The following is a 72,089-nucleotide window of genomic DNA, read 5'->3' as shown; positions in this document are numbered from 1 at the left end:
CATTTTAAACTAAAGCTGCCCCCACCCCCGCTTTCCATTCTCTTTCTCTCTCTCCCCTCACGCTGTCTTCACTGAAGCTAGAAATTGAGATGCACATGTGATAGAAGGAAAATTGTATAAAGCATACGGATTTTCATATGGTATTTACAAGAGTTAATTTCTGTGGGTGTAGGTGAGTGCGTGTGTGTGTGTGTGATGGCAGAAGTGTGCTCCTTCTAACAAATTCAAGCTCTTTATGGGAGGAATTTAGCAACGATCTATAATGGCTTTCAAATCAGAATAACTTTGTTGAGGACATGTATAGGAAAATGTCAACATATCAGCTGACAGGCCTCCTCTCATCCTGCTCTCCCTTACACTCTTCTGCTACTGGTGAAAAGTACAATCATCCTCTTTTGATAAGAGACAAAAAACCCTCTGACACTCAGAACTAGGACTGTATTCTGAGGGGGGAAGTTAAGCTTTTTCAAGTGTGCTGGATGATTGTACTTTACGAAATATGATTGCAAAGCAGAAGGAGCCTGCCAGCTTCTCTGTGAACTTTTGCCTGCCTGAGCAAACTAGCATTTTTGGAGAGAAGAAAACTGTTATCAAGCTCTTTCCTCTGAGATCAGTGACTGTCAAAAGTCATTAAGTATAAGAGAGAATCCACCAGTCTCTGTGTGTGATAGAGGGAAAGTTGAGATGAAAAACAAAATTGCTTTTCTGCCTCAGAAAGAGAATTGCCTGGTTTTCTCTTCATGCCATGGTTATACCATGAACTGGTTGTGGTCGGTTACTGTATTTTGGAAGCCAAAAAAAGCAAATCTACTGAAAATTACAGGGGAAGAAAATTTTGAGTATTACAGACTAATGGTTTTGTCCAATTGCTTTGCAGGCAGGTTTGTGAGTGACAGCTGTGCATTAACAGCATGCTGTCCTCCTCCCTCTCAGGAAGAGGTGGTGGCTACAACATTGCAGCTATAAAATGACTTCAGCTTAATGATGGACTGCAGGGGAAAAATACATCCTTAGATCTACATTTTAAAGTGACAGTGCACTCTGGGATTCCAGATTACTGTTATTAATGAAAGAATGTTTAATACCTTTCTAGTAGGGGTTTCTGAATCATGCGTCATTTAAAAGAGATTTCACTTCTTTATTAAAAAAAAAAAGTTTCTGGGAACAAATAATTGAAGTTTACAATGTACCACCAAGGAATCTATTCAGAGGTCTTTTATTCTCTTTCTACAAACTCTCTGTGATCAAAAATCAGAAAATGTATGTGCTAAAAATGAGTAATGGACCATAATTGGGCTTTCTAATGATTTCTGTATTAACAATGACTCCCAAACCACCTCCGATCAAAACCTGAAGTTAACAGTTTACCTTAGAGATTTATAAACAAAACAAAGCAAGAAGAAGTTGAGGAAATTGGCCTAAGACAACAAATTACAAAAACATGAACAGTAGGAGTCTGGCATTTACTGTGATACAATTTTGAAAGGTACAGAAATGACTGTAACAAGGAGGTTACTACCGTCGGAAAATACATTCCACAATGTGGCTATGAATATACACAAATATATATAATATGCAAGTATATATTTGCATTAATATATTTTATGTAAAGAACATCACTTAAATCTTTGAACTTAAATGGTGGAGCTTTTATCTAAATTGTTTTCACACTCAGTCTTTGTGCTGATGCAGACTTAAGAGTCAAAATTATTCTTATGGCAGGCTACTGATGCAGAAATCTATCCAAGATGATGGATTATTGCTTGAATGATTTTCGTTACATATTTTGAGGCTAGACAGGTACTTTGTTGATAAAACTAGTTCATATCAGCTCCCATGGCATTTTACAAAGGAGGCAGAGCTTTGCTGAGATTCTGAAAACCCAGTGGGCTCCCTGTGCGTTGTCAGAGGGTGTTTCCTGTGGCTCTTCTCTCCTACTTTTGTTATAAAGACAGTGAGATGGGGCATTGGGTAAGATCAAAAGATGGCAAGGTTCGCCCCTACCCTCAGATGTACAGAAACTGCCTCAGCTGACACTCTGATGTATTGTACATGGTGGGATGGTTCTTCAATTTTCTCCATCAGTAGCAACAAGCCAGACCAATTGCAGCTCCCTAACTTGTCTACTTTTTGTCATCTAGACTTCGGTCATGACTCCCTGGCGCATGCTTTTGATACCTAAAATTTCCTGGTCATCTCTCATCCAAGTCCCCAAAAGGGGACATGATGAAACTTTACGCGTTCAGTTAACAGCGCTTGAGCTAAGAAGTTGAAAGCATTTTGCCAGCAGGAATAAGCACGGATGAACAGGATTTTCCATGGAAGTCTTAAACGTGGTTTTATCTATGTGTGTTACTGCCCATATTGCCATGACAATTTGTAGTCCTGTGTTTCCAGGCCTAGCGTATGTTGTGGGTGAAGAGGAACAAAACACCCGTAATTTTAAAAAGGTCAGCTTGGGTGGTGGTGTATGATGTATTTCAGTTATTTACTTCTATCGCACTTCTCAGTCTGCCAGGTTTAAACTAATGTTGACGCTGAGCGAACCAAAGATAAATTAACAAAGTGAAATAACAACACACAATAAGCATAGATAGCCAACAAAGTCCATTTACTAACACAAGTTTGGGCAGTATGGGAGGCCAAATGTGTACTGAGATGCTCAAAATTAGTAGATAGTATCACTGTAGAAATAAGTAACCTTCCTGAAAGACTTCAGTGAGAGTAAAATAAATAAAATGTTACTTTTTATAACTACGTAGGGATACTGTCAGGAAAGTGAGTAAATCAATTTATTTCTAGTTGTCCCCCAAGAATAGCGTTGATTAAAAGTGTTTTTAATTTTTTTTTGTTGAATTTTCTATTCTGAACACTAGGATGAGAGGTGGCACATCCCCAGATACACATAAGGGAAAAATAATGGATCTTATAAATGGAAGCTGGAATTCAACAGTTTGCATCCAGAAAACAGTATTGCTACTAAGAGCTCTTAACATTTAGCTGATATTCTGTAACCAAATTGGTGGCCCTGTTCCTAAAAGAAAGAGGTTTACTTTCAGAAGGAAAAAAAACCCGTAGATGTTGCTAACTAGGTAGAAATCAAATATAGGGTAAAGTAACTTCTAAGAATTTGAATTGTCTGCATCAGCTTGGAGTTGAGCTACATTAATTCAAATACATTGTTTCTGTGAGAGAAACTCTGTATTCAGATGTGCTAAATAACATAAGTATCATTTTGATTATATATATATGCACACATATATATTCAGACACAGATGTACATACAGGTATTTGTTTCTTCCTTTATGCCTAACCTTTTTTGTAATTTATAAATTCTGACAGGATGCGTACATACACAGTCATATGCGCACACAGAGTCACACACACACTCAGAATTTATATGCTGGAGAAGATTCTGCATGAGAGAAAGGATGCGTGTTGGGAAACTTATGCCTGTCTGGTTTACAGCACAGGAACTGAGAAGAAATTATTTTAGGGATTTTTTAAGGCAGCTATAAAGAAAGAGATGCCATGCTCTTGACCTACATGATTAACACACTTGTGCCAAGGGAGCATGCAATTTCAGCTGAGGTCTTACATTCGATTGTGTTAACACTGAATTGTTTCCTCAGGGGAAAACAACAAAAAAAAAATTCTCAAGAAGGCAGTGATGGATATGTTGGATGGCCTTGGTTCTTCCTGGGGTGAAGTGCGCTACTTTTCACTCTATAAATGGATATGAAGAGGCAAAAAAATGAAATCATATAAAAAAAAAACTGTCAAAGAAATGCCTATAACTATTCAGAGATCAAATTCTCTCTTGTAGTCAAAGGAAAGTAAAATGGTAATTGCGGTAAAACTGATCATCCTAGAGAAAGGCAGCCCTGAATTAGCAGGTAATCTCAGAGGAGAGTAGTGTGTACATAATTTTTAAAGAGAAGAAAATATAATAATAAAAAATGGTGACTGTGATGCCCTATGACTGTGACGCCCTATGACTGTGACAAGAAACAGGACAAACCTAGTGGATTGAATCTGGTTGAAATTCTGCAACAGATCCTCATTCACTTTTCTCCTTTTCTAATCCTTAATGGAGGAAGGGCTGACTTGCTTAAACATTTCCGAGCCTACACTAGAGTTCATAAAAACCTTTCAAACAGAAAAGATGCATGAAATGCACCTGTGTTTAGAGTCTCCCTGCTTCTTCCCATTCTTCACAGTATCACCTCTTTCTCTTTTATGGTGCCTTTCTGAATAAGCTGGAGATTAATTTTGTAATAAGACTTGGCTTGCAAACCAATTCCTTATCTTCACTTGTTCTAAAAATAAACAGAGAAAAAAAAAGGTAGGTTTAAAAGTCTGCGATTTTGCTCTGCTGAAACTGAAAATGTTTCACAGAAAAAGCTTGACAGAAACACCTGGTCTTCTTGTCAGTGTAGGTTTCTTTTTTATGCTTTTCAGTGTAGCTCATTCCAAAGGAGATAAAATAGTGATGTCTTTTTAAGCTGGTACTGAGGTAATTGGAAGAGAATGTAATCACTATCAGGAGGGAAGAAATATAGAGGGAGCAGAAGGGAACTAGCTCTGTAACAGGAGGCAGGATGTACCTTCTTGATATTAGGATCATCCTGAAAAGGAGCCAGGCGGCTGGAGTGCAAAGCATAAGCAGGTTATTAATGAAAGATTTCTCTTAACAGTGTTTTCATGCATCACCTTGAGCACTATATTTATTTATAATATGGGGTTAATGCATTTGATTATAGAAGAACACAGATATTTCAGTAAATGGACATCACTGTGCAAAGGAAAATGGAATCTGAAGCAACAGTGACAAGAGGGACAGCAGAACTGATGAGTACTGTACAGTCTGAGTGTATAAAGAGACCGAGGTTATGTCCACACTGCAGACCGTTGTACAGTATATAGAGATCACTTATTTAAAGCTCCACCATGATGAGGCCTGCAGTGATTATGCGCTGAGAGGCTTTTTGAAGTATTAATTCTATCTGCACTCTCATAGATAATATTCATAGCACTTGACTGCAGTATAGAAACTTTTCTTTCATTATTTTACAACAAAAATATGCACATAGGCTTCGTTGTGAATATTTTCATTTCATTTATCTTCCTGTATCTTTAAATATATGATTAATTTTTATTTCTGTCTCATATTGTAATGCTACTGTTGCCCTTCTGTTCCCACAGTTATACATCCTAGCTGGCAGCTTTAGGGGATGTGCAACAAGATATCAGGATATCAGGAGTGGTATTCCTGATGGACATTCCCAAAACATTGTAGTGCAGAGTGAAAGGACTTAAACTCTTCTCCCTGACTGGAGTATGCGAACTAGAGAACTTTCTTGCTCTAACTCCATCAAAAGGCATAAGTTTTGAGTGAAAGTTTGTCTTCTCAACTTCAGTAGATTTTCTTTTCAGAAAAAAAGAAAGTGAAAGAGGAGTGACTAAATAGGTCATTTTACATTTGGTCCTATTAACGTAGGTGGGCTGTGGTTCTAATCGTGGTTTAAGGGGTTCTAAAGTCCCAGATTTGTCTGCGTGGAGAAATACTGTGAGAAAGGCTGAACACAGCAATTTGTAATTCACTTTTGATATCATTTGGTGACTTACATCTGATCATCGGTGGGATCCTTATTGATCCTTTAGCAAATAAGTCCTTCACATGTGTCATGAGCTCACTGATTGCTGGGTTTTGTTTTGATGTGCACATCTCTGGGCAGCACCAGTCGTCTCTAGCCCAGGCTGTTTACCCTGAAACCGTGATGCCTCCCTCATTTTTATTAGTACAGTTGGTTGTTGGACCATGTGGTGAACCACCACAATGAAGAACTGTTCTTTAACATACTGTAATCTTAGATGACTCCACATTGTCATATATCCACTTAAAGTACAAAATAATTCCTCAAAGCCTACCAGGTGTCATCTGGATTTTACAGACCTAAATTGGGAGGGCAACTGTAATAATGAATACAAGTAACAAAAGTTAATGCAAAGATACTAGAAAATAAGTAAATCTGGATTGTCCACCTAAAAGCATTTGCATATTTGTGATTGTTGTTAAACAATTGTTGAAGCACAAGAACAATCTTAATGGTCCCTACAATCTTGAACTACAATTTGCAGAGATCCCTTGTTTCCATAAAGGGAACAGAGGGTAATTATCACTGAAGAGCAGTGGGAAAAGTTAATTAAGCCAAAATCCAAAGGAGCAGAAGTGTGTGTTTACACAATTTGGTCCTTACAGGATTGTTTTCCAAAGGCAGAATGAGTTTGTTTGTATTAATAACAATGGCACGTTTCTGATGCCAGACATTCAGCTTTGATGGTCTAGTTGATTCAAAATTCATGGAGCTAGAATTATGCATATGTGAAGCTGCTGTTGTCTCTTTGTCCATTTTTAGCATTCACATCTTGATGTTCTGAATGTATGATAGCATTACATTTTTAAATAAATATCTTTTAATGAGAATGTATTAGATAAACATTTATGTTAGCCAAAATGTAAAAAGTGAACGCACTGAATTATGATCATAACCAACCTGTAGAAATACTTCAAGTTCAGCTTTTAGATACCATCTTCTAATACATTATTTTCTTAGAATAAATATTAACTTATTAAGAGTTATTTAATCAAAAAATCTTGGAAAGTATGTTGCTGTGCTATGGTTTGGCTTTTTTGAAGGCAGGAAAAATGGTTCTTAAAAAAGGAATAAAGAAACTACCCTGGGATTATATACCCTCTTGCCTCCATTTGTACGGTGTCTCAGTTGGTGTAGTCAAACTTAATAAATGGATATCTGCTGTCTTTCTTACCCCTCTCCCTTTTTAAAAATATATTGCACCGGTTTGTTCTAGAAAATAAGCTCGAATTCAAAGGCAATGTATGAATCACAGATGATATATAATTTCCACATATCTCAGCCTTTGGAAGTACAGTATTGAGTTTGTCACAAAAGCAACATATATACAAAATAATAAAGTGGTATGACTGTTGCTCCTGTTGATGGCATGCGAAATAAAGGGTAGAAGAGCAGTCTTTTCCTTTTCATAAAGTTTTAGTTTAGTAATTAAATTCTTGCAGTTTAATCCTAGTCATGTATTTAACTAAATTAGCAAGTAAGATCATTAATTAGTTAGCTAACAGGCATTAACATATATAATGGCAGATATGAATAAAGAAATAATAACTGAAGTCTTTGGATTTTCCTGAACTGAAGTGAACAGAAGGCTACCAAAAAGAAACCCAGTCATCTGAAGTCAGGCTAGGACACAGGAGCCATTTGACTAACGCAATTGCTGTTTGATAACTGTATGAATGTAGTTATCCAGACCTTACATATGCACTGTTAAATAAACCTCTGCCTAAACAGATGGGCTGTTGTCTGATTTCTCTTGAAAAGCATCAAAAACTCTAATTAAGGGCAGTGGTATTAACAGAAGGAAGGTATGTTCTTTTAATTGGCAAGGTGCACATTTCCAAACAGAAAAGGAGCAATATTACCTAGGATAATTAGATAGAAGGCACTGTGAGTTTGGTAACTTCACCTGACTGAAGAGCCAGTGGAAGATTTTGGTTTGGAAGTGGATCCTGAGGTGTTTTAATATTTAGTGTAATGATTGAGATTTTCCTTCCTTTATAAATGCTACAGTAAAAACAAATAGGACAAACTTTTACTAAAGATTGTGTCTCTTTTGTATCTTGTTAAATAAAGGTAACTGAGAATGAAAACTGGAAGACCTACAGTAATATTTAATAGCATAATTCTTCTAATTGTTTTGGCTTTGAAATAAGACGGCACTTTTGCAGAGTGCTGGTGCCAGAGCGTTCCTCATTTTTATTGACTAAAGCAGTACAGTTTGGATGGATCTATTTATACCTTCAAATATCATGGCATATCACTTGGTCAAAGTGCATATCACTATGATATCATTTAGTTGTTGTAGATGAATGAAGCAGAGTTAAAGAAAATGAGAGTTTTAGGGACTATGGTCTTTGATGTGATCTGTTAAAGTATCCCTGGCTTTAAATAAAATAAATTTATATTTATAAATATCAGTGATTCAGCCAAAAGGTACTTCCAGAATGAGGTGTTCTTGTACATAGTATCACCAAAGAGTACGTAAGACAGGCACCATCATAGCCAACTTTTTCCTCCAGCTGCTCCTTTTGCATTGAGATTCTTTTCTCTCTGTTACGTTTCACACTTAATTGAAAAAATACCTCTCAGCCAGTCGCATATGGCAATACACATGTACATTAACTTGCAGAATAGAGAAAAAAAGCAAACAAAAACAGTAGTGAAGGGTTTGTGGTTTTTTTTGGAAATAGCTTGCAATACAGTGAAATGAAATACATACATAGAACTGATGATGGCCTTATATTCTCATACGGCTAAGTGCCATATGGAAGAGAGAGCTGTAGTAAGCCCACTAAGGGCCTGAACTAAAAAGCCTGTAGTTTTATTTTTGTATGCTGATGATGTTCACAGTCATATTTCCTTCCTTATATTTTTGGATGGTATCTGACACCAGCTCTTTGAAGCTTGACATATCTCTTGCTATTTGTATAAAGAACTTTTGATTTTGAATATGGACAAATGCGAATTTTTATTTATTGGTTTGCCCAGTTCTACGGTTTGTGATCTCTGTTGCTGCTTTTTTTTTTTTTCTTTTTAAGAGATTATATCTTCCCTCTTAAGCACTGTTTCTACTTATTGCCTTTATTGGTTGCTTTGCATATTGATAAACCGATTACATATATACGTGTTCTGCTGAAATTAAGAGAATTTGCACATCTCTAATGATAGAAATGGAATTATGTAGCTCAACTACCATAACAGGTAGACATCTTCCCTTTAAACTTTTGGTGGAAAATAAATTATGTTTTAGACTGTACTTGTTGCTAAAATGTTCTATCACACTCCAGTTAACTTCAAGATGAATTAGTATAAAATATTGTTAGTTCTCCTCTGTGTTCCTGTTAAGTTGTAGCACATACAAGATTGTTTGACCTGTGGAAGTTTTCATTTGTTTCCATATCTAATTAAGTTTTTCAGGACACTGTAGATCCTCAGCTAGAGACAGTGTTTAAAATGCAGTCATGTATGCTTGTTAGTTGAAGGCTTAGTTGGAGATACGGAGCAAAGGAACTGAACATGAAATATATACACATAGTATATATAAGTATTGCTGTCAATGTAAGTGAGTGTCTTTGGCCTTGAGGCCAAGATTAATTAGGAAAAGCAGACAAATGGTAAAAGCTCAAGAAATGTTGCTAGTAAGGGGAATTTTCTCTTGTGAAAAATTTTGTGATAATGAAAATATTTAATTTTCATTGAGACTGTGCTTCAGAAGTTTTCCACATTTTCTGTCTGAAAACCAGTATCTTGTTAGCGGTTTTCATTTTTTTCTACAAGAACTTGAACCTTGAATTTTATAGAATCCCCAAACAGTTGAGACTGGAAGGGACCTCTAGTTCAAAAACCCCGGTCAGAGGAGGGTCAACCAGAGTAGGTTCCTCAGGACCATGTCCAGTTGTGTTTTGAAAACTGGATACTTTGCCTCCTGAGCAAGCTTTTCCTGTGTTTTTTTCAAATCAATGTGTTTACTTCAAAGAAAGGGCCATCTTTCACTGGAAACAATTTCAGACATATCAATCTGTGTTAAAAATAAGTATTGTTATGTCAGATTGTGATGGAATGCTCCCACCCACCCCCAACCTGACCTTTATCTCCCATAACCCCGTCCAAGTGATACCCACCTGTGGTGGTCATAATGGGTGTATCTAGTCATGATGTCTGCATCTGGCTCAAAAGTAGTTTTGGAGAGACAAGTAACAACACAACAGCCAAGGGCTAAGTTGAGCAATGCGCCCACCTCACCACAATACTGGTACTGTGGTTGATATGCAAATATGACTATAAGTCATTCATCTTACCCTCATAAAGGATGAATGGCCCAAGAGCCCTTTGAGGTCTCCTGCACAGCAGCGGGCTGCACATCAGGATCTCCCCTTGAGTAGGGACACCTCTCAAGGTTACTTCTCAAGAAGATTCAGAGATTTCTTGCTGCAACACATCCTTGGTAAGTGACTAACAGCATGCTAAACTTTGAAGCTTCACTAAGATTATATCCCGGAGCGATTGTGCACATATAATCATTTAGACATAAATTGTTGACCAAGTCTGGGACTAGGACTGGATACAGCCGCACCTAGACTCCTCTCTGAGGAGGAGTTTAGAAAGCAAGAGGGTCCTCTCTGAACTCTGACTTAACGGGAGGGTCTCCCTGACAGTTTTGTCTGATCCTGTCCTCAAAGCAGTAAATAACGAAGTGTATCTTGCCATCGAATCTTGTTAAAACACCATCACTTTAACTATCATACTTTGTTAAATCGCTGTTTTATATCAATAAATATATTACTGTTTTCTGTTACAAGTGAAGTGCTTCACCACTTCCATGACACAGATTTATAAATGTGTGAAAAGATGTTTGGGGTCTTGACCCCAAGAAGAAAAATCTACAGTAAAAACAAAAGAGAATTGAGATATTTTTGGTTTTAATATAATATACAAACTGAAAAAAATTTCTGCCTTTCTCCCTAACATCCCATTATAAAAGAGTCCATGTGGCAATTCCCTTTGGTATGAGATTTTACTTGTAATATTAGGAAGCATGTTCTCTTTTACACAACATAATTCCACTATCTCTCAAGAATGACTCTGCACAGAAGAACTAACATTTCACTGTATTTTGACACATAGTGTGAGATATTTGGAAAGCTTAAGACATTTCTTGCTTCTAATTCTTATTAGCCTATATATAGCCATTCAGTGTTCAATAAAAATAAAGGATTACAAGGCCCAAGACAATCAAGGTATCTGAAGCCAGCAGTCTAAATTTTCAGCTTTCCATTCCTGACATTTTCAGGTGTTGGTCTGTTGAGATTTGCACCTTATTTCCAGAGGACACTAGTAATTCCTCTTGTGCTCGCCAAGCATCACGTAATGAAGTTGTTACATCCTACCAGACATATATGGGCCCTTATAGAGGAGGGACAAGTCTTGCTGTGCACTCTCTACAGTCCAAAATTCTAATTGATATTCTGTAGCAACACAAATAACCTCTTCAGCTGCTAGGGAATTCAATAACAAAGGCTACTAAAAGTTAATTACTGCTATAATGCAGGGCTTTCACCCATCTTTCCTTCCACTTAAAACAAAAGGAAAAACTGATTCAGGAAATCAAGTAGTTGTTTAATAAAAAGGATAAAATTATGCCACTTTACTGCGATGTGACTGAATGGGGAAGAACTCAAGAAGACTTCAATTTCACATTCTGTTACTTATATGAAAGTAAAACATACTCATCTTGTAAAAGTCGGAGAACATAAACGGATGGGGCAAAGACATGGCAAAGCAACAATATTTAATATTTTGCTGTATGACAGATATCTACCTATCAATTATACAAACACAGAGCACTTTCATCTGCCTTGCCCTTTCTCCTCCCTTTTTTCTAGTTCAACATTTCTAAGTTCAGGCAATTCACTTTTTATCTTTCTAGAGAAAGAATCAAAGTCATTACTGAAGTATCCTCACTCATAGGAACTTTTTGGAGGTAGATTAACTGATAGATGGCCCTAATTTCTCACACACAGTGGTGCATAGGTGCAACATCCCTATAATGCACTGTAATCCTACTAGTTCTGTGGTACCTTTACATGAATGGTTTCCAAGTCCTGCCAACAAATTAGTCTCACACTGCTCCTTCGAAACAGCAACATGAGAGAGGAAAATTTCAGTAAATACATTTACCAAGCACAATGTATTGTAAACTAAGCTCATATGACTTGCCCAGGGGTACACAGAAAATCAGTGGCAAAGATGGAAAAAAACGTTTAAATCTCCTTAACTCTCAGTCTTGTACTATTGGCACAAGACCATCATTCTCCACTGTAATTAGCATTAATACAATTCATGCTATAATTTGACTGATTATAGCACCAGTCAATTAGTCTTAAGAGATGCTGCATTGTCCGCCTTCAGAATAGTTTTGTTCAGCAAGATAGGGCCCTGATTCCCCTGGGAGTCTATGTGCCAAAGTAGTGAAGCAAACTAGTGAGAAGGCAGTCATTAGTTAAAGTACTTGACCTTCTGATATGAATTCTTTTGCCTTGCTTTTATACTGTCTACATAAAAAGACAGGTTAGCAGCTGGTAAATCAGTGTATTAACAAAGGATTTGGTAAAGCTCCATCCATTTACCTCGGCTGGAAATTTCTTTTTTACTGTTGTGTTTTTGTTGTTTGTAATAATACATTTCAGACACGAGTAAAATACAAAAACTACCTCAGATACCCGAATTTGTGAAAATAAAGAAACATGAGGCCACTTAAGTTTGCCTACCAGTTTAAAGTCATAAATGCTTTGACTGACAAGTTGAACAAAATTGTTTTCCCTGACAAGGTATATAAAGAGTTTCTAGCAAAGAAAAACATTCTCCCTGTTTGCTGACAGCTGAGGCTTCCTTCATTATTAGTTAACAGAAATTTGATTTATTGAACACTGGGAGTTTCCTAATCCCATTGTATAGCAGATGGCAGAACATCCAAATCAGAGCTCCTCAGAGCTGAGAGCTGTACTTGTTTTTCCTACATACAAGTTCTCATTTTTGCCACTGAATCTTTTTTTGTCTTTTTATCCACCACCTCTGGTCACATGGTACTGTACGTGTCTCTCATGCACATTGGAATCATCACAGTTTATCTCACCAATCGAAACAAATTCCTACACATTTGACCATAATTGACTGCAGTGTTCTCTCTTCTGTACACTTGTAAATGAAATGAATGTACTGTTCTGAAATCAAATTACAGGAATTCAAATTCTCAGCATGATGTTCTGCATCACTCAAGTCTCAAGTTCAAAGTGTAAGTATCTAGTTATTTCAGAGGGAGAGACATGTTATGTAGCTCCACTATTTAGGTGAAACCAAATTACTTTGCAGCTTTCATGTAATTGCCTAAGTCTTATGCAACTGGTAACCTTTCAAATTGTGTTGAAGTGGAGGAGAAAGAGATAATAAAGAATCTCTCTTAAGCAAAAATATCAAAGATGGAAGTGTTATTGAGTTTATCCAGTCCTGGTCTCCCACATCTCCCACATGATCTAAGTTTCTCTTGAGTTCTCTAATTGCCTAATAAGCATAGGCAAACATTGATATCAGGGTTAACATCAGGATACCTAAAATTTAACAGAAGATCCTGAAAAGTCCAGTGACTTTTATCCCTCATCCACAGCTCTGTCTTATTCACCCTACTGGCCAAAGAGACACAGAAGAAATCTAGGTGCACAGAAACTATAAAACACAGCTGAATGGACATCTACTTCCTTTTGAGACTTTGGTGATTCAGGTGGAATGAAGATAAAATAACAAAAAAAGAGAAGATGAATCAAGGGTTGGAAGAACAAGGCTTCAAAATCCCAAGGTTAGGACAAGTACAGACCCAAGAAAATGGTTTCATTCATTCCGCCATGTATCGTGGGGTTTAACATATCTACAAATGTGTGCTTATATCAAACTTCTCAAAGAAAAATGCCCAGTGTCCAGTTCAGCTTTAACGTAGACAGCTGTACTATCTGAGTAAATGCATTCAGAGAAGAGCAGGCCGGTGGTGCCACTGGTGTGCTGGAGCTACAACTGTGGTATCATATTGTTATTTTAATTACTAAGTATTTCTAGGAGAAATGAAGGCTTTCAATCCTGTGTTGTTATAAAATTCACAACTGTGGTTACAGTGCCTTTATATTTAGTTTAAAACTAAACACATGAAGAATGTAATGACCTTAAAAAGCATAACAGGAGGACAGAGGAAAGTGGCAATGATTCATTTGAGAAAGATAGTTTGGTGGGCATTGCAGTGGGTCCTCTTGACTAAATCACCTGTGAGTTTGTTGTTGTTACCTAAATAAAAACAAAACAGTATATAAATATCCACTTATCCCTGACTTCTGCACTCGCTGTTTAAGTGCTAGGTGTTACAGTAAAAGTGGTTCTTGGAGAGAGAAATAATCTGACAAAAAAGTAACTGTAGTATTTTTGTTGTATGCTTTTAAGAACTTCTGGTTTATCTGCAGACCTGCAGTCGGGAAACTTCTGTCTGGTAAAATTGTTCAAGCTCTGTCTCTACGGAAATGGTCGTCACGGTCATTTGCTAAAGGGTTAACAGAGGGAATGATTCCTACACCCTGAACCTACAGGATATTCCAAGTAGCTGTGATCTTATTTGCTGTTCATGTAACCTTCCACAATCTGTAACATTTGGATATTTGAAGCTGTTAGACATTTTTGCAGGTGGGCTTGGAAGAGCACTAATTGGAGTCCAGTATTAGCTGGAAGTGATAGAAGGAACAATTCTCTAGATTACTAATTCTGATGTTAATGGCCCAGATGTTAGTGGTAGCTGCCAGCTGGGAACACAATGGCCAAAAGCTTTGCATATGTAGTCTAATGCTGATGAGTAAATCATTTGACCACAGCTAGCATTCTTGGCCTGTGTGATTTTTATGCCTTGTAACCTCATTACTTTATATCTTAGTGGAGAAATTATGTGAACTGATAAGAAAAATCGGATGAATTTTAGCTTTTCTGCTATTCTGTGATTTTCACAAATCACCATTTTACAGTATTTCACTCAGTATCTTAGCTTAAAAAAATCACTGTATGTAGATACCAGCATATCTGTGCAATCCTGCTGTTTTCAATGCAAAAGAAAGATTTCCCAAATTTGTGTATTTTTGTTACTGTGTCTAATAAAACTATGTATTTATCACCCAAAAACCACAGGAGACCTACTTTTTAATTTTCAGGCAGTATTCTGTGAGGCTGATATTTCCAGTTTATATAGAAGGACTTATAGCTGATCAGTTCTTTGATTTCAGTTATATATGTCAAGTTTAGCACCTTCTGCAGTGTTTTTGGATGCACAGAACTTCTTTGTAAAAGTAAAGGGGGACAAGAGTGCCTGAGACTTTCTAAATATTCAGTGGCTCACATAACTGCACTTGTGGAAATGGGTTTCACATCGAATCTTTAAGAATTGTTTTCAGTATATTCCATTTAGGCTTTTTCACATATATTAGATTTTTTCAACTAATATATTTGATGAAGCAAAATGCATACACGGAGAATCAGTTATAGAAATGATGACAAAGTGGGAAGACGATCTTATACTTCAGAGATCCTCCCTTTTAATTTAGCTAGTATCATTCGATAAAGAAGGTCATGTGGTCAAGAGCAAAACATATGATTATAGATGATAAATGACAGGCCAAAACCAATAATGGAGAGGAAGAGATGCAATGTAGACAGGCTACCATAGACTTCTAAGACCTTTGTTTCTTTCCTAACAAGAGTTTCAGTAGAATCTGTAGTAGCATGCAGATACTGAATTAAACTGCAAATTACACTTTAAAGTGTTAAGGTTAAGGTTAGGCTTCAGACTTACAAGATAGATTGTACATAATAATTACTTTTTCTATGTACAGTGCAATACATTGTAACTTATTGGGTGAATGTAATACGGATTCTAATTTATGGCTACTTAAAAGTCTAAAAGCAAAACAAAAAATGAACAAACACTGTCTTAAACTTAGGTAGCCAGCTAAAAAAAAAAGGTAACTCAAATTAAAAAATATTGCATGACTAATGTTATTGTTCACACTCTCCTCAAGAATTTGTTGTGTTTTAACCCGGGTGGGCAGCTCAGCTCCACACAGCCACTCGCTCACTCCACCCCAGCAGGATGGGGAGAGACTTAGAGGGGTAAAAGTGTGAAAAGTTGTGTGTTGAGATAAATACAGTTTAATAGATAAAGCAAAAGCTGCACACACAGGCAAAGCAAAATTAGGAATTCATTCACTACTTCCCATCGGCAGGCAGGTGTTCAGCCATACCCAGGACTCCATCACACGTAACAGTTACCCGGGAAGACAAACAGCATAATCCCGAATATCTCCTCCCTCCTTCGTTCCCAGCTTTTATTGCCGAGCACAACAACATATGGTATGGAATATACCTTAGGTCAGTTGGGGTCAGCTGTCCCAGCTGCGTCCCCTCCCAGTTTCTTGTGCACCCCCAGCCTACTCGCCAGTGGGACAGTCTGAGAAGCAGAAAAGGCCTTGATGCTGTGTAAGCACATTCAGCAGTCACTAAAACATCTCTGTGTTAGTAACACTGTTTTCATCTCATATCCAAAATATAGCCCCATACAAGCTACTATGAAGAAAATTACTTCTATCCCAGCCAAAACCAGTATAGAATTCTACACCCAGTAGTTTACAGCTAGTATATTTTAATATACTTTCATTTCAACTATGCCTGCAAGAAATAGCCGGCGTTGAATCCAGATCTATATCAGCATTATGAGAGAGACTGAATAAATAAAACCACTCTATGTATAAGAGAAATAATGAGCTCAAAACTTCTCCAGTTTCAGGTCTGCTTTCCACATAGTATTCTGTGGTAACAACAAATCTGCAACACCTGGCCTAGATATATAGGAAAGAGACGCTATGTACTGTGGCTCACCTTGAACAACTTGTGTTAACTAGATGGGGTCTCTGTCTATGGTGGTTGGCCAGCTAGCTCTTTCCAAGCAGATTTTACTACCTACAAATACTCACAAGCAAAGATCTACCTGTTGTTTCTACAAAAAGTTAATTGTCTTGTCTGCTTGGCAATTTTTCATGCTACTTGTAAAAGCTTACTTTTCAGACCGCTTCTTTTTTTTAAGATTGGATCAAAGCTGACCTGTAGTTTAGTTAAAACATAGAAGAGGAAGCAAGAAAGAACTAGACAGACACAAAGCTTGTCTTCTTATGAAATGAAACCAGAAATATGTGAAAAATGATTTGAATTGGTGTGCTCTTACTGCTCATACTGATACTTGAATCTCATACTGATTGTCTAAAAATAGTCATTCTGCCAACTTGAATGTTGCATATCTCAACAGAATAATGATGCTTTGCGTGGGGTTTACCTCATTCAATAGAGGTAATAGAACTTCAATAGAACTTGAGCCACATGTACTATGGTACAATGTAATGGACCTTTCTATTTGCTGCTTTATCTTGGTACTAAGACTGCGGTACATAACTACACATAAGGGAAACCATGTGTGAAGTCATAGTGGTCAAAACTGAGATTTGTGGATTTAGGATTTTATGCAGCTGGAATCAGCAAACTTGAAGCCTGTGAAACCCCCCTGCTCACTCCAGAAGAATATTTAGTATACTGTAATGAGCTATAACATGCTGAGTGAGCAGGAAAATCAGAATATATGAGTAATATGCTGAACAGATGTTGAAAGAGAGGGTTGCCCTGTAACCAATATGTTTCTGGGGGAAAAAAAAAAAAATTGCAATCACATTTAAACAGCTGGTCTCAGGTCATAGAACGAAGAAATAAAAGACAAAGTGCTGTGTTGCAGCTCTTCAACTTCTTAGCACCCTGCAGGACCCAAAGTTAGACTTTGAGGTCCCTCTATGTCTAGGAATTAAAGCATTTAAGACTGCAAGCATCATACAGTAGGAGGACAGAAGGAATCCTCATACGCTACCTCATAAGAAATGCTGAGGAAAGATTAATCTTTAACTGCTTTCCACAAAAGCATTATCAGCATTTGTGAAAAGATAGCTGAAATTCCATCTCTGCTTGTAAATAATAGCTGTAAATGCTCTCTGCATGTGACTCTTTCTTTAAAAAGTGAATATCCGAAAGAGATGTTTCTGCTTTTCTTTCTCCCTTTAATCAAGTGCTCATAGAATGCTCCTGGGATAGATGTCACTTCAACTCAGGCTTTTTCCCAATCTTAGACATTTGATTTTATGAGGTTTTGACAGAAGTCATGAAATTACAGTAGTCAATAAGTTGGCTTTTGCTGGAGCTAATCTGTGGTCTGCTCAATCATTAAAAGCAGAAGACCAAGTCATCTAACCTCCCAGAAAACCATTCTAACTAGTTAGCTATTGAATCGCACTCTGCTCCCACATGGCTTTTGTTCACATTTGTTGACATTTTCTTTCCATACCTTACTTACTGGTAACATCATACTCCTGAATTCCTTAATGGTTGAAAGATTGTCAACATTGCAAGTAGTAAAGAATTTTACAGGATAAGTCACCATACATTAGACCTATCTTCTGCAAAGTCTAAAGGAAGTAACTGCTTTCTGCTCATTCTTTCTCCGAGTAAATGTTTTTGGGGCCTTAACTCTGGAAAGACTTGAAAGGAAGGGGAACATACTAGAAAACAGAACTTCACCCAGAACTGTTGAGATCCATTTGTAGTATGATATAACCTTGTATATAATCAGCTTCATCCCTCACTGTCTTTGGTCTAGTGTCCATTTTGTATCTGTCTTAGCAAGGCTGGTACATGTATGTCATTCAAAACTGAAATGATATAAAGCACGCCCTATACCAACAAAGGCTGAAATTGACCTACCAGATAACCGAGCCCATGAGATAAAATGGAGGGCAGAGTGAGAACTCACATCCCTCTAAGAAACAGAACAGTGATTTGACACTCCACTTATGGAGAAAATCTTTTATTTTGCCAACTATATTGTGAACTGTGCTTGGAGGTCAGAGGGCAGCACTAAGCTCTGACTGTAAAAGGATAAGAGACAGATTCTAACCTTAACTTTTAAAGTCCATTCTTTTGTCAGTTCATGTCACAACCTTAACATTGCACCAGCTTAGTTTTAAAACAAATAAGAGTTAGTATGGAATAAGCAGTGTCTGTCTAGCCTATTAGTCTGCCTGAGTCACTGTCTTGTCAATTCCTTTCAGCACTACTGGCTCCATGAAGAAGAGGCAGGTATGGCAAAACACAGCACTTTTTTTTGTTCCTTTTCCACGCATCCCTGATTTCCCATCAAATATTCTTTGCCTTTCAATAATCTGGCTGTATATTTCATTGAAAAAGAAAACCTTTGAGGTAGAACATTTTCAGATTTAAATTAAGAGGAAAGAGTTATTTCAAATTCAAATCCACTTACGTTTATGCAGTAATTTTCTTTGTCTTTAGTTTCTGTTATCACAATTGTTTTTCATTTGTCTACTGCTAAGTATTATTCCTGAATTAACGAGATTTAAATAAAAAGAACTCTTAGGAAATATTTGCTCTTTTCCTCTCCTAGGGAGTGACTTCTCACAAACATATAATTTTGTTGGTTTTAGTTAGTAAAGCAGAAATGGATAAGAATCCTTTTCCTAATCACATTTTTATAAGTAAAAAATTGAAAGTCATTACATTAAAAAAAATAAAAATCTCCATATCAGTTTGAACTATGTCACTTTAACAAGGTTTGTGAAACTGTTGGGAATTCAGTTTGTCTTTCATGTTGCATATTCTCTTATGTGTCTTAACTTACACCATTAAAAAAACTGCTTTAGTCTGTAATGTTTCAACTGTAGACTTAGCTTCAATTTTCTTATGTATGCATAAAACTTATTGCCCTGGAATTGAAACCTTACCCTGAAGATAGATTTGTGTATCTGACAGTTGAAACTTGAGAATCCTGTGAAAAGGGTAAATAACAGATAACAGTAACTTCAATAACAAGGGTCAGAAACAGTAATGAAACAGTACAGGCACTGAAGTAGCCAGGCATTCTATAGATTTGAGTCTTTTGCCACTTAGTCTTCCTCTTCCTTTTTATTTTTAAGGGCAGTATAGAAGGCATTTATTCTGAAAATAATTGATAACTACTGACCAACCCATGGCTGACAAGTTTAATATTTAAAAGAGGATTTTTGCTGCCTTTATTTCAGTAAGAAGACAAGTTTTTGATTCTTGCATCAGTCCAGATGACAGAACTTCTGAAATAATTTAATTGGCTGTGTCAGTTCTTCCATTTTTAAAATTTCATTGAAATTGTTTACTATTCTCAGAGGTGGGTAGAGAGGAAAGGGCTCACAGATGGACAATAAACAGAGAGTTTTCTTAAGAAATTGGACTTTTAATGTTCAACAATTCTTGCTGATCCCAAGTTCAGCTGTTTTTTGCAACAGATGTTATTACATTATGTGCATATCAGTTTAACACTACAAAATCTTGCATTTTAAGTACTGGAGAAAAGATTTGGCCTAAAAGCTAACCCCCTATTCTTCCATGAGATTTAGTGAAGCATCTATCCAGAAAAAAGAGTGTATTACAGCTACAAGCTGTAAGGCAGAGTGATGCAGTACAGGCTTACAAGAGAAATACAAAGAAGAGGGGTCAACCATTTATCTACTATAGTGCGTTTGTTGTTTCTCAGGTTTGAGAAACAAAAAGACAGTGAAAGAGGTCAGGGCTGGACTAGCAACATAAGTTTACAATTTTGTGTCAGGACAGCCCTGGTGTTATGGCTTGAGAAAACCCATAACAATTTATTGTCTTTCAAATAATTATTCTATCACCCGATGGCCCCTCCACACCCGTGATGGAGAACCGGGGAAAACAAAGAAACACAAGGGCTGAAATTTAAATAGATTTAATAGGATAAGACTAAATAATTAACAACAATAATAAAGAATAATAAAAAGAACAATAAAAAGAGTTTCTGTAAATATATCAGTAACAAAAGGAGAATCTCCATCCTTTATCAGATGAAGGCGGTAACATAGTGACAAAGGATGAGAAGTCTGATGTACTTAGTGCCTTCTTTGCCTCAGTCTTTAGTAGTCAGTTGTTTCCTGAGTACTCAGACCACTGAGCTAGTAGATAGGAGTGGGGAGCAGAATGAAGCCCCATAATCCAAAGGGAGATAGTAAGGGACTTACTTCAACACTTGGACTTACACAAGTCTATGGGGCCAGATGGGATCCACCCAAGGGTACTGGCAGAAGTGCTCACCAAGCCATTTTCCATCATTTACTAGCAGTCCTGGCAATCTGGGAAGATTCCAGTTGACTGGTGTCTAGTAAATATGATGCCCATACACAAGAAGGGTCGGAAGGATGATCTGGGGAACTACAGGCCTGTCAGTCTGAGCTCCGTGCCTGGAAAGGTCATGGAACAGATCATCCTGAGTGCCATTATGTGGCACATGAAGGACAACCAGGCTTTCAGGGCCAGTCAGCATGGGTTCATGAAAGGCAGGTCCTGCTTGACTAACCTGATCTCCTTCTATGACAAAGTGACCCACTTGGTGAATGAGGGAAAGGCTGTGGATGTTGTTTACCTGGACTTTAGTAACACCTTTGGTACGTTTTCCCATGGCATTATTCTGGAGAAACTGTCTGCCCATTGCTTCGATGGGAGTACTTTTCACTGGCAGTAAAAAACTGGCTGGAGGGCTGGGCCCAGGGCATGGTGGTGAATGTAGTTAAATCCAGTTCTTGGCTGGTCATGAATAGTTTCCCCCAGGGCTCCGTATTGGGGCCGGTTCTCTTTAATATCTTTATCAATGACCTGGATGAGGGGATTGAGTGCATCCTCAGTATGTTTGCAGACAACACCAAGTTAGGTGTGATTGTCGACCTGCTTGAGGGTAGAAAGACGTTGCAGAGGGATCTGGACAGGCTGTATCGATGGACTGAAGCCAATGGTATGAAGTTCAACAAGGCCAAGTGCCGGGTCTTGCACTTCGGTCACAACTACTCCATGCAGTGTTACAAGCCTGGGGAAGAGTGGCTAGAGAGCTGCCTGTCAGAAAAGGACCTGGGGGTGTGGGTCAACAGCTGGCTGCATATGCGCTAGCAGTGTGCCCAGGTGGCCAAGGCAGCCAACAGCATCCTGGCCTGTATCAGGAACAGTGTGGTGAGTAGAACTAGGAAAGTGATTGTCCCCCTGTACTCAGCACTGGTGAGGCCCCACCTCAAATACTGTGTTCAGTTTTGTGCCTTCACCACAAGAAAGGCAATGAGGTGCTGGAGTGTGTCCAGAGAAGGGCAACAGAGCTGGTGAAGGGTCTGGAGAACAAGTCTTATGAGGGGCGGCTGAGGGAGCTGGTGTTGTTTAGCCTGGAGAAAAGGAGTCTGAGGGGAGAACTTATTGCTCTTTACAACTACCTGAAAGGAGGTTGTAGAAAGGTGGGGGTCAGTTTCTTCTCCCAAATAACAGGCAACAGGACAAGAGGAAATGGCCTGAAGTTATGCCAGCTGACATTTAGACTGGATATTAGGAAAAATGTTTACACTGAAAGGGTTATTAAGCATTGGAACAGGCTGCCCAGGGAAGTGGTTGAGTCACCATCCCTGGAGGTATTTAAAAGATGGGTAGACATAGTGGTCAGAGATATGGTTTAGTGATGGTTTTTGTCAGAGTTAGGTTGATGATTGGACTAGATGATCTGAAAGGTCCCTTCCAACCTAGGCAATTCTGTCATTCAATGATTCTAAGAACCAGTATTGATCCTGATACCAATATAAGATATAAAGAATATGCTCAGCCAATTCTATCAATAGGAAGCTGTGCACTGCCAGCAGTGGACAATAAATGTCGGACACTGTGAGCGCAACAGCTTCAGGAGGAAGGTAAGGCCTCAGGGGCGCGGCACCAGGCATCAAGGGAGAGAGAGACTAGGCAGCAAACTTTCTAATTTATATCAAATGTGTCATTCAGGGTATGAAATAATCCTATTGGCCAGCCTGGGTCAAGTGCCCAGGCCTTGCTCCTTCTCATCGCTGCACCTGGCAAGGCTCAAAAACACTGAGACCTTGAATCCTACATAGCCTAGCTGTCTATAAAGTAAATATTTTCACGAATTCAGAGACTAGAGTCTTCCAAAAGTGCAGTTTTCCCCAGAATGAGAACTTAATCCTGCGTGACTCAACCCAGGACACCTGGTCAAGATCTGAAAACTTTCCTGGGAGTTCACTTCTCTTTGTGTTACATTTTTCAAAGGCAAATGCAGTCACACTTTTCTAGAGTAATGCCTGATAAAGGCTTATGATGAGATTTACAAGTGCTTTTGAATTGATGATCATGTCATGAGTTCATAACCTTTTTGTGTGTGTCTAGAATAAACTGGAAAAGCATTAAGCTATTTTTCTCTGTAATATTCTATAATATTTAAGAGCATTTAACTGTGTCCAGACCAGAGCAGCAGCACAAAAAGATGAAAGAGATGATGTTCCCCTAGGAGAATACTGCCTCTGGACAATCCATCCATTCTGGTGAGCCAAAAACTTCTTTGATGATTGAGGGATGGAATCAGCAACTTTCATACTTTATGTGAAAGTGGCCACTTGCTCAGTAGCACTCTGAGTGTCCATGTATGTGTGTATGAAATATATGTGTACATACATAGAGACATATATACATATATGTACACATGTATATATACACACAATGTTTTCAGACATATACATTCACATAGATGCTATACATTATCTTATTTTAGAATTGCAGAAAATTTTCAATGTTTGCATTAAATGTGGAATCTACCCATAGATGTGAAACACTGAACAATTTGCCCAAATATCATTTACTTTGTTTATAGGCTCTTCATAATGCTAATTATTCCTTTGCTTTCTTAATAAGCATTTCACATAATCAGAGAATGATAGAATGATAGAATCATAGAATGGTTAGAGGTGGAAGGGACCTTAAAGATCACCTAGTTCCACATGAGGTATATATATGTGTATATATATATACAAATATGTATATATACAAGGTGTATACCTTGTTTATATATACAAGGCGGAGATGATACACATATATATATATATATGTCCTTCTCCAGCTTTCTTGAAGGCCCCCTTCAGATACTGGAAGGCCGCAATAAGGACTCCCTGGAGCCTTCTCTTCTTCAGGTTGAACAACCCAAGTTCTCTCAGCCAGTCCTCATAGGACAGGAGCTCCAGCCCTCTGATCATCTTTGTGGCCCTCCTCTGGACCTGTTCCAACATGTCCATGTCCTTGTGCTGAGGACTCCAAAGCTGGATGCAATAAGCACATTTGGTATAAACTGTGATTCACAGAAAGAAAACTGCGCTGAAAACATTTCTGAATTTTCAGGTAAACCCAAAGAAAATCAAGCAGAAGAAAATTCTGCAAGGTTTACTACAAAGCATGAGGTAACTGCATGGGTGAAGCAGTCAAGACTGTAAGAAAAAAGCAAATATTGACAAAGTAAGTAAGAGATTACACTCCAGGTACCTGCATGTAATATATCTCGGTTATTTTGGGGAAAATGTGAAAGGCATGAGTGTCAGTTAGTTGTGTTATGTAATAACTAACCACATAGGTAGCCACAGATACTTCTTTTGGAGAGCATTCTTAAGAGATTCCCTCTCCATCTGGCTGAAAAGATCTGGGGAAAAACATAATCTCTCACTCTCCTTAAGGGCCAGAGAATAGCAGCATTTAGTAAGAGCTCTGAGAGGAAAAATGACCTTGGGGCATTTCCTTGCATGATGTTCCTAATAAATAATTAAGACTTAACATTTAACAGAGAAATTTGCTTTTTCTAGCCATCAAATGTGTTTTATTTGTATACATTTCCCTAGTTCCTTTTCAAATCAATTTCAGTTAATTCTTGCACATTTACATCATTAGTGTAATTACACCTAATTGCCTGTTTTAGTATAAATACTTCTCCTTGCATAATTAGAGTGTAATTATGACTCTAGTATATGATGTATAATCACATCATTGCAATTTGGGATGATGTCACAAAAAATCCTAGAAACTCAAAATTTATTACACTTTAGTTATGTGTTTTAAGTGACACGGCAGTAATGGCTGTCCTGAGTCCTCTTAAATAACCAAGTTATCAGCGTAATTTCTATGCAGGATACTATGGAGATGATTTATGCATTCCCCAAAGGTGAGACGGTAAAGCATAATTAAAGTTTCCAGATGAATGTATACAGAGAAAATCAACGTAATTTTGACTACAAGCAACGATGGAAAAACAGATGATATGCACAGACGCATCTAATTGCAAGTTTCGAAACATAGTATATTAGTACATTCCAATAACTTTTTTTTATCACACATCACAGTTCTAGATCCAGCGTTGAACAAGAAATGGACAAAAATGTTAAATACAATAATGGTGTAGCGACTTAGATCTACCCAATTCCTTAATACTTTGCAAAAGAGAGCTGAATATAACCTTAAGTGTTATAGGTTTTTATGATATATTATAAAAGAAAAAGACCTGTACATCAGACAGCCTCTGAATATGAATGAGTTGGCAAGTTGCAAATACATAGCACAGGTCAGGCTCACTCCATGGAGGAAGTCTGTCTTTCCAGATAGTTAAAGAGGGGATATATACAGGACTTCATTGATGTTAGAGTTTTGAGATCTGTCCCATTGGACAGAGTAGCTTACACCTTATTTATCTGTAAAAGATGTTTCACAGTAGTGGATGTAGTTGTTGTGGTTTAAAAATATCCATGCAGGAATAGGAGGTGTGGATGAAGAAAGAAACATGGCATAGTGCACTTGCCACACGCCTCTAGAGAACTTATTTCAGGCCCCAATTCTGAGGTAAAATGAAACAATGGCTGTAAGAACCAGACTGTCAGTACACACCTTCATGTAGGTTGGGATGGAGAATTTCTCTTCAGCAACCTGTTGGATTCCTAAGTATTCTTTGTGTTCTTGAAAACCTCTCGTCTTAACATTTAATACTATTAAGTCCAGCTGGTAACTAGTCACCAGTGCCATTCCTCAGAAGTTGATACTGAGAGCAATACTGTTTAACATCCCTATTAACAACCTGGATGACAGGATGGAATTCACTCTTGGCAAATTCACAGGTGATACCAGGCTGGAGGGAGGCTATTACCCAGGAAAGTAGGGCTGGAAGACTTTCAAGAAGACTTTAACAGGCTGAAGAGTCAAGGGAATAAAAACCTCATGAAGTCCAATAAAGGTAATCACAAAGTCCTGCAGCTGTCCTAAACGCAAGTTTCAGATAACTAGCTGAAATTTATGATTCATGGCTTTTGATTAGTTGGACTAGGTAATATACAGCCTGTCTCACATAATATGTACACCTAGCGTGCTGTTTCGTGCCCTCAGGGAAAGTTCAGAAAAGTATTTTTATTCCTCTGTTATACTTTCTAAATTGTTAAAGGTTGTATACATTTCAGACCAGTCCTAAGGGTCAAATGAGAGTTGATAAAACCAGTAGAGACTGTTGAGCAAGTATTCATTGCCTGTCAAAAATTAGGTCTTTCAGTTTGGGGAAATACAGAGACATCTGGAAAAGAATATGCAGCTGAACAGCAGAGTAGAATACTGTTAATTATAGGTGGAGCTGATAGCAATACATATAATTAAAATTAACTGACACTTCCCATTACAAAATCTTGTATTAGGTTGCTTATATCTTTGTCAAGTTTTGATCAGATGTGTTGACATTTATTGTGGCAGTTGTGTGCCTCAGGCTTATTTTTTCCTTTTTATTTAAAGCTCTATGATAGGTCATTTGTTTCCAAATGAGGGACTAAGGAGATTATGTCAGAATAAGTCTGACAAGCCTATAGTTAGGTAACTCTACCACCTTTTTTGTGAAATGTACTTGACAGAACTGTAAAGGATGTACCATCCAGTTGTCTTAAAGATTTGTCTAAATTTGGATAACTCCTAGGTCCCTAAAAATTTCAATCTGCATATCATATTGATATCTGCTATACTTAGGCAGCCAAAGTTTCCAAGAGCTCTTTCTGGACTGAATTTGCAACATCTTTTTACAATTCCCATGAGCCAATATCCCAAGCACTCTCTTCAGTTTTTATGTTCTTATCTGTGCCCAGCCGATGGAATATTCAGGTGTGTTCAACTGGTATTAGACAAGTTAGAGTTTTATGTGTAAATCAGACTCAAAGTTTCAGCTCTTGGAATAAATACAATCAAAATATATGAGTTTCTACAAGTTTCATTCACCTACTCCAGAAAGACATTTTGGTTTTGACCCCAGGTGTAGCAATCTTAGTTTAATTTCTCTTAATTGTGTTTTGAAATAAAGCATTTATGGAGATTTGAAATGCAGAGAGGAAGCTACAATTTCAGTGTAGACATGTCCTAGTCCTTAAAGATCTAAATACACCTCGAATTTTTGGCATTTTAACAGCTCCAAGTTTCATTGTAGATGAAGCATGGCATGAAATACCAAACTTGAAATATGGTGTGATTTCCAGGGAACGATTTCTGCAGACTTCCAAACAGCTGGATCCATTGTAAGGTCTAGGAACTCCAGTGGATTTTGTATTTTATATAGTGAGTCACAAAGTTGCCTCTCTTTTCAGCTGGAACTTTTCCAGAGCTAAAGTACCTCAAAGTACTTTTTCCTGTGCCCTTTAAGTCTATTTGTATGGTGTCTTGCTGCATTCTCACAGCTTGTAGCTTTTCATTGCTTATTTCAGATGACACCTCAAGTTTTACCATTTGGGCTGGGGGAGGGAAAACCTTGACCTTTGGCTCTAATGCCTAGAGTATGGCTGGAACAGTATTCAAAAGAACCTCCTCTACCCTTTGGGGTCTACATGTTTCTTTTGATTTATTGAACTGTTGTGACAATGTAATGAATTTCAGTCCAAGAAATGGCACAGCCATCAGCACGGTCATCTGAGACTTCTACAATGGATGAGAAATGTTGTCGGGTCTCCCATTATTGTTTGAGCTTCTCAGGCAGAAAACAATGAAAATTATGAGACTGTTGCTTCCATAGACATGGGAAGTTATGGTGAAAGCTGTAATTGTTTTAAGAAGAGAAAAAAGAAATTGAAATTTAAAAAGCCAACTACCTTGGTTGTGAAAAGCATCTGATAGTAGTTTAAATTTTACCATTCGATGTCACCTAGCTAATCATTATGGGTGCCTTCACTTCCTTAAGAATTTCTTTCAACTCTTCTTGTAGTCCTTTTAGCCTTCCTAATTGACCTGTACCTATGGAATATTTCTTCTTTATTGTAAATATTTTTTTTAAATATCGAATACAAAAGAAGTTTTTTCAAGCCTGCTCTTCAATCTTCTGAAAGGCATGCAAACTCCTTTTTTCCCTAAAGTGTAGTCTGAAGGATGCTGCAGGTGCAATAGCAACAGCAACTGGATACAAAGAAATCTTAAATAAACTTTAGTCAAAGAGTGAAAAGTTTATAATAAACAGAGCAATGGTGTTCTAATTCTGCCAGAATCTGAAAGAATGGAAACAAACAGTCTCTCTAATTTTATCAGGGAGCTTTTTACATTTATGATGAAGTGGCTACTACTTCTGAGGTCCTTTCAAGTGCTATGTTCCTATGAAACAAAATAAAATGAATATTTTAAAATATTCCTCAAAATGAGATTTCAAACAATTTTGGATTGGTAAAAAAATGTTATATCTATAAACTGGAAAATCATGCTCTGATTTTGAGAAATATTCATATGTTTTAATAGTACGTTGTGTTTATTTTTTTCTTTAAACAATATGTTCTGATCCTAAATTTAAAATTTGAAAATATTAAGTTTAACAAGCTGTAGCAAAATATCTTTCTCTGAATAATCAGTGTTTTCTGAATGTAGAGGTTTGCGTCACCATTGTTTCCACTCAGCCCTGAATTGGATTGGTCAGTACTGAGATATTAGCTCCTTTCACTGAAGGAAGATCTAATTGGGATCATTTAAAGCTTATGCGGTGACAGGAAGAAAGGCTTTAATAACTTGTTTTCTTGCTTTTCCATTGTGTGTGGTTGTACAAGCTCATATCAGAATTAATGCAATTTTTGTTTTGGGTTTTTTTGTTTGTTTGGTTTTGGTTTTGGTTTGTTTGTTTGTTTGTTTTTGTTTTTGGTTTTTTTTTTTTTCCAGGGAGGAGATTTTTCCTTTGTCTTAAGTAGTCAGTATGAGTTTAGCCTGTTCCATCTTCTCATGAGTGCAGCTATCACAACTGCTTGTTACTTTGCTTATTCAGGAAATTGATTATTACAGACTGATAGATCTGAAAGGTTGACCTAAATGGTTTGTTATGGTCTCACTTTAAAGGGGAGTCCTGCTTTTTAATCCTGACAGCAGTACTGAAGGAAGAAAAGGAATTCTCCGTCTCCACCTCCATCAGCCAGTCAGTCTGAACAAACACAGCTACAGAGCTCCTTAACGCATAATCTTGCTGGATTTCCAATGTTAAACTCTGACCTTTGAGAGCCAGGTCACAGATCTTTTACTTATATTTAATCTTCGCTAAATCCAAGGCTCAGAGATGATTTGATACTTCTTCACATATTGCAATCAAAAGAGATCAGTTGCTTCCTTACTTCCCCTTCTCACTTTCGATAAAGAAAGGCTATCCTATTCTGTTGTTTAGGTAGCAAGTAATACCAAAGATTCTTCCTTTCCTTTTGTAATACCTCGCGCTGCCTCTCAAGGAATTAACAATGCGTTTTGTCTGCTTAGCCTGCTTGTCCTTTTTCATTTCATTTGCATTTTGAGTAAAATCTCTACAAGACTTTACTTGGGTATTTCCCCATGGATTACTTTTAACATAAGAGATCCTCAATTCCAAATTCATTAGTTATTCATTCACTGACCATAATGAATTCATTTGGTAGAAATCTGACTGTCATTTTACCTTACACTATAACTCATCTTGCTTAAACATTAATTAATTTGCAGACACAGTATGTTGCTAGATTTTACACAAAGTGAATCTGTAATGCTTTTCTGATCTTCAGTTAGCTGCATAGGTATATTATCTTTCAGACTAATTTTGAAAACACTAGTTATCAGCCTTTAATCTCATATTTTTAGAATGCAATTGGCTATCAATATGTTTTTATCCTTTCTCATCAGAAGCACAAAGGGTTAATTTAACATATTCTAGTCAAAAGGTTGACTTCAGCCTGAATTCCTACCTCTGAGATTCAGGTTTACTTTAGTAATTCCTGTAGAGTAGTTAATAAGCTTTTGAATAGTGTTTAATAGGTTAGCATTATGAATGAAGGAATTACTATAAAAGGGAAGAAAATCTCACCACCTAAATAAACTAAACAAAAAAAGTTACAATTCAGAAGTATGACAGAATATTCCTTTCTGAAATGGATGAACTACTTAGGCTTGGCAGTGGAATTTCTAATCCTTTAATATCTTTTATCTTTTTCTTTTCCTTATTTTTTTTGATTACAAGTTTGTTTCCAGAGTTTCATTGATGGCAGACAAGATAATAGTTCTGAATGACACACAATCACAGCATATTGCTATCAAAAGTGCTATATTTTTCATATAACTTCTCCTAAGAGTCCAGGATTTGTGCTGCAAGTGCCACACTCCTTAGTGCTCTTTGAATTACAGGTTGTCTTTGTAATCAAGTTTCTCCTTGCCAGTCACACTCCATCCTGACAGAAGAAACAATACAAGCTAATTAAATGCACGTTTCCCTGTACATTGGGGTTCTTCCTAGATCAGTTCAAACATGGAAGGGGCTTTTCCAACTTGGTTACCTTGTTGAAAAGTGATACCTGAACATTACCAAGACTCAGGGGATAAAAGATGTTATACAGAAGCTCCTTTCTAACTCCTTAGAGCCAACCTCTCATCATGGTATATAAAAGAGTCTCTGTTTTTTAAACAGCGCTGAAGTTGTCACAGACACCTGGAAGCACTTCTGTAATTAATAGCAACCCAGGCTTGAGGAGAAATACTGTTTGTGAGAGAAAACAATGGAAACTATTCATTGAGGCAACAATTACTTAACCAAAAGAACAAGTAATTAACTTTTCTCTGGCAGAGATATTAATTTACCAGGAGATTTACATGAGCAGATGGGAATGGGAAAAGTGTGCCATAATATGGGACTGTAAAATGAAAACTCTCGCTCTTCAGTGGTAATGAGCCTTTCGTGGCACATTACTAAAAAGTAATCTATGCTTGAATGAAAGAAGCATGTCAGAGAGAAAGAAACAGTATTCAGTGAAGTATGAGAGAGAATGCATTTTCAGAAACAAAGTCAGATAACCTGTGAGAGTAACTTTTCTGTTAGAGGAACACAATTCCTCTGCTGAGTGAAGTTTATTTCAAGTAAAGAGCATAGCAATGGGTTTTTAAACTTGGATATGATTGCAAATCCCAAGACATGCACACATAGGTCCAAAAATGTTGGAAACATGTACATAAAAATTATTCTTCCCTCTCCACAGACCCCAAAGCAGCAGTTATGGAGATAATAGTGATGATATCTTTCTATCCTCTCTGTCCCCCATATTAGGAAAACTATTATGATATCGGATATCAAAAAAGATAGAAATAAATGTTGCCCAAGATGACAAGTCCTTGGAACAGCTAGGAATTAAAACCATGTCTCTCTCTTGACCACAGAATGATCCTTATTTATTAAGACCTTGGAACTTATATGGTTGAACTACCAAAGGACACCAGAGAGAATAATTTTCTTCTGAAAGAACCTCCATGCTCCTTACAATGGTGATTACATTCAAAGTGGAATGGGTCACTGGAGCCTAATCTTTTTCAAGAAAGGTGTGCGGCAGAATTCTACTGATTCATTGCATCATAGCTAGACAACTGAGACAAAGGTGGGATTAAAGGACGGATAAACTGAGCCTTTATTTATACATAAAAGTCTCTATCAGTAGAAAAAATTTTGTAAGGGAATTCAGTGTAAGGGAATAGGAACCCATTCCATTATACACTGGGTGGGGTAGCAGAGTCCCTTGGAACTACACATGATAAAAAAGGATAGTTGGTCAGTGCAGGTCTGAAAGTATTTCCCAGCTTCCCTAATCAATCTACCGATCTCTTCTACAACACTTACCGCTTCAGTGCTGGTATTTGATGTTAGTTTCTGGTTCATGAACCTGTTCCCTTATTTTTGTCCTTTGAGATAAAGGCCTATCCAATCCAATCATTTTCCAACCTACACTATACAGATACCTACAGTATCCTTCAGACCAGGATCTGAATTTTTTCAGCTATTTATTATTATGAATATTTATGCTTTCATTAACACCAAGGGTATTCATGGGACTTTACAGACAAATTAGATAGATTCTGCTAGAAGAAGTTACTTATGACTAGAACTTTCATTTTGTCATAATACAATAAAAATCATACTGAGGTTATAGAAAAAAAGCAAAAGCCAAGTAATAATCTGACAGAAAAAGTGTCAAAGTGACAAGGTACATTAAAACATTTTTAATTTTGAAGAAGAATCTTTTCAAAATAATGTACTTACTATCCATTATTAAAGAATTCAAAAAGAATTTCTTCCTTGTGTTATAGTTCATGTTTGTAAACTCAATAATCCTTATTCTTAGCTCACCATAAATTCTATGATAAATAACTAGCCCTAATTTTGAAAACTCTCCCTGTCTCTGTCAATGTCCCTGAAGGCAGTCTTCCTTCTAACCTGTGTGTTCTCTCATGTTTCAGTGAAATTGTTTATTCTCTTTATTATTTCATCTGTGTATCTATACACAATATCCCATGTTAATACCTGGAAAAGATCCGAAGCAAATATGGTGTTTCATAACACGATTCTAAAACCTTTGGGGTTTTAATATAGTGTTTTGTATACCAGGCCTTTTCACCTTTTCCTTCTTAAAAATTGTTACATTTATCCCAAATACGTGATTCAAGCAAAGAGTCGAATGTGCAGGAAAAGAGTATGTAGTATAATAATATCTTACTTATATTCCCGTATATTCTATTTGTTGACTTTTTTCTGGGTACTAATGGAAGCTTTTTTGCCTTCTTGCATTTAAAAAGATTGCCAAGTTTAAAAAAAATTTAAATTAAAAAAAAATTAAATTGAAAAATTGAAACATTAGAAATTGTTCAATTGGACATTTTCCCTTCCCTGCCTTGTTTCCCCCTCATTAGGCAAATTCTATCAGAATTCTTCCTAAGCTCCTGTAAAGTTTCAAAGCATTAACTAAAAAGAAGGTTCATCAACTTCATCCCTCAAACCTTTATCTCTACATTTGAATTTTTGAGAGGAAGATTCTTTAGCCAGTGCAAAACACAAAAAATGCTTATATATTGTGAAATCTTGATATTGCTGAAGTTTGTGGCACAAATTCCTCTTCTCTTTAAATCCAAAAATCTGAAGGTATGGGCAAAAAAAAATCTATTCAAATATATGTTAACAAAGCCATAAGTGCACACCAAATCCTTTTGAATGAGGAGTCTCCAGAGAAGAGTATCTTAAAACAAAGGTAATATGCAGTTAAGTTAATGTTATAAAGATAGCTTTAATGCATACTACTTTGTATTTCATCTTACAAGTCATGATTTTCTTATCGTACAGGATATCTTCTGTCTTCTATACAGAGGCAGTTTGAATGAATGAGCCATTTGCTCATCTCTTTCAGAAATTTGGGATGTATATGTTTTTAAAGATTTCATTTTAAAAAAGGAGACAGGGAGGCCTGTCAGTGCATAAAAAAGTAAAGATGATGATTCCTGTGATCCTCTTTACTAACATGAGGCATACATGAATTATTTATGTTGGCAAAAATAATGCATTTTAAAGCTATTCTTAAATGTGTTCTTGTATTTCCTTTAGCAGTCCTTCAGTTTCATGCATTATCAATACAAGATATCATGGCTGGTTTCATCAGCATATTAGGAAATGTCATACTGAAAATCTGATAAACTCAGGAAATTATGAAGGATGCAGATCACTAAAGCTCTTGACTGAGGCTTTAGGTAGAATTGGTCTTTTTGAAGCTGCAGAAAGATAGTACACCCTGCACAGTAACAGCTAACAGAGAGCAACGGCAAATCAGTACTCCAACCATGTGCACTTCCCTGTGCATTTTGATATATTTCATTTGTGGACAAGAAGAAAAACATCCACATATTGCAAATGTCCGTTTCTTTCTTCACACTTTACAGACTGCAGGAAGTAAAATATGATTTCATTTTTTACCTGTGCTGAAATGAATCTAAATATTTGTAGAGGTAACCTGTGGAAGCACTTTTGATTTTTCCTACTCTAAAGGCTGCATTATTCTCTATCCTTCTCTTTTTTTCCTTACTTTATACTTTTTTACCAATGTATTTAAATTTTGTGATAAGCCTTGCAATAAAAAAATGATAAATAAGGCGGGGAACAGGGTGGAATTTCAGGAATGGTGGTATGGCAGACATAAAATGTGCAATGTACATATTGTGGGGTGTAGAGAGAAGCACAGCCTCATAGAAGATACGAGATGGGACCTGGAGAGAGCATTTCGTCTGTTAACTTGCCTCAGGGTAGGATGAACTATATTTAAATTATTCCCAATAATTATTTGGCTAATGATAGAGACTCTAAAATCTCCCTAGGCAACTTATTTTACTGCTTATCTGGCCTTCCCATTAGGATTTTTTTTTTAATGTATAACTTAAATCTCCCTTGATAACATTTAAGCCCATTAAGTCTTGTTCTATGCGTAGTAGACAACTTCTTTGCAAAAATCTTTCACTTATTTGAAGACCACTGTCTCCCATCAGTATTGTCCTCTCTAGGCTAAACTCCAAGTCCTTAACATTTTTCTTTCATGCGATGCTTTCTGAGATTCCAAATATTGCTGTTCCTCCACTAATTCTTTTGTTTCTCTTCAATTGATTATGAGACTTACTGCCAAGATTTGAATGTAAGCACTCCAGCTGAGCCCTTGCAACTGAAGGATTACTTTCTGTGTCTTACAGAATAGGCTGTTGTCAGAATTCAGAAGACCATGGATACAGCTTGTACTTGACAGCTACTGAGATACACAGTACTCACTACATTGTTTATCTGCAGATCAGCTGTGTATTTGCAGTAAGTGTGATATGTTTGTCATAAAATATACAGTATACTGGAAAATATGCATGTATCTCGCTTTCAGTCTATGGGCTTCGGAACCCGGACTTCTATACCTAAAACTGAAAACAGTGCTTTCAAATAGTTACAAATACCTTTTTGTATCACAATGTAATATCTGTCATTTCACAGCACTGTGAGAGAGTTTGACTCATACTCAGCCTGTGATTTCTTATAATCCTTGTATCCTGCAGTACAGGTGTTTAATCAGGCTGTATTTTGCTGTGGGTTATTCTGACCTAATAGAATTTCTCTCTTCTTTTGCTCAGGTTCATTATTACTTTTTGTAACATTCTAAATCCATTTCTGTCCTCAAACACAATATTTGCTCCTCCCATCTTCATGCTGTCTTCTAATAATAATAATAAGGCAATGTGAACACATTACAGATGTAGCTATTGAATAGCATCAAACCTAAGACGTACCCTTGCAGAAACCTGCTGAGTGATTCTTTCAGACGTATCTTCCAATGCACCTTTGAGAGTGAACCACTGTATTCTCTGAGTAGCATTTCCTAACATGTTTCTTCCCCATATAAGTAAAGTTTAATTTCGTCTCTCTTGTCAATTTGCCTATAAGAATATCATAGAAAATAGTGCCTTCTAAGTGTAACAGAAGTCTTACTAAAATCAAGAAATATAACTGCTACTTCATGATTCATTACTTACTGGAAACATAAACTTCTCCAATTTAGTCAACATGGCTTCTTCCTGACAATTCTGTGTCACCTGTTACTCATATCTTTGTTTCTTTTACATTCATAACAACAGTTTGTGTCATGAGTTAGTCAACCATTTATTCTGAAAGAGTTGCTCTAGTGCTATTTGGTCTAAAATTCTCTGGTACCACTTTTTGTTCTTTTAACAACAGACTCAATGTTCAACTGTTCCTCAGGCTGTTATAATGCAAATTGTATGCCACTAGCGTTCAGAAATTCAACATGCGCAAGTGACAGATTCTCCACCTGGAACGGGGTAATCCTGGTTGTACGTACAAATTGGGGCACATGAGGCTGGAGAGCAGCCCGATGGAAAGAGATATGGGATTTTTGGGTTGATGGCAAGTTGAATATCAGTCAACAGTGTGCCCTGGCAGCCAAAAGGGCCAACCATGTCTGGGGGTGTAACAAGCACAGCACAGCTAGCTGGTTGAGGGAGGTGATTGTCCCACTTTACACTGCACTGATGTGGCCCCACCTCAGGTACTGTGTACAATTTTTGTATGCCTCAATATAAGAAGGACATCAAACTATTAGCGTGTGTCCAGAGGAGGGCTACCAAGGTGGTGAAAGATCTTGAGGGCAAGACTTACGAGGAGTGGCTGAGGTCACCTGGCTTGTTCAGCTTGGAGAAGAGAAGGCTGAGGGGTGACCTCATTGCAATCTACAACTTCTTCAAGGTGGGCAGCAGAGGGGGAGGTGATGATCTCCTCTCTCTGGTGACCAGTGATAGAACACATGGAAATGGTATGAAGCTACATCAGGGGAAGTTTGGATTGGACATTAGCAAAAGGTTCTTTACTGAGAGGGTAGTTGGTGACTGGAACAGGCTCCCCAGGGATGTAGTCGCAGCATCAAATCTGTCAGAGTTCAATGAGTGTCTGGACAGCATTCTTAGTCATATAGTTTACTTTTAGGTAGTCTTGCGAGGAGCAGGGAGTTGGACTCGATGATCCTTACAGTCCCATCCAACTTGAGATATTCTATGAGCCTATTATTCTATGATTTTATGAAATAATTGTTAAAGGTCCCGAGATAGCTTCAGACAGGCTTCGAAACATCTCAACACAAATTTCTTAGAATGTGAGAAATCTGAAACCATGAAACTTATTGTGATTTATTCTAGGCTAAGTTTCCAATTCTCTGCTGTTGTTATTAACTAAAGATCTCTCTACATTTCAGGGAACTGTGAAGCAGTAAAGCATTAAACACTTTGGTTCCCCTTGTTCAGTAAAGGATAAGCTCTTCCTATAGTTCTTCTCCAACCATTAGATATCTTATAAAGTGATTATTTCATGCCACTTTTGTCATTTGGTAAACACAACTCCTTTTCTTCCTTGTACTTTATGATTTTGACTCCAGAGTTTTCTTTCACATTCATTCCAACTATTTTTTTTCCGATTTCCACCTTCTATGTGCCTGCCTTTTAAGCTGCAGTAGATCAGAGTTCCCGTGCACCAATATAGTATACTGTCACTATAAAAAAATTGAACTAAAGAAAACAATTAAAAATATAATGATATTTTCAGAATTTCCTTTAAAATTTTATGTAAGCAATATGAATTAATCTTCTCTATCTCCAAGTAGCTGCAAAAGACAGAAAAAACTCTGAAGGTAAAAATACAATACATTGGGTCTGTCAAAGATATATGAACAAGACAGACACTGAGATTAGAGTTTTAAATTATCTTCTTTCAGGTTAAAGAATAACTATTATTTAAACACATACATATGCCCAGATTTTTCAAAGACCCTCAGTATTTATAAGGAGACAGGTTTTGTAACTCAGAATGTGAGCAACTCCAGAAAAACCCATTATCTCAAATTCCAGGTCTGGGACCAATATAGTTTAAGGCGTTGTTAGTTATACAACGGCACACCATCAATGTAATGGTGCTGAAAGGTGCTGCTATTGCAAAGCAAATAAAACCTTTAGATTTTCAGAAAAGCAGGTGATTCCTGCTGTGATGCGAATAGAAGAATCAAATTATTTTGATTCAATAAACTAAAAATAAAGGAAAAATGTGGATTGATATTAGCTTATATCTTTATTTCACTTTTCTTTTTAAATCAAAATAAGACTCTTAATAGAGTTTTTCATGTTCAGAAGACAAAATAGACTCTCCATTTATTTCCTGTAAGATTTCTCTGTTTCTATATGTCACATATGAAATGAATACAAGGTTCAATAGAAAACTACAGGTGTTTTTTACAATAATTAGCTCTAATAATTAAACATGGGCCACATTTTCATACAGTAACATATTTTAAATCAATACATTAGTCATACTAATGGATGCTTAAAAAGCTTTGGATGTTATCTCACAAAATTAAATTAATGGAATTTTGAATTAGCTGGGAGTTTTTTCAGGAGAAAAGAAGTATCACAAAACGAAACTAGAGTAGTTTCACAAAACAGGTCCTGTGAGAAAATATTATTTTTTTCCCAAAAGAAACATTGTATGTCAACAAATGCTAAATATCTGACTTGGAGAAATCAGATGCCTGGCACCGTTAATCTTTGAATGGGAAATTTATCTTACCTTGGAAGACGCCTTCATTCACTATTTGCTCAGGTGGTACACAGTGTGCTTGAAACCCATATTATCCAGCTCTTTTTCTACACTTTTCTCCTTCCAGTCTGAGAACCGCCTGCTAAACTTCATATTACAACCATGGGTTTGGCCTGCCAAATACATTTGGTAAGACTCCTGTGTTTCTTTCCAAGATTTCCTAGACAGAAGTGCATCCTCATGTACTATGCAGCACATGCTCAAACATTCTGTGTTGAAGACGCATTTAGGCCTCCTTTACCTAAAATGCTCATACTTGGACAAGCAAATCTGTTGAAACAGAGATATATAATGTCACTAATTAAAGGATTCAAAAAAGGAAACATCTGAGAGAGGAAAAAATGAAACTAAATTGAGATCCCATGAGGATCAATTTGCTGTACTTTTTTACACTTGCAAACACATCTTTACTCCTCTGGAAAAGCATTTTCTAGCATGGGCTATGTAAATGGTGCCTGCTGCTGTCTGTACATCCACCTCAATAGCTATTTTCAAAAGTTCCTTTTTTTAAGGCTCTGCCCAGGTGCGCCTTGTTGCACTCAAAACCTTCTCACGGGCAGGAAGGACTGTACCTTATATATACACATCCAATAAATTGCTATAAGTTCAATTAAAGTTTTAACATTCTAATAAAAATAAAAAAAGGTATTGTTAGTGCAGTTATAATGATGGTAACATTTATATTCTGTATAATGTAATTTTTACAGAAAAATCCGGTTCGTAAGGAAGTCAAGATTATTGTACATAAATTGCCTGGCACCTAAACCTTTTTCTCAGTTCTTATGCTCCACCTCCTCAAATATTCTCTGGATCTAAAGGTCATCATCTGAAATCTTCCTCAAGAAGAATGAGGACAGACACTTTAGAAAAAAAGGGTCAGACTTTGATAAAAGATCACCCCAGAAAATTCGACTGTTTCCCAATCATCAGCAAAACCAGAAAGTCAGCTTCTCTTCCCAGAACTTTAACATATAAGAAAAAAACTGTTATGGAGCCCTGCAGCAGGATGTCTCAAGGAAAGTTGGTTTTGTGATTATCTTTTGATGAACTAGAAATTTCCCTCACATAAACTTTTGGATCTTACCCTATTGGTGTTTTAAGATATTGTAAACATTTGAACTTTAGCCTTTTTGGTTTTAATTATTGTCTCTCTTGCAGAACTATTGCACAGAGCCTCATTGTGAAGTTTTAAGATACACATGCATGAAGAGTTTGCTTGCTATTATCTACTATGTTTTTACAATGCAGGACCATTCTTAGAGCTGCAACAAGACACTTGAAAGTGAACTCCAAGGCCCCTAGGTGATCTGAAATGAAAGTTGTAGGATTAGGAAGGAAACAGGCCCGCTCACATCAGAAATGCATATTTCTGCAGAATGTAGTGCATTTCATTTAGAGAAGCTAAGAAACACCTAATAGAGCATTGCTGTATATACAGAAACTACTACCTTTAAGTGTAACTAAAATGTCAGTGTTAGTCATACCAAGCTTCCTCATTTTTCTTTCCTTGACAGCATTTTTTGTAAGAGAACTAGATCTGTATTGTCTGTCTATTGTAGGGTAGGAAGTAATTTACAATAGCAAGAAATAAAAGGCTATAAAATGTGTTATTACAGTTACTTCTAGTTTTTCTAGCTACCGTCAAGTTCTTTTGGACAAATTTTTTTTCACAAACTTATATTGTGGTATGTGCTGAAAGGCTTTGGCCCATTCATGTAACCACAGGCAGTGGTAAGAAAATATTTAGTGTGCTGATTCTGCTGCTGTTTAAAAGAATGACCTAGAACTATGTTCTAAATCAACAGAAACCAGCTCATTACTCTCCTCCCACACTCCTAACCACCAAGACTTGTGTACACACACACACAAACATATTCACTCTTTCCTCTGTTACAGGTGGGTATTTAATATGTGTAAATCCACATCTCCCTGGACAAATTTTAATAAAGGATCCAGGATCCCATTGCCTATTATTCCACTTGGGAGTCTTCTCATGTGTATTTGTCTTATTTAGAAGTATTATCCATACAGATTCTCATTCACCACTGGTGTTCAGATTGAGTCATGAGAGAAGAGGAGCAGTAGTGCATATCATTGCTGGAGCTCGTTTGGAATTAACATTCTTTTTCACACTCAGGGCAGCTGCCTTCTGCATGGTATGAATTTGTTTGTGCTTTATGCTATGTTCTGTTATTCTGTTGACTATGCTTTTAAAACCTTCTTACCCATATGGCACTATCTTTGAATAATGCATCATCAGTGTGCCTCACTCTAATGATTTACTAGACTTATAAATCATTTGAAACAGTGTTCAGGCCGATGATGTATTTGAGTAATACATCATCACAAGATGCTGCTGAGATGATATATTACTCTAAAGATGGCGCTGTATAGAAAGGAAACCTGGAGTATATTCAGTTACATAATATACTCATTTTTAAAAGGAGCTGCCACTAATGGAGCTACTCTTCTTGACAGCATGTCATAGCCTGTCTCAGAGGAGTTTAATAAAACCTCCTTTACCAGGAGAGAGATTCTGTGGGATTCACAGACTCTATTACAAAATTGTGATTTGGGTTTGGCGGTTGTTTTGTTTTGTTTTGTTTTTTATGTTTCAAAAATCTCGTCCAGATACTTGTTTTTCAAGTTTATAAAGTAATTGTAATTCGAATTAGAGAAAAACAACATAAAATATATATCAAAAGCAAAGGAATAAATATAGATATAGAAAGTTGGATAATCTTTAGTGTCTATGCTAATGTAAAGGTTAAGCAAAATCTAAATAGTGGGCTGTGATGAAATCTCGCATGAAAGAAGGAAGGACCATCTAAGCTACAAAATTTGTAAGCTCACTATTTCAGATCTTCAAGTTTCATTCCAGACAGTAAGCACCTAAACTTAGGTAAAGAAGATAAAGAAACTGATAGTAGAGCTGTTCAAATAATTAGGTTTTTAGTTCCATAACAATTGAAAAATTAAAACAAAACCAAACAATATTTTTTTCTCTAAATGGGAAAAAAATCAAGATATTTTAATTAAAAAAACCCTCAAGTGTCTGAATCAAATTTAATACTTTAGTTTCATCCAAACTAGCATAGTTCATTCAGCCTTTGTAATGGTTTTTAATAATGTTTGAACTTTGATTTAGAAAAATATTGGATTCAAATTAATATTAGCAGCAAAATATTTCAACTGAAACAGCAAAAATATAAAAAAAAAATCTGTTGGAGATAATTCCAAGAGTTCAACATTTGTCTTTTTTCAAATTAAGGCAGACTCTTGTTTTGAGTAACGCAAGGAACACTTTGTTCAGAAATGCAGCCAGATTTGTACATCTCATTCTCCAAAGAAAACTGGATGGCTCATTGCAAGCTTGGTGAAATAGCACTGGTTAGGAAAGAGCTTCTTCTTGTGCTTCTGTAGGACAGGCTACTCTGTGTCACAGAGTAGCAAAGAGAAAACTTACAAGAAAAATCACAAATGCCTACACTTATGATACATTGGACTAGACACTTGACTTTGATGAAGCCCTTCTCAAAAGCTATGCCTTTGAATGATGAGCCCCGCAGTTTGGGTGAATACCACCATTTATCAAACGTGAAATGAACAAAAGTAAAAACAACTATATTGAATTAATATAAATGAAATTACGGAAAGTGATGCGGGCATAATAGCATCCCTGACATTCTAAAATCTACAAATATGAAATTGTATACATGTTATAGTGAGAGAAACTAAGTAATCTTTGAGAAGAAAGCAAGTCAAAAGACACAGTAATGTAAAGAAACCTGCAAGCTACCATAAATTAACAAAGTGCATTAACAAAGTGCTACGTTACTGTTTATTGTGACAAAACCCGTGTCTTTGCCAGACCACATAACTTGGCTGAACAAGTTTTTACTGATTTGAATCTGTCTTACCATTAAGATAGACCTCCAAATGTAATGTATTGAGAAGAGAGATGTTAAAACTAACCGTTTATAGCTCAAATTGTTTTCCACGTGTTCATAAATCTCTTTACCTCCCCCGTCCCCTCCCCCCAAAAAAAAGAAATCAAGAAGAAAATCAAAGAGGAGAATACTGTGACTATTTTATTCCATTATAAGCCAAAGCACCTGAACAATTATTTCTGACACAAAGATGGTGAAAATTAAAGTTTTTTGTCAATGCAGAGTGATCTTAAAGGTGAAAAATTTGATATATGTATGTTCTAACTCGGTAAAAAGCTGAATTTTACTGAAAGTGATACAACCCCAGCATAACATGAGATTATTGAGGAGTTTCTTTGTTGTAGATAAATAAGAAGGTTTGGTATATGGAAGTTAGCATAAGCTGTAAGCAGCTAAATTTATTCAAGAAATTATAAAAAATAAATTTCTAATAACCATTATTTTGATAACAACTTGATCACAAAAAGACAAATGGGATTATTTGTCAAGCTTCTGAAAAGTTTGAAAAAACAAGGCTTAGTGAAAGCATCTAAGTTCTTTTATAATATAAAAAATCTTATATGGACAAGAAAAATGTAGCAGCAGTGTAGAAGGAAATAACTGAGCTTATAGGTGGCCTCCAAAATTCTGAGTGGCTGATGCATATATTCTTGTTTGTAGTTAGCCAAAGAAGAATGAGTTCAAGTTATTCATTGATATTAATCACTCTGATGTTAAAAAATAAACCTATATGGATGACTGATTACTAAGTAAGAGTTAGTCCTGCTGCTAAAGCAGATGACGATTAAATACTTCTTAGATGAATGGGTGGCAATCAAAATTCTACATGTAACGTGTTCCAAGTTCTTTCTGCTCACTGTACTGTTTTACCTCTGTCACTCTTTCTGTTCAGGACCGTAATATGGTTGGGGCTTCTTCAATACAATCATAATATCAACAAATAATAATAAATGACTGATTCTTCCAATTTTTATTTATAGCTTCCCTAACAATGAATATGTTGTGTCTCTTGAGAGGAAATAAATATATATAGGTATAAAAACATAGGAAATTTCATTTATGACATAATAAGAAATCAGACAAGCCCTCTGAAAGGGTGAGAGGGTATTAAGACATTATCAGGGAGCAAATAAATTACTGAAATCCTGTTGGATCTTGATGGATCTCTGTGCAAAACCCAGTAATAATGATATTGGATCCATCTTTAGCTGCTGCCAACTCACTATATTTCAATCAGAAATAACAGAGCTGAACCAACATCTAACATTAGATCAGTGGAGTGAAGTTCTCTGGGAGAGCAACAAATGCAAACAAGCAAGAGAATTTATGAACTGAATGAAGCAATTATCTCTACTGAGAACAGTGGCATTCGAGAACCAATGATTTCACATACTTGATTTTATGTACCTTCTACTGCATTGCTTAGGGAAAAGTAATCTTGTTTCACATTGAAGACAATGAGGCAATTTTTTTCGTAACATCCTACATAAAACGATAAAATTTGTGATTATGGTATTTGTGGTTCCTTAAGCAATCAATTTAGCTTATGCAATCTGAGCATCAAGATGACTAATAAGAAGTAGAACTTCTGGTTTAAGCACTAATTACTCAATAACATGTTGTACAGAACAGATTTTATTGGATGCATTAGACGTACTTTGCAGGACTTTACAAGTACTGGTATTTAACAAGTTCTCTTAAAGAGGCAGTGTATTGGTCTTTAAATTCACCCACTTTATTCATTGGCAAAATTTCTATCACAATATTTTTATATAACAAAGAGTATACGAAAGGTAAAAACTGTTTTAGGAGAATGAAGGCATGTTTTCTTAATAGAGAAAAATAATTAGATTATTTTATTAAATATACAGATTTGAGGGAAAGAAAATATGTATGCGTCCCACTCTATTGCTAGAGTGAAGCCTGCATTTTGAGAGGTGCCCACTCATACTGAGTAATAACATCATGACAAAAAGTAATGCAGTTACATCTGTGATGAACTAAGGAAATAAGAGAGAAAATGGTTTGTAGGAGGAGAGATATTGTTCTTTAGACCATCTGATTTTGCTAAGAAGAACAAGTAAGCTCTCATGTGAAGAATCAGATGTGAAGGAGGACATATGTACCTGATAGCTGTCTAAGCCACGCACACCACGGGCAGGTCTAGTCATATTCACAGGAATCCAAAACCAGCTGGTACATAGCCTGATTTTCACAGCTACTGAAAACGTTGATGGCCCACAGATGGCCAGGAAGTCTATCAATTCCATTATAGCAACATATTTGCTAATCTGTAATGTGTTATTTCTGTTAAACAAAGTCCACCTATTGTTTATCTCTCTTCAAGAGCAGTAACAAACATTGTGAAGATTTGATTTGCTCTTGAATTTTATGGAGAACCTATGGGCTAATCATCATGTCATATAAATTATCAAAGTGCCTTTGATTGAGTGTGGTATCTACAAAGGTTTTCAGAGGCAGGGTGATTTTTACTAACACTTGACCTTGGACTTAGAAAACATAAATCAGAATTATATATTGGTAATATGATTCCTCTGTTAAAGGTTTGACATTTATATTTTGTACAATGAGAAAATGTCAATAAACAAAAAGTTTAACAGACCTATTTGTCTTTGAATTTAGACTAGTTAATAAAAAAGAAGAGGATAGAAGGTGCTCAGATGATTTTTAGAAGTGTACTCCTTTACAGTAGTTAAGCAATTTGAGTGTTTAATGTTTGCATATGTGCAAACATGCATGTGTACATTTTGCAAAAATACATATTTTCCAAGGAATTTCATTGTTCTCAGTTTGGTTCATCATTTAACTTCCTGAGTGCACTAATTTCACAATTTCCCAGAGGGGCATTTAACTTAATTTCCTTTTGGATTAGCTGGGGCTCTGAGTTTGAATTTAAAGTTTAAAGGAACCATTTGATTGTAATAACTTTTATGTGTAGTGGTCCATTGAGTTTGGATTTTAGCACATAGAACTACTTTTCCATAAGGTGATTTTTACTAAATCCCTGTGTGTAAAAGAAAGATAAACACACATCAGTGAGTTTGTTATTGCAATTAAATTATTGGATTTTTACATTTGAATATGTTTTGAACATTGAAAAGCATGAAGAGACTGTTTTCTCATGTTGGTCATAGACACTTTTCTAACACTCCCAAACTTGAAATAAGCCTGTCTGTTTTCTTCGATCTCAGAAAATATTAAAATGCTGTGGTTTTCTAAATATATACAGTCAGTTCAGGAAAGCATTGCTTCTTCAAAGACACTGTTAAACCAAACTTTTAAACAGTAATCATCTCCTTAGATTCTGCACTCTTAGATAAATATTTATTTATTTACTTACTTACTTAAATAAAATTCCGCACCCTGCTCAATTTTCCTGTCCTCACTAACTTTGCCTCTCTCAGTTCCACTCATTTCAACTCACTGTAAGGCTCAGCGTTTCTTTAAAGCAGAGTCTAGGCAATGCTAAGCTCTAATTCTATACCCGTTCCAGGATTTGCAAATTCTTTCTTTACTCATACTGTTGTGTTTTTTTCTTTTTCCCCTTCCAGTGTGAATTAAATACGTACATCTATAAATCCCTATAAAGCAGGAGGTGGCTGCACACTCTGAAATACCATTCTATTAGAAAGGCCTCGGTGTCCATCAAAACTGAGGAAATATTCCCCTCTTATCCACAAGATAAAACCAAGAAACCTAGTCTTAGTGCTGTTTCCCAGCCACGATGAAGGATGAGAAGATATACTATATATTGAATATTCCTCCTTTGGTGCCTATAATTTTATTTAGCAATAGGAATTAGTGTATTAAAAAGGTTAGAACATTAAGAAGGGCAGCACAGTTTACATTATATTTGGGAAGGTAATACCCAAATTGCCTTTATTTCTTGGTATTTGGGATGGTTGTGCAGGCAAAACTTTTATTCCCACAGTTTTCTAAATGTTTGGTAATACAATTGAAAATAAGTGTATCCAAACCCATAATGTGGTCAAGCGTGTTTTCCACCTGTTCATTCCCTTATGTTGTCAGCAGAATCATTATGGGTACAGCAAACGCTGTTCTGAGCTATAATTTTCAGGGGAATCACAAAGACAAGATAAATTATGCCAAGCTAACTTTTAAAGTCATGGAACTCCTGTGTTTTAGAAGAAAAAAATGGCGCAAAAATTATGATTTTACCTGAAATTCCAAAGTGGGGTCAGTCTTTTTTACAGCTATCATGTCAGCATTTCCTCCCCTCTACAGGGCAGAATGTCTAATCCTGAAGACACTCAGAAGAAATAAATTATTACTTTCCCCCTTTCTACTGTCAAATTTTGGAGGAATTGCCACTCTGCCGCAATGTGGGCAACCCTAAAGCCTTTCGCAACACAAGGTGTTGAACAGAATCCTAGAAATCTTTATTGTTCCCCCTTTCTTCCAAAGGAAGGATAATTCCACGTCTTTAGCAGGCCAGTTCTCTTTTTTTTTTGTTCTTTGTTGCGTCGGTGGCTCACTAAGGGAAAAATAGCTGCCAATCTTCCCATTCAAAGAAGATGAAACTTGTGACATGGGCAAACAGTATCACAGTGGCTCTTCATATGTCCTGACTTCTGTGTGGATGCTTAGACAGGCTCTCGACCTAACTGTTTGATATAGAAATTTTTGGAAGAAGCATAAAGTGTTATCCTTTTGGAATTACATCACTTTATTGGAAGACAATGTCTCAGGTGCATAAAGCGGCATACTTAACATATCCCAGAGTTGTAAAATCTAGAAATTCAACCAATGTACCATCTTCGGTTCTCTAAGTGCTCTCTAGGTGAAATTGGAATCAAAATTACCTCTGTTGTCCAGAAATGGACGTTATTTTGATACACCATGAGACGTGGTAGGAATCAGTGTAGACATATTACTGATTTACTGGCTTCCTTAACTGCAGGCTTGCAGTATGGATTTGCAGTCTGATCTAAAGGAGAGATTTTAGTAGTGCCAGCATTGGTTTAACAGTATTGGTAAGTTAAAATAAAATGTATGCTTGGAGTTCAGTTTTGCATTATTGCAAAATCGTGCAGTTCAGGAAAATAACCTCAGATCATACAATTTCTTTCAAGCTAAAGCGAATGGAATGAGGAAGAGAAGAGAAAGCTGCCAATATCATGAAGAGAGTTAAATTGTAACTGGCTGATGTTCAACTGTAACTGAACATATTTTGTGCAAGTCATTACTCACAGTGGGATGTGCTACAGCTTTCTGTAGCAGTTTTTCCTGCTACCTATAAACTCAGTTTCTGGACTCATCCCTCCCTACTGAAATTGATCTCAGCATTATTTAATTTCAGTCATTTTAGATGACAGAGACAGAAAAACTGGAAAATTACTGTGAAACATTATCTTATAAGGGATGAGGATTTTGCCTCTTTTCCTGGATTTTCTTGTCTCTGAAACTAACACTTTAAAACCACAAGGATTCATAAAAAGCTCTGTTGATGCTCATGACAATGAAATGACCGTTTTAGTCACTGAGATGTTTAGGACACTCTTCCCTGTAGAAAAACAATGAGTGCATTGAGAGTAAATAAACATTCCAGAATATTTCCTATTAGAGAATGTATATAATTTTAAAATGCAGCATTATCTAAAATGTGATTTTACTGCAATAAACCCCACTGACTAAGCCTCAAATGGGTAGGGGAGATTTGGAAAATAAGGACTTTTTCCTTCAAAACATCACTGCTTCTTTCAATGTCTTACACTTTGGCAATTAGAAATCTGGTCTGCACTCTAACCTTGGTGTTCAGAGGAACCCGGTAGTTATCAAGGAAGAACAGCTTGCTAAAAGAGAATATTTGGCTTTGGAAACCTGATTTTATGCCACATGACAAAGAAGGGAAATAGTAGGCCTCTCGTTCCCTGCTTCCAGTTCCAGTTAATTCAGTTCATCATCTATCTAAAACTCAACCTTCCTGTGTTTAAAGAATGAATATTACACAGAAATTATTAAAAGCCTATTAAAACTATCTTTGCACTTCTTAAATAATATAGTCAAGTGAAACTAAGCTATCATAATAATAATCTTCACACAAAACCAATGGAAAAATTCCATTAGCCCCATCAAAGAAACGATGACACTAGGAGGCATAGTGTTGTAAGATAGTGTTTTAAAATAGAATGGGATAGTGGGCCTTGCAGACTCAGAAACTCCCTTGTTTTATCTGAACTGGTTCATACCTCCCAAATGTTATTTCAACATATTGTCAATAATCTCAGATACTTATGATAATTGCCTATATGTTATGTTCTTCTATTTAAAGGACTTTTAAAAATACTTCTGTGGTAATTTCTGCTAATACTTCTGAAAAAAATTCAGCTCTAAAATACGATGCAATAGCTCATTAGGAGTACATTGATATTAATTTTAAGAAAATAACTATCTAGAGAAAAAGCACAGAGAATTTACCTAGTACAGTTATTAATGCAATTGAAAATTAAGCAGGACATATGTGTTACTCCAATCGATCCTTAAAATAAGGGGAAAAGAAAATTTGAAGAAACAGATAAATAACAAAAATCAAGATCAATCTTGTGAACCTTTAATTAAAACAATATCTATTCCTGGTCTTATCTCTCAGCGCAAAATAAAAGGGAAATAAAATTGGTTAGATTTATTTTTCTTTGCAGGACCCTTTGCTAAGTAATTGTCTGACATTTAAATTTATCTGATTCACACGACAGCAAGGTGATTCAAAAGTTAATATTGGAGGCCAGACTTGATGAAATTCTGCGTTTAGCTTAGCTCATTCCCCACCTCAGGATCCTGAGCTACACCTGAATTTTTCTGATTCCCAAATTTAATACAACAAGGAAGATGAATTGGAAAACTGCTTTCATTTTTCACTTCCTTTTCATATACTACCAGATATGATTCTTTTGGGGTTTTTGACACCACCACTCTTCAGCATGAAATTATCCTCAACAACAGTAGAGGAGTTTGAGGCTTAGCATATTGCTCTATAAAGTACACTAGATCTTTTTGTCTTTCAATGGCACCCGTGAGACCCCAAAAAGCCAAACAGAAAAGGATATTTTTTTTGGTAGCATCTGGCTTCTTGGCTGACTCCCCAGATAATATTGGCAGCTTTGCATTTGTTTTTAGAGTTGTCATGTAGTTAAGTTCCTGATAGGCTGTTAGCATTACTGTGCCCTTTTAGATGTGATCCTTTGACTCCCCCTTGTTTCAAACACTTTTTACCAGTAGCTTAAAAAAATATCAACACAAATGCATTCAAGAGCACATGAACGAGCAGTCAAGTTGCTATTTGTACAAATAAAACATTCCAATTTCTTAAAATAAAGATGTGAATGGGAAACAAACTCATCTTTTCAAGCTGCGTATCTTCATTTTGACATTAGAAATCATGTTTCAAAACATGTCTGCAAAATCACAGAATGAAGCTGGCCTTGTGTTAGTTACATCAAAGATCTAGGAAATGACATGAAGAAGAATCCCATGGTGGATCACAGGAAACCTACTAAGTCAATCACATGTCCAATTTCTTCCAAGTTCATGCAGAAGTTGGATCAAAATCATACTTCACTATCCTTTGGGTATAGGCTTGGCACTTCGCTGCAGCCTTACTCAGGGCCCCTGTAGGGCCTGTTTCGCTGCTGAAACCATTGAATCTGAATGAATCCAGGCAGTGCCACTTTGATGGAAACATATTCACTGAGAGTCTGTGATCACATCATAAACAAAATAGTCTGTGAATGCCAACATAGCAGAATGTTGTTGGAAAGAAACATATGGGTGGCAATATTAATTCAGTAATGTCAAAGTTTATTGCTCTGACATTTTCAGAATAAACTAATTCTCTTTTTAATGGTTTAATTTAATTTTTTAATTGTTTTATACTATATATATACCTATGTGAACAATCTTGGAGGAATAGTTTATTTACCAAAACCAGGTCGGAGTAAACTAATGGAATCAAATAATTGCAATAAATTACCCAGGTTCCAACAAATTAACAAAAACTAAATAAATCTAAAAATGTTTCATGTCAATATATTTGAATGAAATCTTTCCTCTTTTCCCGTTTTGAAATTAGATAACAATTTAGCCTCATATGAAGTATAATTAAATAGCTAAAGCCACAAAACTGAAAATATCTTGAAAAAGAAATAAAACATTAGTTAGAATTTCCAAAGTATTCAGAGTTCTAACTAAAAGTAGTTTGTTTCACTGAGGTGGAGTTGCTACTAGGTAGCTTCGGAAAAGGAAGAGGCTTCCAAAATGTTATGTTTTTAAGAACAGGACACATTATCAGTAACTGGCAGCTCAGTTCCACTGTTTTGCACAAATATAACTGAAGCCTTGGCACCGCTTAATTTTCTTTCTTTCTTTCTTTCTTTCTTAGCCGTCTTTTTAAAATATGCTTAAGAAACACTAACAGCTGTGTAATGGTCTCTGTTCTCATTTCAGCACCTGGCCTCCAATTCTGCCTTAGTGTTGGGAAAATCTATTCAACAGAAGGAAATTATTTCTTCTCCTCTAACTCACTCTGCAGCAGTCTACCAGCCCTACATAAAAACATTTAGGGTTATCAAAAACTAAATTTGAAATTTTGTTTTTAATAATTCTCCATCCCAATCTATTTATCTTAAATTGATTGATTAATACCTTGCAAATTTGAAAAATCACCTACTACATTCAGATTTTCTCTGACTTTGTGCTCAGGTAAGATTGGGTGATAATTCATTTACATTCCAGAATAATGATTATGTACTTTTAATAATATTATTTTTGGTAGCTCTTTGGAAACCTGTCAGTAATTTACCTTACTAAATGTTGCTTTGTTTTATGACCTAATGTTTAACAAATGTGAAGTGAAACTAACATTGACATAATCCAGCAGGCTGCACCTCTAGAATTGGTCTTATAGCTACAATTGTGAAAATACTGCTCCACAAGTCAAGTGTCAAAAATTTTACTTTCAAGTGAAAAAGACAGAAAAGCTGCTCCTTCACGCAGTCTGGACCTGAGGCGCTGGAACACCCAGGCTTCTACTACAAAACATTTTGGGACTGACTTTTTTTCTGAAAGAAGTTCTGCAAAGATTTGAGTTGGTTGTCAGTGTAACTGCCTGTTATGAATTGAACTTAGTTAGCTAAAATATAAAAGCAATTAGTGATATTCTAAAAAAAAAAGCAACGTTAAAACCAAGTATTTATTCACATAAACTTCCTAATCATCTGCTGGTTAAAGTTGCTGAGATTACTTTGAGTAATTACTGAAGTAGTCACCCTGAAACAAATCTAGCCCTTGAGAGAATGTGTTGATGAGGTCATTAACCAATTTTTATCAAAGACAGCCTTACTGGAGTCCTGTCAAACCTTCACTGTTTGACCCTTGAGAATAAAGACTATGGAAAACATGAGGTGAAGTTGGCAAGAACTGAAGTTTGAAGTCTTTATCTTCAGTTTTCGTTTGGAAGGAACATCCGCCTTTTTAATTCTCTTTAATGGAGTCCTTAAAAAAAAAAAAAACAAACCACCAAACAGCCACCAAATTCAATAATAAGTTATGTTGGGGCTGAAAACAGTGTTACTCAATGGTTATTTCACTTGCCTACTTCGTGTCAGGTCTTCACTTAACAATTTAAAATGAAAGTGAAATTATTGAGGACTAAAATGAAGTTTCTTGGCCTTCTAGTTTTCAAGATTAATATGAAGTAACATCATTTATTTACCTATCTTTATATTTAGTCAAAGCTTATTACCTATCAATCTGGAGTTTGATTAGTGTTTGCATGCCTCTTTTAATTAAAGCATTGAATTATAAAGCATTATTTATTCTCACAAATTGCAACAGCTGATGCAAAACTAAATGCATAATCAGGGATAAGAAACAGGTGGAATACATTTCTCATTGATTCCCTGAAACTCCCATTCCTCAACTAGTAATTCAGGCTGGATAAACTAGAAAAAAGCTCAGATCTCCTTCTATTTCCATCTTGTTTATTTTTGTTTCTCCTCACCAGATTGTTTGTAATAGTACAAAAGTTCACTGGTGAAAAGTCAGTGTTTGATAAATGTTATATCCATGAAATCTGAGATGCCACATTATTTTCCTCCGTTTAAAAAAGTTCATTTATGTTACTAAACTACTGTGACTCAGCTACCTTTGATAGATGCTAACTTTTTAATGGAGACCACCATCTTTGCATCTATATGTATGCTATATACAAGCAGAACACTAATTCTAGTATTTAATTGATATATAAAGCTGTCAAGGCTAATATTCTAGATGATGTATTTATCATTAGCAGGACTGATCATTTTTCATTCCACTTAGGAAACAAAATAAATACACAATGTCTTCTAGCAACATTAAATATAATTTAGAAGTTCTGTGCAACAACAAAAAAAAAGGGTCTACAGTTCTTAAAGCTCAAGGGACAATTTGGATGTAAACCTTCCCAGATGCACTTAAGCAAAAAGGGCATTCAGAAAACTAATATATATCAACCTGTAGAGTGCCATGGATATAATGTATTTTCAGAGAAACCATTAGCCTTTTCTTCCCTATTGACTCATCTTCAATGCCAGCTTTCAGCCCTGAGATTTTTGCAGCTGTGTTATTAAATCCTGAGTATAGGAGTTTAATATGGAAATATTAACAGATATTTACTACAGTGTTGCTGCTGGGTGATGCTCTACTATACATGAAAAAAACAAACATCTGAGACAAGGAAAGTTGTGGTATCAACCACTTACAGTACAGCCTAACTGCATAAAATGAAATGAAAAACCTTTGAAGATGGAATAAAAAAGGCACAATATTGAATACTAAAAAGTTCTTCTCACAGGCTACAGAAGTAATGCAGGTTGAACATTGATAGCAAACAGCAGGAGACTGCCAAGACTAAAGTGCCTGAGGGCCAGAAAAGCTTAGTTATAACTCTATCCAGATTAGCTCCACAAGATTTGTGTAAGTGACATCTGTAAAATGTATTGCAAAAACTATTGGAAAACAATGAAGATCATCAGTTTAAGAAGTAAGGAAAAGCTGCACATTGTTTCCTCTGTGTCATATTTATTTGTTTCAGGATTATGTATCCTCTGTCTTCCTTGCTTTTGTTTTGCTCTTTGTTCTGTTAAAATATGTGTGTATACATCCACAGGAGGGTTTGTGCTGCCTGGAAACTACACTGGAACCAAATCTACTTTGACTGGGAATGGTAGGGATCATGCTTTCAGCGCAGTCTGATAATGTACATTATTTGGCACTAAAAATTCTGAGATACCGGTACATATGGAAATGTTTTACCAGTTACAGAGTTCTCTATTCCTCCAAAATGCCACCTTCTTAATCTTTAACTTTGAATATAATTATTCTGTTGAAATTCAAGGTAAATTTTTCTCAGAATTCACATATAATAGCAATTCATAGTATTCAGCTAAGCCAAGGCATGTTTTTCAGTATTTCTCTGTTGGGTCCCAATATAACTTCCAACACACATCAGAACTCTAACAAAATATTTCTTCAGTCATAAAGAAATAGTTTGATTGTTTCAAACTAATAATTTAGATGTATCAGACTGCACAGATGCATCTACTTGTTCACTGAAGTGCTGCAATACAATGTGCTTAATGGAGTCTATTGGTTAACTGATTGGTCTGATTTTTTTTCACAGCTATGTCACTCAGGTACCGTTCTAGTAAAATATAAAGCTTCTGTGAGAAAAGAATAGGACCCGTAGGTATTCATAACTATTGAGACTGTCCCCTAGTCTTTGTATTTCTGTTTTTCTAGTTCATACTAATAATTTTGGTAAAAAAAGTCTGTACAGATGATTTTATGAACTACTTGTGAATTCTTCTGTCAACCAAGCTTTTGCATGCAAAAATTGTCAGAGTTTGGCATGATGAATGACTACTTACTGATATGCCTGGTCTGCAAATGCAAGAGAAACATTTGCAACCAAACACAACATTCTGCAGAAGAATACATATGGTCCCTGTAGAAACATATGCAATATCTTCTGTGGGTTGTGCCTTTATAAAAGTAAGTTTTTGAGGAATTATTTATAGTGAAATAACAAATAAGAGAAAAGATCCCTGAATTGCCCATGTAAAAGTTCGCATTTTTTCTATTACTCATATATGCTTATTAATAATTTTGGCCTGAACTAGAAAGTAATATTCTTTGAAATAAATTTTAGCTTAATGATCACTAAAATTTCCTTTTTTAAATGAAGTAAGATTTGTGGGAGAGGTAACATTTTATAGACTAAATAACAAGCAAACAAGCCATTTTCAAGTCTTCAAGCTAAGTAGATGTGGGAGACAATTACTTGGAATTTAATTTCATTATGTTAATCTGATAAATGAAGGGAAATTTGAATTAATTATTATTTTAATGATGCCTTTGCTATTTATTACTTTTTATTATCCACATCCTTATCGAGACAGTTTTCAAGGTCTGTTGACAGGAGCAACATCAATTATGTTCTTCCAATGTACATAACGAACCATGAACCATGTACGATACTAATGTTTAAGAAGATATTAATGAACCTTTCTGTTGGCTTCCAGCCTTGCTTGAGATTTCCTTCATGGACACTCTCTGTTAACATTAGAAATGAACAAACACTACAATAAATAAACAAAAATTCAAGCAATGATTATATTTTTTTTTCTATGAATTTGTCAAAACATCCTATTATTTCTTTCATGCTGTCCCTCCCTCTATATTCAAAAGGATAATTCATGATCTTCTCTCCAATCTCTACTTTAATAATTGAATTTATAATGCTGCCTACAAAACATTGATAATAGCTAAGCCATCAAGTATTTTATGGGCTACTGCCTCATCAGTATTCCCCTGTATTGGCATTTGCACCTTATCTCATCTCATAGGATGCTTTAGAAAACAGGGAGTCTTTTTTTTTCTGTACTGCTGAGTATCTGGCATGCTACTGCTCCCAATCCATAAACTGAGCTCTGAGATACTGTGCAGTAATAATCACAGTAAGAGGAAGAAGAATGAATACACATGTTAAGGCTATCAGATAACAGTGCTAAGCTAGCATGATCCAGAAAGAGTTAAACTGATAAAAATCTGTCTAGACCAGGTTTGTGAATGACAATTCTTTCTGTGTTCTTCCACAGTTGGTACTCTTCAATGCTACCTCATCCCCTCGGCTGAGCTATAGATACAATTAGCCAGAAGTTTCACTATTCACACCTTCACTTTCTGTAAATAATTTTAATAGCCAGGGAAGGAAGCAGTAAATTTTTCATTTAGTTCATATGTGAACATCTTTTTCAAAAATAGGAGATTTAAAATAAAGTGTTGGAGAAGAGGGGTGCCAAGAAATTTAGCCCATCGGATTTCACCAGGGAATTGGACTGCAGAAGTCAAATTAATTCAGTTTCAGAGCTGAAAACCAACTAGCATCCTACATGGTCATTTGCACTGCTGATTTCATCTTAATTTTAAGCATAGGATATTGTCAGATGTGAGACTATTGTCTTATTTTCCTTAATTGATAAGAAATATAAAGACTGTCTTCACCACGTTCTAAAGAGATGAGCATAACAGCAGTGATGTTGAGTCCCAGACTCCTACTTCTGGTCAGAGATTAATGAATGTCTGGGAGGAGATGACAGCTCAAAGCTATGCTTTGGGCTATAAACCCCAGCCAATGATTAATCCCCAGGAAATGCCCTAGGCTGAGGTTAATATCAATTTTAGAGAACATAACTGATAATTGAAGAAAAGTCTTAACCACATGTGATGTTATACCTTAATAGAACCAATTGCAGTTCTTCCATCCACACTTTTTGTAAGCCCTAATATCCTTCTTTCAGTTAATAAGACCCTGATATCCAGCAGCCACTGTAACTTCTTACATATACATGCTCTGTATACCGATACACAGAAGTGATACATAGTACCTCCCCAGCACACAAAACCTGTCAGGTTTAAAAAGAAATTAGTATTTCACCTTCAGATTAAGTACCTGATCATTCGTTCCATACACAGTTGAAGGCCTGTTCCTGGTGCACACTGGTGCATTGATCTCAACCACTAAGAGCTCAGGGTTGAGGTCCTATATGGTAACCTCTTGTTTTCATTTCAATTGCAGAATCAATTTCTATCAGTTTGTGCATGACCATTTTTTGTGTTTTGTTCAGAAAACTGAGAGAACACCAAGCTTTATAGCCCCTATTGACACTAAGTAATAACAGATTGCCACGAAGCCTCATTGGGAATCTGCATACATTAACATTATTGAAAGAAGAAACCATTACCTCATGGAAGTCAGAATATGAAAAACCACTCCCTCCATTGTTTAAAAATATATATATATTGACCCCGTTAAAAGATTTTCCCTGGTCAGTTCAAGACTCATTTTCTATGAACTTTAAATAGTCATAAACAAGAATGCGAAACTGGTAATTTAGAACAATACAAAAAAAGAGGAGGCATGAGGAAAGCCAATACAAATTCAAATCTAAGGAAAAGACCCTCAGAAGTTGCTTTTTTGGGATTTTCCAAGGGAAGTTTTCAAAAGTCTGTATCAAAGAGATTAAAAGTAAGGAAAGAAAATTCTGTGGCATGTTAGGCTCTAATGCATATTCCTTTTTTTCTCATACATGGCAAATCTGCCTCCAGCTCAGGCACCTGTGTAATCAAGACACTTAAATTTCTTTGAACTCATCTAATTTGGGTTTCATGCATCACATTTGTTGAAAATGTTTAATAACTTATTCACTAATTGCTTGTTTAAACCCACTCTGTCTGCCAAGCATTCTGTTATAACTGATAAAATATAGATCACTCTGAATATTTATGTGTGATTTGTGTGCAAGTGACATTTATGATTAACGCAAACTTAATTTGGTAGTGGAATCAAATAAGAAGTGTCTCTGTGTATTCTACTGGAATGATTAGCAGAGGTCATTAATCAAGAAGTCCCTTTTGTTCTTAATTTTATGCCACATGAATGAGTAAAGATACAAAAGAACTAAGCATTTCATCAAGCTCTGGCTTTCTTTATGTGGAATATTCAATTCTCTCATAAGAAACTTCCACATCTTTAATGTTTTTAATCACTGCTCTTTTGTGTGTGGCCCCCTTTGTAAGTGAGACCTGTATATCATTCAGGAAAAAACATTTCTGGAGTACATAGTTGTGAATTTGACTCCAAATGACTTTTTCAAATTGGTGTTATAGAGTTACATCTGGATGCTGATCAAGGCCCAAGTCAGATCAGGCTCAAATGTCTTCCTTTTTTAAGTCTGCAAAAGTCACAGCTTAACTGAAGAAATAATTTTATTTTGGGCTTGTTCGTTGTTGTTTTTTCATTTTAATTTGCTAGCTACCTAGTCCATATTTTGTGTCAAAACTTTGATATACAGCAGATAAATTATCATTATCATACAAAGGTGAAGCAACAGGTTGAGGAATAAGGCCTACTTTTAAAAATCAGTCCTAAAGAGCCTAGGATGGTACTGTAAAATAGCCTCCTAATAATATCAAGCAATATCTCTAGAAATACAAAAATAAAGATCGTTAACACCTTACAATGTATTTAAATGGGTTGTATCTGAGATAATGAAATTAAGATAAAAAGGCTTTTAACTCCAGGCCACTGTCACTAACAAGACAGAGATGAGCAACGGATGGATGGGTAATGAATTTCTGTTCATCACAGTTTTTCATGAGGGTAAGGTTAGCTGGTAATAAAAATTATTTCCCAGTGGGAGTATATCAACGTAGAAAAACACACCACCACAACTAACAGATAAATACTAGGTTTAAGTATGCCCAAAAGAGTGCTAAAGAAGAGAAGACATGCCACGTTTTCTTCAGGACTACAGCAGCCATTCTGAAAGCCATAGACTTTTGTTGTGTCTTAAATGAGGCTCATCAGGGCATATCATAGCAACAGAAATATTTTCACACCCTATCTACAAGCACAACCCCCAGTTTCTACTCTCCCAGGTGATTTTGTGTGGAAGCCACTGATTTAACACAGGTTTAACTTAGGGGAGAACTCACAAAAGCAAATGGTACAGAATTATTTAAGCTGTTACAAACTGAACTTCAATGCTAGAAATCTGTACATTTACTAACTTAGAAATAAACAGTTGTCAAAAACTGAGTGGGTTTTATGTTTGCAAATTTATACAGTCACAAGTAGAAAATAACAAAACATCTGCAGTTGTCAGAAACAGCAAATACAAGGCAAACAAACTAATGAGCCGCACCATTCACGTTTGAAGTGCAAGTTTGTATAGATAAATAAATATGGTACTACATCTAATTGTTATTGTTAAACTGTTAAAGCAATATCTACCACTTAAGATTGTATTTTTTTTTTTATGTCAGTCAGAGAAAGAGGGGGTTTTTGCTTTAGAAACAACAAAAAACTTGCTGAAGACTATACAGAAAATCAGTCATAAATTTTTGTCTGCTACCTATGTTTCTTGACTCAAGATATACACTGTGGTGAAGTGCAGTAAACTAAGTAGCGTAAAGCTCTCTATAGACTATTTCAAAAAGCCAAGAGTTTAACTGAGTAGTATATAACCCAACTAGCTTGAGTAACTAACTGTTACAGTGCAAATTCAGTGTAGACAAAACAGAGGCACTCCTTACTAGCCAATTCTCCTCTTTGGATAGTTTAAGCAAAAATACATATTCATTCCCTGATATCATAAAATGTAAAATCAGAAGCAACTTTTATAGATCTATCTTGCATTCTTTAAATTGGGTAGCATTACACACTAAATTGTGTTGACATAAGCAGTTGTCTTCTTCCTGGGAGTACAGAGGCATGTAATGTTTTTACCTTTAATGGTTTTACAGATGTAGTTCATACAACAGTTTCAGAGATGTTCTGACTTCAGATCCTTCTGTTTATGTAGAGTCCATAAAGAAAACAGTGAAGAGTCAATTGCATGTTCTGCACCCTAGAAAATTCAAAAGAAAGTACTAATATTTTCTATTCAGTTAACTTTTTACAAAACTTACCTGTTATATTTTTAGCACCTATCTTTTAAAAGGCCTTTTTGTTTTAAAGATTTTTTTTTCCTTTTTTAAGTCTGCTTGTATTTTTAGCATTGTTTTGGGGGAGTGACGGAGAACTTGATTGTTAACTGTTGTACTTCACATCTTTATTGTTGCAACAGGGGCTTGTACTAAAATCTTACAACTTTTGTTAAGACCGATGCCCATTATTTGCCAAAAAACTTCATCTCTTTAGTAGCCTTGAGATAGAAAAAAAGGGTAGCACAAAACATACTCTTCCTCACAGCAGTATTGTCTGATTCTCAGTTGTGTCTTCTCTGCTTGTTTCCCAAGGCAATAGGCACCCAAAGTATTTTCTACTAAAAGAAATGTACTGCCCATTACTTAAATGACAGTGCTTTTACCCAGTTTGAACATGAGAACCTTGTACAAGATTTCCTGTGGAGAAAAATAGGGTTTTGGAACTGATGTCAATTCTTCTCTGAGTTCACAGTTTTAACCACACACAAAAAGCAAAGTCAAACGACCAAGATAAGAAAATTGCAGAGATAGTTAACCAAGGTCATTTTCTTCCTGGGTGCAAAATAGTAAGCCACCTTGAAAAGGAATGTATTGAGTATAAGAGCTGCATAAACTTAACTTCCAGGAACTCTACTAAGTTTGGTGTTCACCTTGAAAATCACTTACATGATACTAGGTTTTTGAGGTGACATCATCACCTGCTAATTTCAAGAAAAAACAACAGCAACAACAAAACCAAGGGAACAAACACACAACTGAGATTCTGCTGAGAATGAAGGTAAATACACATGACTGAATTAAAATAAATCACTATAAATATATGCCAGTTCTGCCTGAAAATGTCACTGAATATTTCTGGTCAGTCCTCCATAATGTTTTCTACAGATTAGTTTCCTCTAGATGAAAGTTGTGTCCAGTCCATAAGCGTGAAAGCTTTATCTGTGGATGTTGAAATACCAGGATGCAGCCTCAAAGCAGCAGGATAGACAGGTAGGAAGCCAACAGTTGGGTTCCAGGGAGAAGAAATGCAGATGAGCTGAAGAACGAAGTACCACTCCAAGCCTGAGAGCAAGCCACGAGTCAGGTGTCCATTCAAACCAGTAGGTGTATTTATTAATCAGCCTCAGCTCAAGGATTCTCATTTAATTTTTTCATAAGCATTAGAGGGTAAGAGTGGAGACGCGTACTTTCTCTGGGTCTCCTCAGCAACCTCACCACAGAGCAGCTGTTTAGCTCTGTAACGCTGCTATTCGCCATAGTTTTACGGTAAAAGAGCTTTGACAATTTGCTTTGATAGAGTAAAAATATAACAACCACAAGTGAGTAAAATAGGTTATATTACTTTCTAGGTAACAGTCACTTACTTACAGGTGATTTCCTGGGCACTTACACTGTTGAAGCACTTTTTATTTGGTTCAGTTTGTTAAGGTCATTTTAACTGGAGAGTTTATGTTTTCTGTACAGGGACTGTCCTTTTCATTGTATGTGTGTATAGTCTCCAGCCTAATCAGACTTCATGCCAGAATAGAGTGCTCAGAGACTGTTAAAAAATGGTGCTATTTCAAAAATAAGAAAAGCAGTTAATAGTAATAAAATCTCTCTGAATGAGATAGCACAGGAATGAACTCCAGAATGCATATGCAGTTAAGTTTCTTCTTTAATACTTACTAACTTCTTCTTGGGCTCTTATATCTAATATTCCCCACACAGCTACAGCCCAGGCCAAGACTCAGTTCCTTTAAGAAATTTATGCTAATATACAGTAACAGTATGAGTATTCCGTTCCCTAAGTCCCCTCTTTTCTGCATTAGAACAAATACTTCCCTTGATGGTAGCAGCACTTTGGAAGCATTCATTGCCTATCGATTGTGCAGTGTAGAGTGCATGGATGGACTGCTAAGCCTACACAAAGACTTGTTCATTTCAATGAGTTTCTGACATGCTGTGCTACAGGATTTCTTAACTGAATATTGATGAGCTCTGGTGGATTCTCTTTTTTATGGACCAAATATTGTACTCTGTGTTTGTTTTCCCTGATTTTCTGTCATTTTATTGTCTCTCCTTTTATTTTTTTTTATTATTTTTATTTTTTATTTAGCATATGTGTATCCGTATGGCTTTGGTATAAATCAGATTAAAATTAGATAACATGATACAATAATAGTTTTTATAGGTATCTATCTATATTTGTCTATTCTATAAGCAGTGTGAGTGTCTACATAAGTATATATGTTATATATGTGATATATGTGCATATACATATATGTGATTGGCATGCATTGCCAGTGGGTCAGCTCCAAGGCTTCCAGGCACCTTTTTTTGATGTGGACTGAGACCCTGCCTCTGGGACAGGAAGCCCTGAGCATAATGCCCCTGCCATGACATAGACTCATCGAATAGTTTGGGTTGGAAGGAACCCTTAAAGGTCATCTAGTCCAGTCTCCCCTGCAATAAGCAGAGACATCTTCAACTAGACCAAGTTGCTCAGAGCACCATCCAACCTGACCTTAAATGTTTTCAGGGATGGGGGACCTACCGCCTCTCTAATCAACCTGTTGGAGTTTGTAGTAAAGGAGTTGAGGTGAAGCCTTTAATACAGAAGATTTCTAGTCCCTATTTACTGTTAGGGCTCAGTGAAGACAATCTGCTCTCTGGGGGACAACAGTGGGGACTGTGGGGGTACCCCGTGGGTAATAGGGCAGGGCATGGCAGCCTGTCCCATCCCACTGCACCAGCCAGGGAGCAGGACAGTCGGGGGAGCAACGTGGGCAGCTAAAGCCCTGGGCATCAGGCACCTCCCTGGGGACATGCTGGGACTAGTCCAGGCTGGGATGTGGGCCCACAGGTGGGCCTTGCTTGGCAGGGCCTTTGGCTGGACATGCCTTTTGGGGAGCCGGAGACCAGCTCTGCTGCAGTGTCACTGGGACAGGGACAGATAGCCCAAGGGGGCTGACATGGGGTCCTGGGCCATGGGCTGGGGGCTGGGTGACGCCCCGGGGGAGACCAGGCAGGGATAGTCAGGTCTGGCAGTACCCTCAGGGCCCTGGCAGTTATGTCACCAGAAGAGATTATCCAGTTAGTTCCCATTTTAGTGAAAAGACCAGCAAAACGTGTAATAGGTCAAAACAGTTTCTGTCCACTCTGGAGGGTATGTATGGAATGGACCGTGTGCTTATATGTGCAGAAAGAGAAAGATGCTTCTCTCATCCTGCCACTGTCCAAATAAGATCTTGTGGTCGCTTGACCCTGGCTGGATACCAGGTGCCCACCAAAGCTGCTCTATCACTCCCCATCCTCAGCTGGACAGGGGAGAGAAAATATGACGAAACACTTGTGGGTCCAGATAAGGACAGAGAGATATTTTTCACTAAATACCATCATGGGCAAAACAGACTCGACTTGGGGAAAATTTAACTAAATTTATTGCCAATTAGAAGTCAGAGTAGTGTAATGAGAAAGAAAACCATATCTTAAAACATCTTCCCCCCACCTCTGCCTTCTTTCTGGACTCAAGTTCATTCCTGATTTCTCTACCGCCTCCCCCTCTGTGTGGCACAGGGGGATGGGGAATGGGTGTTGCAGTCTGTTCATCACATGTTGTTTCTGATGCTCCTTCTTCCTCAGGGGGAGGGCTCCTTACACTCTTCTCCTGTTCTAGCATGGGGTCCCTAGCATGAGAGACAGTCCTCCACGAAGTTCTCCAACATGAGTCCTTCCCACGGGGCACAGTTCTTCATGAACTGCTCCAGCCTGTGTCCTTTCCACAGGGCGCAGTCCTTCAGGAACAGACTGCTCCAGCATGGGTCCCACAAGGGGTCACAAGTCCTGCCAGCAAACTTGCTCCAGCATGGGGTCCTCTCTCTCCACAGGTCCACAGGTCCTGCCAGGAGCCTGCTCCAGTATGGGCTCTCCATGGGGTCACAGTGTCCTTTGGGCATCTACTTGCTCCAACGTGGGGTCCTCCATGGGCTGCAGGTGGACATCTGCTCCACCGTTAACCTCCATAGGCTGCAGGGAGACAGCCTGCCTCACTATGGTCTTCACCACGGGCTGCAGGGAAATCTTTTCTCCGGCGCCTGGAGCACCTCCTCCCTCTCCTTCTTCATTCTTCACTGACCTTGGTGTCTGCAGAGTTGTTGCTCTTCCTTCTTCTCACTCCTCTCTCCTGGATGCCGCCACGCAATATTTTTTTCCCCTTTTTAAATACATTATCCCAGAGGTGCTACCACCGTCACTGATGGGCTTTGGCCAGTGGCGAGTCTAACTTGGAGCCAGCTGGCATTGGCTCTATTGGACATGGGGAAAACTTCTAGCAGCTTCTCACAGAAGCCACCCCTGTAGCCATCCTACTATCAAAATCTTGCCATGCAAAGCCAATACAGATCTCTTGCTCTTGAGTGAAACATTGAGTAATGGAATGTATCTTCATATTATGTACCAGGAAACAGTGAAAATAAACAATTATGAGGCTATGATGAGATGTCAGAATTATTACAGAGGCGCTGACGTCCTCAAAGTACAAAAGAGAAATGGAAGAAGGAAGAATTGTAAGAAATCATAGAAATATATATCTATATATCTTGGAGTCAGTATGTCGGAACTGGTTAGACAACAAAAAATTGTGCCACAGAAGACATATTTGGGTACTGTATCAGTACAGCTGAAGAAATGCGAAGGAAACAAGGAAGAAGAAAAAACCTAAGAGGAAGGGAGAAAAGATGTAACACAGCCCAGGAGGTTGCCTGATCTTTAACTTTTGTTAGAGATCGTGCTATGCCATCATGAAGATAATTCTCATAAACGTTTTTAAAAGCTGGTTTAATAAATACATACAATCAAAATAAGAAGTAATTCCCTCTGGCACTATAAAAATAATAAGAATGGTGTATTATTTTGAAAAAGACATGTGGGAATGGCTGAAAATACATTCAGAATTGTCCTGAGGGAGAAAACATATTAAGGTGTAAGTCTTTCAGCGCTGAATAGGTTTTTGCTCTACCTAATATGTAAACTATTACACGAGCTATGTTTGTAAGACAAATCACTTTTCTTTTGGCAATAATTTGTCTCTTAACAGTACCAATACTTTATTAACCATAAGCCATTATATTATTAATTTCAGTGGCCTGCAGTAAGCAGTATAGATGGTTGGGTACCCAATAGTAAATTTTTATCACTAGTCAAATACTCCAAGTTGTATTTTCCAACCACAGTTCTTTTTATAGGTGTACATAAAAATGAGCTAACAAAACAAAACAAAATCTGAAAACGACAGTCTTTTAAAGGTATTAAAGAAGATCGTAATAATTTTTAAAGGTAGTTATTATGTAGTGCATACAAAATAGTTACTTAATCAGTAAAAAAAATTAATGTCATGTAAAGTACTGTAGATGTAATGCTGGGGCTTCTTAAAGTGCATGTAATTCTCTCTCTCTTTCCTGTGTGAACCTGTTTGAATACCTGCTGCCATCAGTGATAAAATTGTCATTCGCTGCATAGAACATCAGGCAGACATGCTCTCAAAGACTGATCAAATGTATCTGTATCTGTTGTAGTTTTCTGATGGATAAGAGAGCCTTCATTAAAGATCACGTGATTTCTGTTTGCAGTTTCTATAGCAGTTGTTGCCAGATACATAAAACCATGAATAACCTTCAGCCATTTTGTGTATTTTGTTTGAATCCCTCTTTTTTTTCAAATGAGGTCTCTGTATTCTTTGTGTAAGAGTATATTTGGAGTACCAGAGTACCCCCTCATTTCTGATTTAAAAAATCAAATAAATGTAAAAACTTCCAACATCCAAAAGTAATTATTTACAGGATTATTAGGTTTTGGGGTTTTGTTGGGGATGGGGTTTTGGGGCTCTTTTTATTCTGAAAAAGGCTTAGATGGGCTTTTAACATGGCTCAGGATGGGTATTTTTACTTTTTGCAAAATGCTCTTCTAAACAAAGTTCAGAGATTGAAGGCTATGTTGGCAGTCTTCAATTGACCGTATTGAGATCATTCTTCAGGCAAATACCCAGGTTTCCACATCATCTACACATTAGCTATCATGTTGTGTCTAAACTGATGCAAGGCACCTGCCTCTCCAGGTTCAGGAAACCCAGGTATGGGACTCAATAGTTTACACTGACTTCTACTCCAACAGATTGCATGGATGGAATCAGCTGGAATCACTTCAGCCTGATCATGAGAGCAATTCTTGGGCTGTAACCATATTTACCCACTCACACAGTGAAGCTTAGAGCAAATACTGTGAGTAACTTTGCCTAGTTTCTCCTTCCTTATTATTTTGCAATTCACTTTTTCAAATCGGTGGCTGTAAAGGAAAAATGCTATGCCTCATTGCTAATCCTCATTGGCATCTTATCCTTGCAGTGAATGGACAGATGGGCGTTAGGGGTGTAAAGGGTCATTTGTAGTCACATTGAAGTTTACTACCTGGATACTGTGTGGTACACGTGTGAGGTCAAGCAGCTATAGCTGATGTAAGTGGAGGACAACAAATATGAAGATATAGCCAGAAATAAAAAATTACTTATGTCTTATATATAAATATAGTGTCATCCTCTGTATCTATATCACAGACTTATCAAGGTTGCTTTTTCCTCTGTTCACTTAATGAATTGCATTGATTAAGTATCTATTATTCACACGTTTTGGCCTTTTTATGTTTAATAACATCTCCTTTTGACTCAAACTATATAAGAAGAAAAAAAATAGAAATGCACACAATCAGAATGGAGAATGTGTGACTGTCAAAATGCAAATATTGTATTAGAAATCCTGCATATTTGCCATCATTTGGTTTCTTTCCAGCAGAATACTTTTCTGATTAGTCCCAGAAAATGAAATTGGAAACATTTCATTAATTTTATAAAAAAGGAGAGGTCTGAATGGCATCATAGTTCCTTTGTATTTTTCCCCTGTTCATTTGTGCAGCTATAATTATAGATTCTTTGTGAAATGTTCATGTCAATCCTTATTAATCTCTAATTTCTAATCACAGGGATAAGTAGGTTTAAACTTCATTGCAAACCTTTTGAGAGATCTGTGGGTTTTGAGGGAGAAAAGACATGTTGCTCATCTTCATAATGTTTTCTGGAGATTCTTGTCAGTAATTTTTCCAAAGGGAGAGAAGTTAGCAGAAAGAAGGGGGAGAAGATATAACAAAAAGGAAAGGACTAAGAATCTTCCTAGACAAGAAGTTACGTTCCAGTTTTTTTAACATAATTATGGCTAGATTTATTGGTGGGTGTGACAGTTCCTGGTTGCACCGCTTCAGTGAAAAGGAAGATAAATGAGGCTATAACACCTGGGAGACATGTCGGCAAGATTAGCTGAGAATTAAGAAACTCTTCTGAGATTCAGAAACCGATGGAAAGACCTGGCAGAGCCGCAGTGTAGAAGTTTGAGCAGCAAGGAAAAAATTGCTTGGAAAGAAACTGAAAGAATGGTATTTTTAGGTTGTTGTTTTATTTGAAATCAATTGGTGACAATGAAGCTAGTAAAAAGGTACAAATCAGAATTTAACTTTAAAAAATGAGTGCCAATCAAATGTTCCTTAATACAGTAACTTTTTCAATATTGTTGGGTTGCAGCCATTTCTAGCAGCAGTTCAGTAGCTACTCCTTATGTACATAAAAATATACTCTAGTCTTGGCTTAACTTCGCCAATACTGCAATTTTTTCTGTCACCTTTTCTATTCGCTATGGCAGTACTATCTACCAGCATGCTGAATCTGACTTGCAGAACTGGAGCACTGCAGGATGAGTTGAGTCTCAGCTTCACAACGTGTGGTCATGATCGAATATCTGATTTTTGTATTAGAAGATAAGGGTCTGATTCCAAGTCATTTAGAGGCCCAGTAATTTCAGTAGCTTTTATATGGGTTCCAATAACATATTTCAGAGATAAAACGAAGACAAATAGCACAAAACAGTATGAACAAAAGTGACTATTTGGAAGTAGAGCTTCAAGAGGTCTAAAATGAGATTGATGCCCTGGAAAAACTGGAGTGCTTCTTACGTCTCTGGAGGACACTATGGTGCACATTGCTACATTTCTGTATGCATGAAACTATGGAGGTAGAATCTCATTCTGTGATCTTCTGGCTCCATATCATCCCACTTACTAATCTATGTCTTAAACAACAGCTTAGTCTTTCGAAAATCTTCCTATCATTTAAGAAGGTTATTTTGTTGTTTGCTTTGATATCTGAATGCATTATTAATAATCCATTTAAATTTTTCAGTATGAAAAATTGTAATATGTATTCAAAAGGCTTATCCAGAGTTTATATGGTCTTTGAAAATGCAAAAATACATGATAAATTTTGGAAGAATAAGCTCTCTCTTTTTTTTAGTATTCTACTATTTCTCATTTCATATTGGACCAAATAGTGATATAATAACTTCTGCAGTTTATTTCAATACTTCAGCTACTTTTCCCAGCTGTACAACAAGCACAATATGGGACCAACTTCCCATGAAGTCTGGCAAATGAATACCAAACTTGAGCTGTTTAGGACTGTGTCTAAAAGACACAAAAAAGATCAAGAAAAAAATGTGAAGAAGTCATTAACGGTAATGTTGACAGCTTTTAGTAGAGAGACATGTATGAGCTACATTCTGGCTTGGATTTTCAAGGATGTTGAGTATCTGCTGCTGTCATTATAGACTGTGGATATATCTGACTAGAACTTAGATAAAAATTCCAAAAGATGGAAGAAATACTGGTGGTGTGACTACTAATTTCATGGTGTAAGGCCAAAAAAGTTTATCCTATGTTGACTAAAAGACTAAAGGGATCTTTCATTTCATATTTTTTGTCAGGCTAAATATATTTAATGACTACTACTTTAGATCTTGATTCAAGAACCCTGCACAGGTAATGAAGATTCTGTCCCTCCTTTCCTTCCAACTGGTTTTTCAATCAGTTCAAACATTAACAGAAGGTTTAACTTCCTACAACTTCTACTGTGAAAAATACCAGATAATAAAATTGCACTTAAAACCAATGTAAATTTGTGCAAAAGAGTGCACATGGAAAAAAATCCATTTGTGCCTACACAGTTCACTGTTCCTAGTTACTGATTTACACACCAAAAACATATCTTGTATTCCTCTCAGTGCTCATCAGTAGTTTTAAAAAAAAAAAAAGTAGAATACATTATAGATTAATAATGAAAGATCAGAGAACAAAACTGAAAACATAACTGTAGCACAAGCATTCAAACATTCTCAATACAGTGAAGATATAGTTTCCCCAATTCAAAAAAAAAGGAGTAGAATTGCAAAAGGTGAAAGGAAAGACAACAAAGGTAATCAAGTGATGGGATTGATTTAATCTCTCTCCATCAGAGGAGAGGTTAACTGACTTCAGTTTGAACAACAGACAGCTGAGGGGAATATGAAACAGATTGTGATACAGGGAGGAGCATGGAGAAGATTAAGAAGGCGAACAATTCAAGAAATAAAGGGCATCAGAAGATCAGACTTCTTAGTAGGTTTAAAGTAAATCAAATGAGGTAGTTAAACTAGGGAACTCATTGATAAAACTGGATGGATTAAAAGAACGGTTACACAAATTAGCAGATAAAAAATACCTACCATACCTATCGTATTATACAGATATGATCTCTCCTCAGAAATTCCCCGAAACGCTGATTTCTGGGGACTGAGGAGATGTACGCACTATTTGTTCACTTTGTTCTCATGGTCTTTCTTTGCAATTGGCCACTGTCAGGTAGGATATTAGGTTAGCCTTTGGTCTAAGTCAATATGGTTATTTCTATGTTCTTATGAAAGTATTTTTTTCTACAAAAGAATTAAAAAAAAATATGGGTAAACATGTTTCAGACAACAGACAGGAAATGGAGCATTTCTCTTTTCTACTGCAAAAAAGGAAGAGCTAAATCCAGAAAATATACACCAGAGGATGCATAAAGGAAAGGATGCAGGAAAAAGAGTTCAGCAGACTGTCCAAAAATTTTCAGAAAATAGCCATCTGAGAGGAAGGCAGAAGGCAAGAAAATCAATGGAACAGTCAGTTACTGAGATGTGACTAAAAAGCGTACCAAGCAAATCTATTGGTCTTGGCTAAATATCATACAATTACTATCTTAACTAGCAATGAGATGCAATAGATAGAGGTTTCACAGATTTTGCCCAAGCACTTCAAATGCAAATTAAGTTATAGTATTTATCCAATAGCTGATGCGTTTTTTTAATGATCTAAAAGTAACACAGTTTAGGACTTTTTAGGTTATCTTATTTCTTAGTGTAGTGAAGAGCGAGCACAGAGATAATCCTTGAGAAGAATGCAAGCGAAATAATGTGATAATATGCTGTAACTTGAAGTGTTTTAGCACTTAATGATGACAATTTGTACTGTAATTCCCACTACAGTACTGTAATGGGAAATAAGTGTGACTGAGTACAAAAGTAACTTAATGCCACTTCCATGCCCTTCTACATCTTCTTGGTATAGGAAGTTAACAAGTGAGCTGTTTTGGGGATGGTTACAGAAGAACTTTGGGGATGGTTACACAAGAACTTCAAGTAAACTGCTCCTGTTTATTTAGAAGGATCTTTCTAAATCCAGATTAGGTTAAGTTCAAACAGGGAGTAGTGTCCTTCTCACAGTTCCAAATCCCTTTTCAGTTAGCACTTGGCCCAAATGCTCACTTTCTGTCAGATCTAGGGTGATGCTGTCAATACTTCTCTGCCATCACCCTTACGTTTTAGATTTCATTCTTCTTCTTTCTTTATATTTTGCTATGTATACAGAGTTGCACAACTCCATCAATTTGACACCCAGGGATTCCTTTTGTTAGATCAATTTCTATGGAATTTCATTCCACTCCCTGATTTCACTTCTGCCCAAACTTTTGACATGTGCTCCTTTTTCTAGTGCTGTCCTGTCGTATCAACTATCTTAGACGTAGGATTTCAACTACAGTTCAATATTTCAGAACTAAGACTTTCAGATCTTTCTCCTCTTTTTAGCACCCCTTAATGATCATTCCTTGCCTCAGACCAGTTCTGGGCTGGTTAATACACGTACCTGTCCCAAATTTTCTTTCCATGGATAAGTGGTAGCAGGAAGTGTGTGATCTAACCTTTCTAGCACTTCCCCCATTTACCTGCAAAAAATTTAAAAATCAGGCTCCTGCTCCCAAATAATTGTAAGAAAAAAGTGTAAATTCTTGGTTTAAAATATGTCTACACTTCCCAATCTTCTGTTTGTAGGACCAACACAATGACCAAATGTTATTTTTCTCAGAACTGAATTTAACTTAGGAAGTTGTAGCTGGATAAATGCCATAAGAAATAAAGCAAAAGCTCTACTGTTATTCTGAAAGGTCATGATCCACCCATGGAAAAAAAAATAAATCAGCTGATAAACATCATCTAGAAGAACACAGTAATGAGTTGATACTTACTTTATGATCTGAAAAATACAATTATCCTAAAAAAATTGCGTATAGTGTCTATGTAATTGTTTATTACTCTTTTCTTCCTTACTTACCTATGTCTATACACCATTCCCTTTGAGAAGAGAATTACATTTTAACATGTGTTCATATTTTATCTATCATGAGAAAGCTCTGATCTTAATCTGGGCCTCTGGTGACAAAGGTACTATTAAAATAGTAATCTATAAAGTAGCCTGTTAAAATCCCTCGGAAGAATGTGTCCAGTACAGTCAAAGAAAGAATAATAGTAAACCCAACAATAATAACAATCTTCTGGTTATTATTAATATATTATTCTAGATGTTGCAATTAGATAGTTGTGCTTTTATTAAGACATTAATTAGATATGTTTATAATGAAATAGGATTAAATTCATGGATCTTGGAATATTAAGAAGTAAAAAATGAGGTTTTTCCACATGCTAGAGATAACATACCTGGTTGATGTTATATCTGTTGTCAGTGATCAGACTTAATACCAGACAGCAGCCTTGATCCTGGTCAAAAGACACATGCTAAAGTGAAAAGTCCTTCCAATCAACCATGAGAGAATTTTGCTAACCTTGTCTTAGTGGGAAGTCACGCTTTCCATATCTTAAGTGGATCGCTCTACTCGGTGTCTTTGTTTATTTTATAAGGATCAGATATTTCCGTTCACTCTAGTGAGGAGGATAAAAAGGCTGAAATACAGAAGTGGTTTGTAAAGTACTTTCAAAAGTACTGTCAAAACTTGACAAGAAGAGCTTTTAAACTGAAAACAGCAAGCAAATGAGTTACTAATCTCAAGTGTCTGTGTGTATAAGCTGACAGCTCCTGTCTGCCCCTTGCCTTTGCTTCCAAAATGCTTGCCTTATGTAGATGGCAAGAACCTCTCCAATCATGCTCTTTGGCTGTTCCTTCTGAAGCTGTCAGGCCCATCGCATTTCAGTGCCTTTCCTCTGTTTTCTACACACTGTGCAAGTGTCAGCTTGCTATGGGAAATCAGAGCAGAGGCAGCTGTGCAGCAGAATATGCCAGCTACATCAAGAATAAGAGAGAGAAGGTCAGGAAAGAAACTCTGGAGGATCTTACAGTCCAGATTACATCACAGGGACTGTGGGACCAGACCAAATGCTATGAAGCCCAGCCAGCTACATGGTGGGTCTGAGAATGTTCTTTTTGGGCTACAGTCAAATTTTGCAACCAATTTTATTGCACCATGCTTTCTTTCCTTCCAATAACTTTATTACCAAAAGGTACCTAGATATGAACTGTTTCACATCATCCATGACACACAAAACTAAAGACTATTTGAATTTTGCAAGGGGAAAGGCATGAGCTTTGTTAGGACTCCTGTTAAGTCTCGCAGTGTCAGAAATCACAGCTTCCTTTGCTATGTGCTTCCAGCACACAACAGAGTTCCAGTTTGAAAAAAATCCTTCCAACATCTACTGTGTTAAAGGGTACTATAGTCAACAAAATTCTTAAAAAAAATATAAATCCTACTAATAT

This window comes from Chroicocephalus ridibundus, chromosome 2, assembly GCF_963924245.1.
Source record: "Chroicocephalus ridibundus chromosome 2, bChrRid1.1, whole genome shotgun sequence".
Lineage (NCBI taxonomy): Eukaryota > Metazoa > Chordata > Aves > Charadriiformes > Laridae > Chroicocephalus > Chroicocephalus ridibundus.
This window is presented reverse-complemented; position numbering follows the sequence as displayed.